This window comes from Medicago sativa, chromosome 1, assembly GCF_051527215.1.
Source record: "Medicago sativa cultivar Bolivia chromosome 1, Bolivia_mono, whole genome shotgun sequence".
NCBI lineage: Eukaryota > Viridiplantae > Streptophyta > Magnoliopsida > Fabales > Fabaceae > Medicago > Medicago sativa.
The window spans coordinates 5316262-5380966 of record NC_140749.1 but is presented as its reverse complement, the minus strand read 5'-3'; the positions used below and the strand labels follow the sequence as shown (position 1 = coordinate 5380966).

The window sequence follows — 64705 nt, the reverse complement described above, 5'->3', positions numbered from 1 at the left end:
TCTTTAGTTATATCCATCCACACGTTATTCCCCTGTGAATAGATGAATTAATAAATGCTTTTCGTAAGTGTATTTTCCAAAAGGATATAAAGAAAGTAGCACACGGATTTAATTTGCTTCCAAAGGCACGCTTTCAAAAGGTCATATTCAGTTTGTTACATCAAAATCAAAAACAAAGAAATCAAATTCAGTTTCGGCTGCTTCGTTCCGCGTCTTTCCTTTCCGCCGTCCAACTTGCACAGTTTCCATCACCGTCCGCAACTACCAAGTCGGTTACAAGCATTTATTGTCTTGGGCTTTAAGCCCAATTATTCAATCACAAGGCCTCAACTATTAAACCCAACTCCAGCAATTACATCTTTCTTGAAAATTGTTTTTCTTACATCAAGTTTTGCTTAAAAACACATGGAAAAATACCATTTTATCTCCAACTGCACTTAATTACTCGGTAAGTGACTGTAACTATAGTTAACTGTCGTTGAGCCAATTATAGTTGGCTCAGCTGCACTTAAGTGTAGTTTCTGGCAGAGCATCAACTGCAATTTTACGCGTTTCGGTTGAAAAATCAAAATAAATCGAGGCTTAGTCGGAATGTTACGGAACTTAGCAACACCTCTGTAAAAAACATATAAAGATCTGCAAAGTTTTGTAGCATTCCGAATAAGCCTCGATTTATTTTGATTTTTAGACCGAGTAGAATCGTAATTAATGCTCTGCCAGGGATTGCACTTAAGTGCAGCTGAGCAACTGCAGTTGGCTCAGAGGTAGTTAAGTACATCTCGCTTACCGAACGGTATTTAACTGCAGTTGAGAGGAAAAATGGTATTTTTCATGTTTTTAAAGCAAAACTTAATGTGTGAAAAGCAATTTTCATTTATTTAACAAAATTGATATTCCACTATACACGAATTCGTTTTCTATCGTTAAACCAATAAGTCTCTTTATATCTCACTTAATTTAATAATAGACTTTATTAATCAAATGATGAAAATGACCTTGTATATGGTGCAAGATTTCCCTTATTCACCATAGACTTGGCTGGAACTAGAACCTAACAGAATTTTAAGTTAAAGATGGTTAAAGATGTTTTTAAGTGTTTAGTTTAATTTATACACCCTAACAACTGTGAAGCTTCGATACTTCAAAATGGATGACATATCGTTTTTTTGAACAAATGGATGACGTATTGTATCCCCTGCGTATCCTGCATCGATACCTGCCTGATACTTCCCAATACGTATCAAGAGAGTATCTGAAGATTAAATTTTATTTTTTTAAAATAATTTTCCGATACTTCCCGATACGTATCAGGAGAGTATCTGATAATTATCTTACACCGCTACCTGCCCCGATAGTTCCCAATTAATGTTAACTAAAATAACTTAACTCTTGAATACTGATGTGTTCTTTTTTGGATATAGTGCTTTTTTTTTTGGATCGATATAGTATAGTACTAACAATGTTCCTTTTGGATATAGTATAACAGTGATGGTGCTCTGACTAATCATCACTTTCTTAATCGTCAATATTATTTATATTTATGTTAATGTGCTACGAGCTTTTGACCGGTTTCTTTTGTTTGTTAATATATTTGCATATTAAAAAAAAGGTTATAATTATATTATACATTTAATTATATAATTTTTTTTATTAACGTATCACAACCGTATTGTATCTTGATTTTTGAAATTTTTCCGTTTCAGCGTATCGGTGCAGTATCGTATCTGTATCGTATCTCGTATCCGAGCTTCACAGACTAACAATGTACATAAGTTTTAAACACATGTCTAACATTAGACCATCTAGAACATAACACTCCATTTTTTGTGCTTAAGTGGGCCATGCATGTACACATAATTTATTTTATAATTTTCAATCATATCACATAATAAGCACTCATTCTCTTCAACCCAACATCTCAAAAAAAGTTACTAAATATGTCATACTAATAATTCAATGTCATTGTATTTCAACAAAGTTTATTGATTTGTGTGTAATTTATTACCTATGATCCACAAAAATGAGAGAGAGAGAGAGAGAGAGAGAGAGAGAGAGAGAGAGAGAGAGAGAGAGAGAGAGAGAGAGAGAGAGAGAGAGAGAGAGAGAGAGCATGCTTACATAACCACCTTCTCTATAAGCACCAAACATTTCTCTCCACAATCACAATATGGGTGCTTATTTATTCAGGAGGTAAATAGGTGAAGCACACCCACCATTGTGGATACTCTCATGTTATTTAATGAATTAAAAACACATGATCTGTGATATGTCATTAATTAGTGTGGTACCACATCATTAAATATATGTTTAAAACTTTTGTACACTAATAGACCGTATAAATTAGACTCTTAAGTTTTTCCTTTTTTGATAAAATAAAAATTAGAATGAAAGTGGAGGAACAATAAGGGGGATTGGATTCGAGTAGGGGTGTTTGGGGTGCGGTTTGGTTCGGTTTTGAGGGTAAAAGTCATCCAAACCGCAAGATAGATAAGTATGCGGTTTGGTTTGGTTCGATTGACTTTTAAAATAAAATCCAAACCAAACCAAACCAAATCAATGCGGTTTGGATTGGATCGGTTGGTGCGGTTTTTTTAGACAATAAATTTTTTTGTTTCCAACATTAAAATCAAATTAAAAATCTAAAACACAACATGTTTTCAGCAATGTTTTAAATTTCATCCAACATCACAATTTTATTTTCATCCAATAATGTTCCCAACTAAGTAAACCAAATTTAAACGCGAACAAAAAGTAATATTATTTTGTAAGAAATACAAAAGGCTAAATTGTTTATCATTCTCTAAGAGTTCAAGTAGTGCATAAATATACAAGAGAAAAAATATGTCATTTTATTAAAGTTTCCATTTAGTTTCTATGAGCTTTGGTCCAAGTGATATATATTTAATTAGTTTTTTTTTCTTATATTACGGTTTGGTTTGGTTGGTAAAACAAAACCGCAAACCGAACCAAACCATGCGGTTGAGTAAAAAATTGATCTGAATACATCGGAACCAAATGCGGTTTTTTGCGGTTTCGGTTTGGATTGGTTCGATTTGCAGTTTTCTATTGGATTGGTTCGGTACGATCATCGGACAACAGCAAAAATAAGGAAGGACTAAGAGAGTTCGTATTAACAAAACACTAAGAGCCCGTTTGGTGCACATGATAAGGAGACAAGATATGATAAAATCATCCTATCCTATTTGAATATCTTGTTTGATGCACCAATAGGAAAGGATAAAATAAACCAATTACTTATCCTATCCTACTTACTCTTTGTTATTTTTATCCTTAGTTTAGGCCGGGTTACCAACCTGGATAGCACAAAACAACGCGCGCTCATGTTTTCTATTTCTCAAGGATGCTCTTCGATTCCCACTATCTGCACTTTTCAATTAACGCTAGTCTTCAATTTCTAAAATGATTCTATTCCACAATTTTGCTTCTTCTTCCTGCGTCTCTTCTTCCTCGGCTTTTCAATTGATTAATTTCGTGTCTCAGTTTTTCATATAATCTTTTTCTAATTTTTGTGCTTACAACCGTTATTATATTATTATTGTCAATGGAAAATCTAATTTCATATGATTTTGAGTTCTTTTGCTTCTTATCTTTCAAATGATTCAATTTCTTTCATTTCGTTAGTTTTGTGCTTCAATAATGACATTTTTCCAGCTTTGATTTTCCTAACTTTTCCCCTTTTTCTCCTTTTCCTAATTTTATTGATTTCTTTCTTCAGCTTATAAAAAAATATATGTATTTTTTTTAGGAAAAAAAAAATTCAATCATGTTGCTTATCATGTGTGCTCCAAACACATGATAGCATAAGTGACTATCCTATCATTATCATATCTTATCCTTATCCAACTTCTTATCATATCATATGTCTATCCTATCATGCGTACCAAACGGACCCTAAAAAACTAGCAAGAATTATCGATCCAAAAGAGAATGCGTAACCGGTTACACATTCCAAAAATAGTTGTAAACCGAATAACAACTTTTAAATCTCGTACCTTTTCCTATAAATTGAGAATGAGATTGCTTATTACTTCTGGAGAATGTTTTTAAACGGCAACTTAATCCTAAATATGCTAATGATTTGTAACATAACTAAGAGTGTAGGAATGTTATGGGATATAGGGGACATGTGTAACCGGTTACAGAATGCAAAAGTTTACTCCCTCAAATTTTAAAAGTGAAATAACCACACAAATACTCACAATTTAAAGGAAAGATGCACATAACTTCGAGCTTTAATCTTAGAGGAATGTGATGTTGTGATATTTAGAAGAGTAAATTACACTTCTTTCTTTTAAGAAATGTTTAAATTACACGACCATCTATTCTTATGAAAAATGTAAACTACTACCCCTCTTATGGAAAATATATTATAGAAAACTACACACTAATCGTTTGAGAGAAATTATTTGAGTTACATTCTCATCCTCTCTTATGTTAAAATTTACACTTCTTCTCCCTTAATATTATTTTTATTTGTAATGGCATAACGGTGAAAATCTATCACGCAAAGTGTGGAGGAAATGAGTATTACATGTCTCTTTTTATACAGTAGTTTAGGTGAGTTGGGTCTGATTTTATAGTAGTATTGGTTATCTATTTGGGGCGATAATCGATTGTGGCATAGTCTCACTTTGTTCGATTTGTGGTTATTTAGTTGGTATGTTGTGGTGCCCTTTTTCTTTTGTGTATCTTTAAGTTGGTTGTTTCCTTTTTCTGTTTTATTTCCTCTCTTGTAATGGTTCGAGTATGTACCATTTATCCTTTATACTCTTTCATTTTAATACACTCTTCAATTAAAAAAGTAAGTTAAATTTTAGAGACTCATCATGATCAACGTAGACATCAAGCGTTGACGTATATACTTAAAAATTAATTATACCAAAAAAAATTCTCATGTGGACAACATAAATTGAACCACACTCTTTAGGAAGTATGATTCCACTATTTATCAACCTAAGTTGGCAACGAACACCTCACTATATACATTTAACACACAAGCAATTTATCAACCTAAGTTGACAATGAACACTTCACTACACACATGAAACATTTAACACACAAAAGTAAAGGACATAAATAAAAATAGGACAAGAAATACCTCCTTCTCTCCCCCCCTATTTTTTAAACAGCTGTTCTCTCCCCTTTACTCTCTTAAGTGGTGTGATTGGAAAAAAGACCCCTACCATAAACACAAGTAGTGCTCTATGGTGGGATCCAGCTCCATTAACGATTCAGTGGTTATGAACTTCCCTGGCTTGAGGAGCCAACCCCACGTATTGAAGAAACCTCTTATGTTTCCTTTATAATTTATTTAACGGATTGATAAAACACATTGACGAGCTTTATGAAGCAAATTGGAACAATCATATTCATTTGACTAATAATGAAATTATTTTAGAGTAAGGCAAAAGGGTCCACATGAAATCCCAGTGGGGTTCAGAAGCGTATATACCTTTCTTTTGCTGCCAATTTGGCTTCAAGTTTTAGTGCGCAATTTGGTCAAGATCCCCTTGCACTTTTACTAACATATCTACGCATTGAAGATATTTTCTATTTCACAAAACAATCTTCATTTTCAATTGATATATAACTAAGAAAATACATTGTTCTTTAAAAAAAAAAAAACTTGTAAGTGAAAATTAGATGGTAGCTTTTAGGATATTTAATGTGCGGAGCACAAGTTCGAACCAGCAACACCTATTTTTATGCGTGAGTTTCATTGTTAGACTCTTTGAAACTGAAAAAAGAATTAGAGACATTTTTATGTACAACATTAGATAGTAGATACAGGCCAAAGAGAATATTCCACAATTGAGAGGTGCAAGTGTTCAAGTTCAAACTACTTCAAAGCTTAAGTCTGGGTAGGACACTTCTTCTTGTACTAGTGGTAGGAGTAACATGTGAATATGACATTCAATTGTACATTAATTGTTACTTCCAAATTCCAATTACTTATAAAGTACTATGGAATCTAGCTAGCAACACTAGGAGGGGCAGCCAAACAAATTAGAAACTACTCCCTCCGTTTTAAAATGAGTGTCACTTTAGCCAAAAAAATTTGTTTCAAAATGAATGTCGCTTTACATTTCCAATACAACTTTAATTTTGTTCTTCCAACTTTACCCTCTCAAACATTTCTCTCACACAATTTTCAATGCAAGTTTAAGTTTGTCTTTTTCTAATAAAGTAAGGACAGTTTAGTAAAAGCGTTGTATCCAATGATTATTTCATTCCATTTCTTAATCTGTGTGCCAAAGCCTAAAGCGACACTCATTTTGAAACCGAGGGAGTACTGAAAGTGAGCAGGATTTGGAATTTCAGTGGCATCAGAAACGTCTAATCAAGACTTAGGAATAGGAAAGTGTGTTTGTGCAGTTGTGTCGCATTATACATGTTTTTGATGAATGAATATTTGCCAATTGCAGAAAGCCAGAAACACATGTCCCTGTGGAAGAATCTAAAAGGATCACTGGAAGATACCCTCACACTTGCACCAAATTAGACTTTGTGCACCAAAAGGGAAATTAATTGGTAGTTCACCACTCGGCCTATATTTAGGACTGGCCAAATACATTGCACTATATTCTTAAGCCATAGTATGAATGTCACTACTTTGAGTATCAAACCAAGCTTCATCGTTAATATGATAAATGAAAGATACTACTAAAATTATACAACTTAGTTAACTCATTATTCTTATTAAACTTTATAATTCAATCAATAAATTTGTAAAATTTATGTTCTAATTAACATTGTGCAATATATAAATATGTCAAATTTGTCACTTTTTTTTTGGGGACCAAAATTTTCACTTGATGTGCGAAACATGACTCATACATGTGTGTCTTAATATAAAGAATAAAAGATATTTGACTCCCCTAAAATATTTTTTTGACTCCTTAAATTGAGTGCTTGGTAAAATGAAAAATAACAACCCAACTCTTTGATTTTTGAATTAAACATTTTTTTATCAAATTTAATTTACCTCTCGACCGAACTTCAGATTACTAAAACTCGTTTTTTTAGAAACCGAAGGATTAACACACAATTCTCTCTCTCTCTCTCTCTCTCTCTCTCTCTCTATCTATATATATATATATATATATATATATATATATATATATATATATAGGCTTAAATGTGTATTTGGTCCCTGCACTTTTACCAGTTTTTGGCATTGGTCCCTGCAGTTTTTTTGTTTGGTTTAAGTCCTCGCACTTTGTAAAATATTTGATATTGGTCCTTCTGTCAATGAGATGTTAAAAAAAAAACACAAAACTAACAGAGTGCCACGTGGCCCAGTTATATCACGCCACGTGGCACACTAAAAAACAAAAATTAAAAATTAAAAAAAATAAATAAAAAATTAGTTTTTAATTAGTTTTATTATTATTTATTAGATTAAAAATTAATTGATAAAAGGACATATAGATTTGAAGAAGAGAAACGCAAGGAACTTTCCTTTTATGATTGGGCCACGTGGCACTCTATTAGTTTTGTGTTTTTTTTTTTAACATCTCATTGACAGAAGGACCAATATCAAATATTTTACAAAGTGCGAGGACTTAAACCAAACAAAAAAAACTGCAGGGACCAATGCCAAAAACTGGTAAAAGTGCAGGGACCAAATACACATTTAAGCCTATATATGGGTTATGATAGAAGACACCTTTTATGAAGGTGTCTTTTATCAAGTTACTCTATGAGCATTTGCGAAAAGACACCAACTTACTTTTATGAAGGTGTCTTTTAGCAAAGTTATAACTAAAAAGTGAAAATCACACCTTAAGGTGTGACTTGTTAAAAGACACCACCAAAGGGTGGCTTGTAACAAAACCCTATATATATATATATATATATATATATATATATATATATATATATATTACACACTTTAATTCATACTTTATAATTAATTGCCCACTTTAACAATATCAAATTATTCCATGAAAAAGGGCATATGTGATTCCTTGGGTCATGGAAGATTGACCTTTGCAAAAAGAGAATCTTGAGGGAGCATAATCATGTAGTAAAAGATTACATCCACCACATTCTAATTCTCATTAAACATATAAGAGTAGCGATAGATGTTGAACTTTTGAACTCCCGGGTTTATTCCCTCTCAAGCCCCATATATACCCTCTGCGCACACATCATTTTACAAGCAAATTCTCACCTCCCAACTGCATTAAACATTCAACTCTCAAATTCTCTCTTTACAACTAAAAACATCACTCTCAAAATTACAAAATGGCAAATTCTAACCTTGTGTTCAATTCTACTTTTCTAGTCTTAATTATTTTCAATTTATGTTTCTCAACCCTTGCTAGGCCCCTAGTAAAAAGAGAGAACAAATTAGAGTACACATCAACATATGAAAACATAGTCATTTGGCGGCGTAACATTTTAGAGAAAGAAGCTGCGACAACATTAGATTCCCAGAATCCACATGTTGGCGACGAAGCTGAAAAATTGATCGACGATTTTCGACCAACGGATCCAGGTCATAGTCCCGGTGCTGGCCATTCAACCCCAACAATCCCCATGGACACCAACGTGCCTCCAAGGCGTTAATTAATTAGGTGTACATAATTGATATTCTCGTGCATAATATGGTTATTAATATTGGTATTTCATTATTCATAATGCAATATACATATAGTTAGACATGCATTTCATTTAACGAACATATAGACTATATATTCTATGCTCAATCTGTGTGTACAGTATTTCCAAGCCTTTGTGCATAGTAATTTGCTATTCATTTCTTCCTTAATGTGTAGATAAAAAGTAGTTTGTAATTCTATCTCTAAGTAGCTGGCTATAGATTATTTAAAAAGCAGAGCCATTCCTGCTTTTCTCACCTTGTTTCTATATCATCTACTGGACTGATGTAAATTTCTGGTTATAAATATTAATAAATATTTTTAAGTCATGATCATATTGTTGTGTTGGAATATATAATAATCAATTGGAATTTATATTTTTCAATACCCCCTTTTTTTTTATAGATAATATACACCTTTACATATTATCAATTTTGATTTTCTTTTTATATAATGTTAAATTGATATGAATATATTTAAATAAGTAATTTGATATAAGCTTAAAAAAATCAACAATGATATTTGTACATCTCATATTCATTAACACTCTTCAACACTTTGTCTTTATCTATCTTTTTAAATCATATCGTTAATCTATCACATTTATCTCATCACTCGTTTTATCTTTCTACTCTTAAGATGGATACATTCATATATGTGTCCACCAAACATTTCCTTAAAACATACAAGAAAAAGGTAAACAAAACTCGATGTTGGGATCAAACTTGATGAGGGGCTACTTGTAACAACACTATTTTTCCGCAAGATCATTTTATATATTTGTGATACATGTGCACTGCCTTAATCTAAAGTTGTGATACATGTGTACAAGGTTTTTTTTGGTTACATACATGTCTACAAGGTTTGGGATAAGAAAGATCATACAACTAATTGCTCAGGACAACAATTGAAAGGATTTTTTTTTTCATAAATGACATTGGATTAATTCTTAACTTAAACAAGCAATAATTCACGTCCACTGCGATTAATAGATCCACAAGAATGAGGATTGACTGCTATAACAAGAAATGTATGTTTACTATGGCTATGCCAATAAACTATGAAATTTAATCAAAATCATGGACATAAATGAAAAACAACCTAGAATCTAACACTAATTTGAAATGTGGTTGCAGCGGTCCGCTGGGCTGGGCAGACCATGTCTTGGGACTTCAGGGGTAACTACGAGAAGCTAGGAATTCCAGTGTGGCAACAATTTCACCAATGCGTGGACGGGATTTTGGTTCCTCCCTGAGACACATAGCAGTCATATAAATCATCTCATGCAAACTGCTGACGGGGAAGTGTCCTTGCAGAAGAGGGTCAACCATATGTTCATACTTTCTCCGGCCATCAAAATATGGGCGAGACTGAAATTGAAAAACGTAAGTGTAAGAAGTATATTTAACATGCAAATGGTAAGACATATATACTTCAAAAGAGAAATTATTTTTAAAAGAAACCATACAAACTAAATTTTTACCCATGACTTTAAGTCTCGCTCTCCTCTTCTTCTTCTATTATCTAGTGCTCTACGTCCAGTTATCAACTCTAGCAAAACCATACCAAAACTGTAGATATCCGATTGTTGAGTTAATTTGCCAGTCTTCGCATATTCTGGTGCGCAGTAGCCTTCTGTACCCATCACTCTGGTTTCAACATGAGTGTTGCCTCCGGTAGGTCCTAATTTTGCAAGACCAAAATCAGACAGTTTCGCGTTGAAGTCATTGTCCAATAAAATGTTGGCAGATTTCATGTCTCGATAGATAACAGACGGTTCTGCATTACAATGGAGATATTCAAGACCCCGAGCTGCTCCAACAGCAATCTTCATTCGAGATCTCCAGCTTAGAGGTTCTTTGTCTCGGGTAAGATCTGAAATGAGAAATAAGTTATGGTCTAAAAAAAAAAAAAAAACTTCATCTCTTTCTTTAGGGATACGAAATTTTTTTGAGGCATAGCTCACTTCATTCAATAAATGATGTATTTGATTTATATTATTGACCAAGTACATCATTTATTCAATGAATCTAAAAAATTAATATTTACTTATTAACACTGACCAGAGGGAGTAGCATTCATATACGCGGAGATAAATGAACTTGTATCTTTTTCATATGAAGTAAAGGAAGTGTGCATATACAATGCACATAGGTGTTTAAACTCTAGATAAATTTGTTATCATAAAACAAAGATGAAAAACCTTGAGGTGCATCATAACTACTATTAAGTGGTGGCATGAGAGAAATAAATAAACAAGCTAGCAAAAGATTACCAAAAAGATGATCTTCAAGACATCCCTTAGGCATGTATTCATAAACCAAAAGCTTTTGATCTATATTGCTGCAATAGCCAATTAACTTAACAAGATAATTAGAATGACGCAACACACATAGCATAAGAACCTCGGTCAGAAATTCCTGACAACCTTGACCACCATTTGGATTTAACCGTTTCACAGCAACAAGCTGCAAATGCAACAAAATATAGCAAACTGTGTAACTTAAATGACCAAAAGTATAATTTAGCCGAAAAGAATTCATTTATTCATAATAATAATATTGTAACAAACAAAGTCCTAAAAGTTACCTCGCCGGTTGCGAGACAACCCTTGTAAACTCTTCCAAAACCACCTTCGCCAATCAGTTCCTTAAAACCTCCTGTCACCATTGAAAGCTCTTGAAAACTAAACCTAGTTGCTACCTTATTGCTTTGATAGCTTCTCACACTCTTCCCCTTTCCCTCTGCAATATGATCCAATAACCAAAATCATCATTCTTTCCAAACAAAACAAAAACATATAGTAATTAACTAAGTTAACAATAGTTTAAAATTTTAATTTTAATACTCCGTATAATATAATTTTAATTTTAATATAATGTAATGAACAGTGACAATAATAATAATAATAATAATAATAATAATAATTGATTTACTTGAATTTGAAAACCATTGTTTATCGGTACCTGATGTGTTTGTTCCTCCATTCTTTTTCCAACAATGAACAAAGCCAGAAAAACAACTCATATCTCCCACAAGTCACAACCAACTTCACAGAGAGAAGATGAGAGTGAACACACACTTTTTTTTTTCTTTGTCTCGAGAATTGTAGTGAAAAAGATATTATCACTACACCGAATATAAAGAAAAAAAATGTGGTAATTTATGGAAGGTAATAATTAAAAAACAATAATTGCATTGTTTAAAGTATAATTGACAATAATATTAAAAAATATTATCACTACAACGAATATAAGGAAAAAAAAATGTGGTAATTTATGGAAGGTAATAATTAAAAAACAATAATTGCATTGTTTAAAGTATAATTGACAATAATTTTAAAAAATATTATCACTACACCGAATATAAAGAAAACAATAATTTTTTTCGACAGAAAAATTCAGTTGAAGTATAATTGACAGCATAATTGCATCGTTTAAATTCCAAGATTACTCCTCTCAACAAAAACATTCCGTCATTACAGTATCCATAAAAAAAAAAAAAAACGAATTTACAGGAATATGCATGGGAAAGTGAATCTTCTCATGCAATCAAAACAGGCAAATAGAGGGTGGTATCATATACTACGTACTAATAATAAAAACAATAATTCTTCAAAAAAATAATAAAAACAATAAAAAGCTAATAAACATTTAGGGCACGAGATGATTCTTATATGCAAAGTTGCAGATGGTGCAATCAAGGAAAATATTGAGCATTAAAATAAATAAGTAAATATGGTAGAGCATTGCTATATCTCGCGAGAGATTTTCTCACGAGAATTTCACAAATGCTACCTTTGGTTATCTTTCAATATTTTCTTTTTATTTTTCAGATAGGTTTTGTTTCTTTCTTTCATTCATGCACTGCTAATATATAGAAAAGGGAAAAAAAGAGACCATTTGTGCCTAAAAAAGACAAAGCCACCGCTTCTGTCACTTTCATTCATACTGTTGCTAGTCATCTTATAAACCATTGTCATTAGTTCAGCTCAAGCATGTGATCATTTATTGTTAGTTTACTCCAATTATATGTAGTTTCAAAAGCATAAACCAAGCCTTGGATAGGAGAAAACGTGAGGTAAAACATCATTCGCGATCGGTCGGGACAAAAAAATTCGCTATGTTTAGCATTATTGAATATGGTATATCCTTTAAAAAAAGTAAATATGGTAGCACATATAAAAAATTACACGTGAATATGGTAAGAAAATAACTTTTTTTGGATTGCAAAAATAAAGACAAAAATAAATATGGTATATTGAGCAAAAATAAATATGGATAAAGGCAAAAATAAATAAACCCATTTAGGTTGATTTGGTGGTGTTGCTTGAGACTTAGCTTGGAGTGTGTTTCTCTCGCTCTTAAGGTCTGTTTGTTTCAAGTTTTATTTAATTTGTTGATTCCTATGAATAAAATGATAGAAACATATATGTCTATATTTGTTACAAGTTTACTAAATTTTATTCCTAGTATAAAATGTTTCTGGGAATAGAAAAATTTTCCCAAAGAAAATGGTGGGAATAAAGTTCCCATGAGATGAGAATAAATTCATAAGTAGTTACCTATTATAATCCATATTTTTATGATTCCTAGGAATAATATTAAGTTAACCAAACATATTTTTTCTAAATACCTTGGAATAAAATTCTCATCTTTATATTCCAAGAAATGTTATTCCTATGAATAAATTTGATAAACTTGAAATAAACACATCCTTAAGTTTGATTCTCCTGTGTCAATTTCGATGAACAAGTTTGTCATCTTAAAAAATAAAAGGTAAAAATAAATATGAGAAGGGTCCCACAAGTGGATCAAAGAATAAATTAGTGGAAAGTGAATCAATTAATTAACTTAAAGGATCTAAGTGGTACGAAAAAAAATTTAAAACCAATTTATTACAATTAAATAACTTAAAGCACCTCTAGTGTAATTTAGCCTAAAAATTATTACAACGTCAAAATTAAAATAGAGAAGATAATTGTTGATATATTTATAAGGGAAATGCTACCCGGTGCCCTGGGTACTGGTTAAGGATACTAAAAAAAGAAAGGGAAATGCTAACCGGTGCCCCGGGGCACTGATTAAGGATATGAAAAAGGAAATTATATAATAGTTAATGTATTGAAATTGTGTAATTAATTTATAATAAAGTCAAAAACAGTTTCGTTCCTTTTATGGTATGCTTAACCAGTGCCCCGGGGCACCGGTTAGCAGGACCCAAAAAGAAATTATCTAGTATTTATTGCATTTAAAATTGTGAAATCAATTAATAAAAAGTAAAAAAAAATTCCTTTTTTATTAACAATTTCCTTTTTTAGTATCCTTAACTTGTGCTCGGGGCACCTGCTAGCATGACCCTTACCTTATATATTTATGCTTAGTAGTCACAAAATTAAAAATTTATTACAGCATCAAAATGCAATCTATTTTATTCATTGATGATTATCTTTAAAATGTATTATTTTGTATTTTAGGAAAACGAATACAATGGTGTAAATTCTGTAAAAAAAATATAAATATATATAAAAAAAGAATAAACTTTAATTTCAGACGAAACTATAAATGATAATAAAAAATATATATATAATTTTCATACTTTATATATTTTTATCAACATATTCTTAATTGGTAAAAAAAATCAATATAATAGTAATCTATTTATAAAAAGTTATATATTAATTTCATTTACTACTTCTGCTAGATATATTATTTATTAATAATTATGTTTTAAAGTGTGTTATTTTTATTTTAAAAAAACAATGTTAAAATTTTATACATTACATATAAACATTTTAGAATAATCAATCCTCATGTATAATATAAGTAAAATTTTAAATAAAAAATAATAACACTTCAATAAGAAACTATAATTTATAATAAAAGTTATACTTTTAATACTTTATATATATATATATATATATTTATATATATATATATCTTTCAAAAAAACACTTTATATATATTTTATCAATATAATACTAATTTTATTAAAAGAAAAATCACTTTAATTGCATTTTTTTTAAATAAAAGAGAAATTTGATTATTCGATCAAATCATCCTGGGCCAAAGTCCAAACAGTGGTTTGATTTGCTGCCAATGCGTTTAGTGTGACTATAGTTACATACCAGAGATAATGTTTCTAACATAAGACCTAAGTTGTTCTTGTATCCCTTTCATAGACCTAAGTGAGATCTTTTGATTCGGATGTTCTCTTGTTGAAATTATGGCTATTCTCCCTTTTTGGATTGGTGAGATTGGTTAGGTGGAATTTGATGATATCTTCATCAGGTGTGTCCTTGTCTTCAAATATTAGCTTATTTGTTGCATGCCATAAACCGTAAGCTATATATGCTATATCGAATATGATAACATCATCCTTGATGTCTATCATATGAACTAGCCAATCTATAAAATCAATGTTACCATTAGAATGGAATATGATAGGATAATCCATGAAAATATGGTTGATCGTTTCAACCCTGTTATAGCATCTTGGACATAGAATAGGATAGTCAATGTCTCGATGATGCCCCTCTTTATGTGCTTAGTCCTAACAGCAAGAGCATCATTGGTAATCTCTGATAGTGTTGATAGTCCACACTTTGTTCCAAATATCATTACATACATATGCTGATACAGGGGCCGGTCTTAAGATTTTTGGTGTCCTAAGCGAAAGAAAAAAATTGTGCCTTGTTAATTATTCAATTATGTTTCTTTTTGTATTTTTTGTTGCACAAGATTCATTTATAATCAAAGTTCTCTAAAAATATATTTTCAATAGAATTAATCAAAGCAAATTGAAAAGAAATGTATCTATATTGTATTTACTACTAAGTAAATATAATAATTTTGGTACTCTCTGCTGCCGCCCCTCCTGCCCGCCCTTAGGGCCACCCTTGTGCGGGTATAGCTTGAGCCTCTACACTATTGGCCAAAAATAAAGATTCTTCTCTTTACATACTGAGTTTTTGAGGAAAGTGTAAAAAAAAAATCACTACAAAAAACGCGCTTGGATTGCGGCGGTTTTTCTGCTATTTTGCGGCGGTTTTTAACCTCCACAAGATGTTCTGCGGGAGTTTTCAAAACCCCCGCTTATACTAATCCCACAAATTATTTGCTGGGGTTTTTGGTGACCGCTGGTATCTTATATAATTTGCGGGGGTTTTTTAGGCGGAGGTTTAAAACCCCCTCAAATTGTAAAAAATGTTTTAAAAAAAAATTATCACAAAACTCAAACTTAAACTAAAAAAATCCATTCAAAGTATAGCGATAGTAACAAAAAAAATATACTATAAACATAAAATATGATGATACAACTCAAGATTCATAATACCAAAAATGAAATCTTATACTAAATGAACAAAAAACATTAAACATTCCTAGAACTAGATGATCCTCTTGTTTCTCTTTCCAAGCTACCTGCACATAATGGAATCTTTCTACATAATCCCCAACAACATTCCTACTTCCTAGCAGACAGTATTGTTGCTACACCAGCTTCCAACACAAGATGCCATTCCTTTCTCTGCAACTTTGGAACCTTCTTTATCTACAATCTTTCGAGAAGACTTCTTCCCACTACTTGAAGTTCATTTCTTCCTCTTGTTCCTTGGTCTGTTATGAAGTAAGTTCTCATTCTCAGCATTATGACTACTGACTGATAAACTCATAATAAATATCAAAAAATATATTTGTCCATTCACAATGTATGAAAAAGGTAAACAAACCCAACTTTCATTATAAACCCAACAAATCAACATAACAGATAAATCAATATAAACCCAACAAATCTACTTTTAACAATATAAATTCAACGAATTGTTTCAAATCTGGAAAATATGTGTAGCAAGCTATCATTGATCCTTGTCTGTAGGAATAAAATTGAAGAGCTTTTAAAATTTACAACCAAGCTTTTATTATTTGAACCAGTTTCCAATTGCCCTAAAAACAACCTATTACAATAAAAAAATCAAAGAAAATCAAGAATGATGAACGGATAAAGGAACTGACCAAAAATTCCATTTCAAACAGAAGCCTCTCTATGCTTTCAAGCAAGCGTTTTTTGTAGTGAGCAAATCAATACAGCAAACTACGACGGAAATCTGAACCCAAAAAACCATAAAATGTGAGAATTGAATAGCCACTTTCCAAACTTTAACCCTCTAAATTACCAAAACTATCAAATAATAATCTTTGTGGCAGGGGGGCCTTGAGCATTTGTTATCCCATATTTTGGACTCAGATTTACATACAAGTATGGTAATTGATACTTCAAATGTAACTCAATTAAGAGAGCACAGAGAAATAATATTTCCCATTACAGGATTGGAGTAAAAAATCAAATGCTTGATTAGTGCGTACCTTTCATACTCAGAACCAATATCCGGCAATTTATCCTTACTAACTTTAGAGAGATGACTACTAAGAAAGTCCACGAACAGGGTTTTGAATGTGTGACACAAGAAAGTCCACGAACAGGGTTTTGAATGCGTGACACGTCTATATGAGATCCTTCAAAAATCCATAAAAATGGCTTCCTTTGATTTGATTTATACATATCCCCTACTGTACTGATTAGATACCTGATCATAATCATAAAATTAACATCCAATAAGCAACAAGCCGAGCTGTCAAAGAGTCATCACATGGAGAAGAACAATGAAAAATGCAAACAAAAAGAAAAAGAGCTCATGCCAATTCTTTTCATACTACAAATTTATGCTTTAGTTAGTTTAAGAAAACTATAACAAGCTAAACATATTGCTGCTATTCCAAAACCACAATGAAGTTTACAACTTAACAAAAACCATAGCCATAACCATGTTCAACTAAAGAGTAAAATCCTGAATGAATTCATAATGAATCCAAAAGAAAATCAAATAAGCCTTCAGGTGAATTCAATTACTCAAGATTGAATTCAAACAGTAAAAACAAAAAAAATATAAACAAAAAAATAGCTACTAAATCCATATCAAAGATCAGAACTTTCAATAACAATGTCTAAATAAGTGATAGCATGGAACTTTGCCAAAGCATCTAAAGAGTAAGCAAGCATATAATGTCCTACAAGACAAAGTATAGTATGGAACTAGAATAAAATAAGAACATTAGCAAAAACAGGCCAAAAACTATAAGAAACTGATTAAGTTCTCAAGAATCCTCACGTTGTACTTCAGGATGTAGAATGATGTATCACTAGCAATTGTTACTAGATCACCACTATCAGCCCAGTAGAGGTTCTGACACATTAACAAATTAAATCAAACACCGAAAAAGGAGAGAGAAAAAGTAGAACTAGATGTCACCTAATCAAAGAACTTACTTTCACATTGACATCAATGCGGTAAATCAACCTGCATTCAGCCCAATCATAAAAGCAGATGAAATCATTCGAACATATTGCCAGTTAAGTGCCGCCAAATATCCGTTCGGCTGAAAATGTGCGTACACTCTTCTATTCCTGAAATACCAATTATTTACACTCCTATAGACTAGAGTTAGTAGTTGGAACTCAGTCTCTTATATAAATCAAAAACCCCAAATTAGAAACCCTAAATCCCAAATTGAAGGAGCACATGAATAACAAATCCCAAATCTAAAACCCTAAAACCCGAAATCAGAATCTAGCAGCAAACAAATCAATATTCAAAGATGGGTATTGTGATTCACTTACCTTTATAGATGAGTTTTGAGTGAGAAGAATGACTTAACATCCAAATTTTGACTGTTCTTAATCCCAATTTTTCATTGAAATCAGCCACATCAAACCCTATAATCATCAATCTCATTAAAAAATTCAAAGACATGACAATTGATAGAACAAATTGATCTATGGAAAAGGAATAAAAATACCTTTATAAGGGAGAGGGTGATGGAGCGATGAGAGGGTTTCCTTCCTGGGGGTTGACAGCGGCGTAGGGTTTTTGAAGGGTGAGAGTGAGAAGGGTTCCTTCATGAGAGTGAGAGGATTGACAGAGGTGAGAGGTTGCAGAGAGAATGAGATGAGGTCGATGAGATAAGATGGGATTTTGGGTTTCCATGTAATGAGTGAGAAGAGATTTCATGAACTGGAAGTGAGAAGGTTTTGGGGAGAGAGAGAGATATTGATATGTTTATTTTGTTTTAATGAAATAAAATAAGGGAAATGTTAACCAGTGCCCCCGGGGCACTGGTTAAGGAGTTAAATATAATAGTATCTTGCATTGAAAGTTGTGCTGTCATTGCATTAAAAGCTTAAAAAGTGTTCTTTTTGACTTAAAATTTCCACTTTTGGCTTCCTTAACCAGTGCCCCGGGGGCACTGGTTAACATGACCCAAAAAAAATAGAGGGAAGTGAAAAACATAAGAGCGCCATCCGTGAAAATCAAGCGGGATAGGTAAAAAAGCGAAAAAAATCCCTTCAATTTTGTGGGGGTTTCAAAACCTCCGTAGATTGATTTGTATTTGTCACCACGTTAAGCCAATGCGTCACTTATTCAACCATTCTGCGGGGGTTTTCTAAAACTCCCTTAAAAAAACCGCCGCAATCTAGCGCGTTTTTTGTAGTGAATCTTTTTAGAAGTCGTTTTCACGGTAACAAACTCAATTTAACAAAGATCAAATTGATTCTGATATATGTTATTATCTGACAAGTTTCTTTGAGTGTTATTTAGAACATGATTTAACAAGTGCACAAATCAAATTTCATGAAAGAAACATTAATATAAACATGAAATGTTACTAAGAACTTAAGATTAATCAAAAGGGCTTCAAATTGAGATCATAAGCATATAAACAAAACATCAGGTTCAAGACAAGATTGGCCAAGAAACCAAATAAAATCTCATGTCAAGTTAAGAATGATATAAAAAAATCTTCAATCTCATTAATCGAAAAGACTTCAAAATTAAGACCAAAAGTACTTTAGATTACAGATCAACTAGATCAAACTTACAAGTTTGAAGCACTTGAGACTAAAATCAAATAAACTTCAGAACAAACGTTTAGAAGCAATCACATATGCAAGTCAAAGATCAAGTTTTTAGTTCAGAATGAAGATCAAGTGTACTTCAAAAGACAAATTTGGTAAATCAAAATTGAAGTTCATAAGCACATAAATTGACGCTTTAAAGATCAAGATAAAGATCTTATCAAAGTTAAGATTGAGAAATTTAGAAAAACACCATAAGAATGATGAAAGGAACCAATCTCAAGTGAGAAATAGAAGACCATAATGAACTTTAGAAGATGGAAAACTCATCAGAAGAAATATTCTCACTATTAAAGAATCTTAGTCATCAATGCAAAGTTCAAATTCACAAAAGGACAAAATAACGCCTATTTTGCAATGGCTAGTATTCTAACTTGGCCATCATGACAAGATGGTACCACCTATTTCCTATATAAGGAATCACCATTCAAAAGGATCAACATCTCACACACATCAAATCAAATAAAAATATCATATTACAAAAGATCAGATTGCAAGAATCTCAAATATACACTCAAGCACACATTGCATCTTTGTATAAATCATTCAAGTATATTTCTATTTCAGATCCACTATCTTAGTGAGATCAAAATAAAAAACAACATGTTATCTTAGATGTTAGAACATCACTAATCCTCTTTAGGGATGAAAAATGCTGAAGAGATTGTGCAAAACTTGTAAGTTCAGGTAGACCAGAAAAAGAAAAGAGTACGTAGAGGTTGAAAAGGCATCTCAAGCACCATATTTGATAATCTCACATACATACTATGAATATTGAACTTTTTTTTTTTGTGAACCACGATAACCTACTTATTTTTATAGTTCAAAAGCATACATACATACATACAAAAAAAAAACATTCTTTTATTATTCAATTCATTTTGATATATATTTTATATCAACATCTATTTCTTAGATGGTAACCATTGATTTCATGAGTCTTGTTATCTCCTTATAAAACTTTTCTCAATCTCCAACTCTTAAAACCCATGTCTCCTCCTCATAACGATGGTGCTCTCTTTATAGGCTTGTCAAAGTTTCTCGTTTTGCCCATAAAGCTATCCCTTTTCCTGTCTTGGATTTCAACAAATTTCAAATATTCGTCCACCTTGATTCATTGTTCCTTTATATTTAAAAGATTGATACTTGACTTTCCAAACCTTCTCACGTTCCTCTTGTTGCATCGTATCAAATTTTTCTTCTTTTGCATTCCTTGAATCATGAATGTTTTTAATATGGTCTTTAAAGAATAGATCTTGCGTATAAATTTCTTCTTTGATCTCTTCATGTTACATTTTATTTCTCCTCCATACAATAAGATTTCCTCCATTGTCTTTCTCAACTTCCCACTCACTATGCTAAATGATTCTTCAAAAGCTTTTGCATAAAAACAATTTCTTTCAAAACCTTGTTCTTAAAATTGTTGTTTTTCTGGTTGACCTGACTAATATGAGCAATTTGGTATACATCCATATCTTCGTATGACTTCATATCATATTTGAGTATAGATCTTAGGTATTTCCAATATAATATTTCCATGCTATAGACTCAGATATGAAATAAATCATAACAAGAGATGGTTGTAAACAAAACTTGTCAAATTAGTTAGGACAACCAGAACCTTATTTATTTGTTGTCAAATAAAAAAAAATGCAAAATCACTATGAGAATCATTTGGTATAGTGAACGAGAAGCTAAGAAAGACCATGGAAGAAAGTCTTATTGTATGGAAGAGAACTAAAATGCAACATGAATCGATTAAAGAAGAGATGTATATAGAAGAAAAATTCTTTATTGACTAAATCAAAATCATTAAGATTTAAGGAATGGAAATGAAGAAGATTTTGTGAGGATGCAACAGGAGGAACGTGAGAAGGCTAAGAAGTCAAGTATCAATCCTTTAACTGAACAGGAACGACGACTCAAGGTGGACGAAGATCTTAAATTTGTTGAACTCCAAGACAAGAAAATGGAGAACTTTGTTGAGCAAAAGAAATTTTTTTGTCACGCCCGCGAATAGAGTATCATCATTATGAGGCCTAGGCTCATGGAGGAAGAGGTGGAGGGTGAGAAAAGGTTTGATGTGAAGCTTAAAAGATTCATGAAAAAGTAATTTCCATCTAAGCAAGATATATAGTCCAATTGCATTTACATTTGGGTATTGCAAAGGGGCATAAAAACTGGAAAAACACAAGGGAAGGAAATATATATATATATATATATATATATATATATTGCTAGGACGTCAATTTTATATGAATTTTAAATTCTATGGATTGGTTTAACTTGAAGAAGTACCCGTGGATACTCGACATGCCTAGCAAATTAATCTATCTATACTTATAGATCAATTTTATATGAATTTTACAATTACTTCAATTATAGACTAAAAACAGATTATAAGCAGATAAAATATTTAACATAAATGAAAAATTATTATCTAAACTTATAGATGAAAATTTCTAATACTATATGCAAAGTCATTTTAATTTTTGATTATTTTTCTACTCCTAGGCATGTGGAGTGTCTACAAGCACTTCTTCAATTTAAACAAACATATCGAATTCCAAATTCATATAAAATTGATGTCCTAAAAATATTTATTTTGTTTATCTACATTTCCTTACCTTGTATTTTTTTTCTTGTTTTTGTGCCCCTTTACAATACCCCCACGGTATGTGCCGTTGGACAAAATCTATTTCTTAGATGGTAACCATTGATTTCATGAGTCTTGTTATCTCCTTATAAAACTTTTCTCAATCTCCAACTCTTAAAACCCGTGTCTCCTCCTCATAACGATGGTGCTCTCTTTATAGGCTTGTCAAAGTTTCTCGTTTTGCCCACAAAGCTATCCCTTTTCCTGTCATGGATTTCAACAAATTTCAAATATTCGTCCACCTTGATTCATTGTTCCTTTATAATTAAAAGATTGATACTTGACTTTCCTAACCATCTCACGTTCCTCTTGTTGCATCGTATCAAATTTTTTTTCTTTTGCATTCCTTGAAGCATGAATGTTTTTAATATGGTCTTTAAAGAATAGATCTTGCGTATAAATTTCTTCTTTGATCTCTTCATGTTACATTTTATTTCTCCTCCATACAATAAGATTTCCTCCATTGTCTTTCTCAACTTCCCACTCACTATGCTAAATGATTCGTCAAAAGCTTTTGCATAAAAACAATTTCTTTCAAAACCTTGTTCTTAAAATTGTTATTTTTCTGGTTGACCTGACTAATATGAACAATTTGGTATACATCCATATCTTCGTATGACTTCATATCATATTTGAGTATAGATCTTAGGTATTTCCAATATAATATTTCCATGCTATAGACTCAGATATGAAATAAATCATAACAAGAGATAGTTGTAAACAAAACTTGTCAAATTAGTTAGGACAACCAGAACCTTATTTATTTGTAGAACAAGGTTGTCAAATGAAAAAAAATGCAAAATCACTATGAGAATCATTTGGTACAGTGAGCGAGAAGCTAAGAAAGACCATGGAAGAAAGTCTTATTGTATGGAAGAGAACTAAAATGCAACATGAATCGATTAAAGAAGAGATGTATATAGAAGAAAAATTCTTAATGGACTAAATTAAAATCATTAAGATTTAAGGAATGGAAATGAAGAAGGTTTTGTAAGGATGCAACAGGAGGAACGTGAGAAGGCTAAGAAGTCAAGTATCAATCCTTTAACTGAACAGGAACGACGACTCAAGGTGGACGAAGATCTTAAATTTGTTGAACTCCAAGACAAGAAAATGGAGAACTTTGTTGAGCAAAAGAAATTTTTTTGTCAAGCCCGCGAATAGAGTATCATCGTTATGAGGCGTAGGCTCATGGAGGAAGAGGTGGAGGGTGAGAAAAGGTTAGATGTGAAGCTTAAAAGATTCATGAAAAAGTAATTTCCATCTACGCAAGATATATAGTCCAATTGCATTTACATTTGGGTATTGCAAAGGGGCATAAAAACTGGAAAAACACAAGGGAAGGAAATATATATATATATATATATATATATATATATATATATATATATATATATATATGAGTCAGGATCTGTTGACACCAGGTGTCAACGGATTCGTTGACACCAAATCCCAATCGTTCATTTAAATTGATCTAAAGGTTCACATTTATTCACTTACAAACCTCACATGATCTCTCATTCCTTGATTGTACAGGACTAATTCTCTCTAATCTTTTATTGTCGAAAATCAGTGTCGTATCATTCCTCATCTTTCTCCTATGATGATCACTTCTTCAATCACAATTCATATTCTTTTACATTGATTGTGTAGTGCAGTAGAAAAAACTAGTTTATCAATGTATCAAGGAAAATTATGATATGTCATTATTATTGGCACGCGATTCTAGTATTTGATGAATGAATTAATTAAGTTAATTTTTGTTATTGGTGATGGAAATTTGGGATGATCACGGAAAGGAATCAAGGCGAAGCATACAAATAAATATAGGTACATGATCTTCTTGTTGATTGCATGTTTTGTTGGGAGGGAAACCTTGTTGATAGGATTACGAGTCCAGAATTGGAGACAAGTAATACCATCACACCATTATTAAGCTACATTCGAAGAGGGTGGGACAACGGTGAAAGCTTGAGGAAATACTCATCAAAGCCTTAGGCCGAAAGATGATGAAGGATATGGCCACCGATTTTGCAGCAATAAAAGATATTAGAGAGAATTAGTTCTGTACAATCAAGGAATGAGAGATCATGTGAGATTTGTAAGTGAATAAATGTGAACCTTTGGATCAATTTAAATGAACGATTGGGATTTGGTGTCAACGAATCCGTTGACACCTGGTGTCAACGGATCCTGACTATATATATATATATATATATATATATATATATATATATATATATTGCTAGGACATCAATTTTATATGAATTTTAAATTCTATGGATTGGTTTAACTTGAAGAAGTTCCCGTGGATACTCGACATGCCTAGCAAATTAATCTACCTAAACTTATAGATCAATTTTATATGAATTTTACAATTACTTCAATTATAGACTAAAAACAGATTATAAGCAGATAGAATATTTAACATAAATGAAAAATTATTATCTAAACTTATAGATGAAAATTTCTAATACTATATGCAAAGTCGTTTTAATTTTTGATTATTTTTCTACTCCTAGGCATGTCGAGTGTCTACAAGCACTTCTTCAATTTAAACAAACATATCGAATTCCAAATTCATATAAAATTGATGTCCTAAAAATATTTATTTTGTTTATCTACATTTCCTTACCTTGTATTTTTTTCTTGTTTTTGTGCCCCTTTACAATACCCCCACGGATGTGCCATTGGACAAAATCTATTTCTTAGATGGTAACCATTGATTTCATGAGTCTTGTTATCTCCTTATAAAACTTTTCTCAATCTCCAACTCTTAAAACCCGTGTCTCCTCCTCATAACGATGCTGCTCTCTTTATAGGCTTGTCAAAGTTTCTCGTTTTGCCCACAAAGCTATCCCTTTTCCTGTCTTGGATTTCAACAAATTTCAAATATTCGTCCACCTTGATTCATTGTTCCTTTATATTTAAAAGATTGATACTTGACTTTCCTAACCTTCTCATGTTCCTCTTGTTGCATCGTATCAAATTTTTTTTTGCATTCCTTGAATCATGAATTAATGTTTTTAATATGGTCTTTAAAGAATAAATCTTGCGTATAAATTTCTTCTTTGATCTCTTCATGTTACATTTTATTTCTCCTCCATACAATAAGATTTCCTCCATTGTCTTTCTCAACTTCCCACTCACTATGCTAAATGATTCTTCAAAAGCTTTTGCATAAAAACAATTTCTTTCAAAACCTTGTTCTTAAAATTGTTATTTTTCTGGTTGACCTGACTAATATGAACAATCTGGTATACATCCATATCTTCGTATGACTTCATATCATATTTGAGTATAGATCTTAGGTATTTCCAATATAATATTTCCATGCTATAGACTCAGATATGAAATAAATCATAACAAGAGATGGTTGTAAACAAAACTTGTCAAATTAGTTAGGACAACCAGAACCTTATTTATTTGTAGAACAAGGTTGTCAAATGAAAAAAAATGCAAAATCACTATGAGAATCATTTGGTATAGTGAACGAGAAGCTAAGAAAGACCATGGAAGAAAGTCTTATTGTATGGAAGGGAACTAAAATGCAACATGAATCGATTAAAGAAGAGATGTATATAGAAGAAAAATTCTTTATAGACTAAATCAAAATCATTAAGATTTAAGCAATGGAAATGAAGAAGATTTTGTGAGGATGCAACAGGAGGATCGTGAGAAGGCTAAGAAGTCAAGTATCAATCCTTTAACTGAACAGGAACGACGACTCAAGGTGGACGAAGATCTTAAATTTGTTGAACTCCAAGACAAGAAAATGGAGAACTTTGTTGAGCAAAAGGAAATTTTTTGTCAAGCCCGCGAATAAAGTATCATCGTTATGAGGCGTAGGCTCATGGAGGAAGAGGTGGAGGGTGAGAAAAGGTTTGGGGTATTGCAAAGGGGCGTAGAAACTGGCAAAACACAAGGGAAGGAAATATATATATTGCTAGGTCATCAATTTTATATGAATTTTAAATTTCATGGATTGATTTAACTTGATATGAAAGGAACAACGATACAAGGTGGACAAATATGTGAATTTTGCTAGAGTCTAGAATTATGGGAAAGGTATATTTTAAGAGATTGAATTACATAAGGTAATGAGTAGTTATGAGCATAATAGAAAAAAATAGACTTAATACTTCATGGACATTATAAATTTAATATAAAATAGGACAATTATTTTTTCTAAAATAACTTATATTGTAGGACATAAGGAGTAATAAATGTGATCAACAAAGGACATTATTATGCTAAAATATTAAATGGAATCATATCAATATATTTATTTTTTTTGGAAATTCGGTAATATATTTATAAAATATCTATAGAATATTACAAACATAACTTTTAATAGATATTGTTGTTTCTTCTAAATTAACGTATTACTGAAATTTTATATGGAATTATTTCAATGTAATATTGTTTTCCTAAAATTAAATTAACATATTATTGAAATTTTATATGGAAGTGATTTCATTGTAATATTGTTTTCCTAAAATTAATATGTATGTTCCTCTGCACCTCTTAGATTTATTAAAAAAATATATAATTTTTATAAGTAGTATTATATTGATTTTGTTTTATCAATTATTAATTAATATATTATTAAAAATATATTATTAAAAATATATAAAGTATTGAAATTATAACTTTTATTATGATTTAAAGTTTCTTCTAAATTGATAGCTTATTGCTATGTTTTATTTTCTAAACAATATATACAATTATAATACCATTTTGTAAAAATACAAAATAATTCATTTTATGATGTAATATAAATTTAAATCATAAGAAAAAAATTAAAACATAAATATATATTGTGAATATCTCAATAATAAGACATAACTAACCAAATTATGTGTATATATTATTTCAAAAGAACTAATTTAATTCTTTATATCTTTTAATTGTGCTTTTAATAAAATAACATGTGTGTGCGTGAAGGCATTAATAAATATAATTATAAAAGATATTATGATAATATGAAAATGAAATTAGTATATAAAATTGTTCTAAACATAACTCATGAATATAAAAGGTCTTACAGCGATTGTGGATCGATGGAAGTAAAGCTATGTGAATGGAGATAGTCGATGGCGGACAATGTTCTGAACAAAGCTCTTGATGAGACATTAGTATATACAGTTATAAAATATATTATAATAAAATAAAAAAAATTAAATTAGCATATAAAATTGTTTTGAACATAACTCATGAATATGAAAGATCTTACAATGATGGAGGATCAATGGAAGGAATGCTTTGTGAATAGAGATATTCAGTCTGAATCTAAGGTGGTAATCTGAGACGGAGGTGACTGTTGATGGTGGGCAATGTTTTGAACATAACTAATGAAGACGTGAGATCTCACACTTATGGTGGATTCTTGGACGAAATTCACCATTAAAGGATCTTTCTGGTTTGGATCTGATCTGGTAATCTGAGATGGAGGTGGTGGCTGATGGTGGACAATGTTCTGAAAATTACTCATAAATATGAGAGATCTTACACTAAAGTTAGATTGATGGAAGAAAAATATTATGAATGGAGGTTTTTGGCCTGAATTCAAGGTGGTAATTTGAGGGTGAATTGAGGTTGATGGTGACGGCGGCTTGAGTTATGATTTAGGGTTATAGAAGGATCCTTATAAGTTACAAGGTGATGCTTATATAGTCTTATGAATGAGGTATTGGACTTTGGCCCAATCTAAAAGCCCAAATCCAAAATATAAGCGTTTTTTTAGGCGACCAAAATAAAAGTGTTAATAATATATTATTATTTTTGACAAATATTAATATATTATTTGAAATATAGTATATAAAGACGTTAATAAATATATTCATAATAGATATTATAATAAAATAAACATAAAATTAGTATATAAATCTTTTTTTTAGAGAATTAGTATATACAATCTTATTAATATAAAATTAGTATTTATAAAATATAAAGTATATAATATATTATTTATAAATTAGTATATATTCTCATTTTACATGGTTTATACATTTGATATATTTCTTATATAAATCTTATTTTTAATTTTTGTTCTATAAAAATATTATAAGTTATAAAATTTGAGTCAATAATTTTTTTTAAAAAAATAGCTATTTGTTTTGACAATGAACATTAAAATTTTAAATAAAATTATTTAAATTTATTATGCGTCGCAGGTTAAGGTATTGGGATCCTTTGTCATCCTTTTTGTTTTTTGCAGCAGAAGGTAACTCATTATTTTCTGAGTCTATAAGATTGGAAAAATTATGTGTTTTCATGTGGGTGATAATGATGCGTTTAAAGTTACTCATCTTTAATTTATGATGATACTTTGATCATTAGTAAAAAAAGTTGCATATGATATTTTGACGGTGAACTGTCGTAAAATTTACTAGTTAGTAATAAACATTGAAACCTCTTGGTTGAATGAGGTTACCTTAACATTGAATTGCAAGGTGAGTACGACTCATTTGAAATATTTGGAGCTGTCAATTGGTGATAAACTAATAATCCTTGTAAGTTATCGTTTTGGAAACATGTGGTTGATCGTATAAAAGACAAATTTTCTTCTTGGAAGTGTCGTAATTTATCTATAAGAGGTCGACTTATTCTCTTGTGATCCGTCTCAACTTCATTGATGGTGTACTTCCTCTCCTTTTTCAAAGCTCTTTCATGTACTATTTTGAAAATTGAGTCTTTTATTTATTTATGGGATGAGAGTGAGGAGGGTCTTAAAATTCATTTGATTCACTGGGACAAGTGTGTTTACCAAAATAAAAAGGCATGTTTCGGTTAGAGTAGCTTTTATATTTAGATCTATTAAGAAAGTGGTGTTTGAGATTAAGGAGAGAAAATGAAGGTATTCGGCATAAAGTTTTGGTTAAGAAATATGAGCTTTCAAATGGGTTGGTTAACAAGGAAGGAAGTAGAGACTCATTATGGTGGTGATATTTGTAGTATTACGAGGGGTGTTGAAGATTGTCGAGGGAGATGTTTTAGTGAGAATATGTTGAAGAAAACATAGAATGGTTGCAACACTTTGTTTCGAGCATTGGTTGGGTGAGGTGGTGCTAAATGATCATTTTAATTAGTAGATCATTTAATCTTTAAGTTGATAATAATGTTTCAGTGAATAATGTGGTGATTTTGAGTGGTTTGGAGGAAAGGGCTGACTACGAGGTTTGTTCGTTTGGGAGAAAGAGTTAGTTGAGTAACTCAATTTATAAGTTTGTTGAGTAACTCTTCTTAGGTACTGTTTGGCCCGACTTTTTTTCAGTTTCTCTACATATTTAAGGAGAAGCTAGGCCAAACACAATATCAATAAAGCACCTTCTAAAAAAAGTACTTTTTTTAGAATGCATAAAATTGAATGGAATGAGCTTTTGACCAAAAGTTGTTGAATGCTACTTAAAAAAACTACTTCTCGACAATTTATTTCACAAGCACCTCTCTTCAACTCACGCTGACAACCTTTTCTTTTATTTTTTCAATATGCTTTTTTCTTCAATTTTATTTTATTTAATTTTTTTGATCCGGTCCATTTATGTCTGTCTGTTTGTTTTTTTTGTTATGCTAATGCATATAATTTTTTTTAGTGTTGCTTAATGCGTATAATTATTTTTATAAAATTTTGATTTTAATTAAAAGTACAAGCGTAGTTGCCTAAAAAAAATTATACTTATATATATTTTACACATTTGTATTGTAACAAACCATGCATATCTTCTCTCAAAAAAAAAAAAACACTATGCATATCTTTTTCTTATTAAAAAACTAAACATATCTTTTTCAATGACACCAGCAATGTAACAAATATAATATTATATAATATAAATTCTTATCTTTTTGACTGACACTAAAAATATGGTATTCTTATAACAAATTTTGTTATAACAAAATTTATTATAGAGTATATTTGGAAAAGAAAAAACCAACTATTCTCATTATATATACACACGCATATACATATTATAGATATATTCTTCAGCTCCACAATTCATAATAAATTCAATGTTTTGCCCTTGTGAGCTTATCTCAGTTTATAAAGATAACGCATAAATATATGCAAGGTCCGGGGTTCGAACCCCGGACACCACCAAAAAATTAATAAATTCAAAGTTTTGTACAATATTTTGCCAAACAACTTTTAACTTAAAAATAAATTTAAAACTAAAAAACAATAAAGAAACTAAACAGCTTTAGCTTCTTCCTTAAAGAGCTTTATTTTAACTTTGTTTTAAAGTAGCTTTTAGACCGAAAAAAAGTCTGGCCAAACGGTACCTTATATATGGATACTTTTGATAACACCATTATGTTTTGGCGTATTTTATTCTTGACTTTTATATCTTTTCATTCTTAACACTTTTTATGGTTTGATTGTTGGGTTAAATATGTTTTTGGTCCCTATAAATATGTCAACTTTTCATTTTAGTCCCTCTAAAATTTTCCTTCAACTTTTAGTCCCTATAAAATTTTCAATCTTCACTCTTGGTCCCTCTTTTAAAGTAAACTCATATGTAGAATTCATATTTTTTAATAAAATTTTCTAAAAAACTTCAAAATATTATAAGAATCACTCCCAAAAAAATTTAGAATTTTTTAACAAAACATGAATTTAATATGAATTTTTATATTTTTTACGGTTAAAAATTCATATTTAATTTTTGTTTTGTTAAAAAATTCTAATTTTTTTCAGGAAATTATTTTAGAATATTTTACACATTGCTGCACAATTTCATTAAAAAAAATACATAAATTAAGTTGAAAATAGGGACCAAAAGTAGTGATTGAAAATTTTATAGGGACCAAAAGTTGAAGGAAAATTTTAGAGGGACTAAAACGAAAAGTTAACATATTTATAGGGACCAAAAACATATTTAACCCTTGATTATTTTATTTAATTTAATTCAATTTTTGCCTCTCAAAAAATATACTTGTGATAAGTTATAACTTGTGACTAGCTTTGTCAACAAACACTGTGACATACTTACTTAAATGTGATATATTACTAATATTTTATCATGTTTCTTTCTCTGCTTTTTTGTTAGAAAAAGCGTGGGTGAAATGGAATACAAGAACTATTGAGGATGTCATCCATCTTAATATTATCTTCGTCAAAACATGTTTAACTACAGAGTTACGATAAAATATGATGCATTAGTGCTGATATGATTACACATTTTTATTGTTTTTTCATCATTATATATTCCTTTGTCAACAATACATTTTTTGTCAAAAAAGCCCCTTCAAAATTTTTTTTTTGTCAAAAAAGTATATATTTTATGGCATACAAATACTAAGAAAAAATGATTAAACATAGTATGTTATTTATTTTTTCTTAAAAAGGAAAAAAAGAAAAAGAGTGAATAATCCCTAGGGATAGCTAGCAAGGGTAAACTTTACTGAAGAAGGGTTCTGGCGGCGGATCCAACAGGTACTGAAACTGAGACACAAACACTTACACTTACACACACTGTCGTACAATGCATATCCCTGTTATCATTTAATCCAACGGTCAATATCAAACTTATATCATTTAATCTAACGGCCATCACATCAACCGCGTTTACCCATGAAATCTTCTTCATCCTCTCTTCTCTTATACCCTCCTTGCCGCGCCCTATTCTCTCTCTCTCTCTCTCTCATTTTCCAGATTCACTCTTTCTCTCTCTACCGTTCTCTCTCTCTCTCTCTTCTCTCATTTACCATAACTGTTTTCATTCATTAAGTTAGAGAGAGTGTAATAACAAATAATCAACCGTTGATTAATTAAGATGCAACAAACCAACGGTTCAGATTCATCAACGCCGTCCGAGACGACGAACAAGCAACAACGACAACAACCACCGGCACCGGTGGCGGTACCACAACAGTGGATTCCGATGCAGTATCCAACAGCGGCGATGGTAATGCCACATCACATGATGCCACCTCAACATTACGCGCCGCCGCCATATGTTCCTTATCACCACCATCACCATCAGTTTCAACAACCGTTGCACGTGCCGCCACATCAGCATCAGAATCATCAGAATCAGCATGGATCCAATGGAGAGAATAAGACTTTGTGGATTGGTGATTTGCATAGCTGGATGGATGAGAGTTATCTTCATCGCTGTTTTGCTTCTACTGGAGAGGTTGTTTTTTTCCAAACATGTTTGGTTATTGTTTTTTGAAACATGTTTGTGTTTATGTGTTACATTGTATGTTAATTGTTTGCATGCTTGAATTTGTTATGTTCTAGATTTATGTTTGTTTAAGATAAATTATTATAAATTTGTGTTTATGAAAAAGCTGAATAAGAGTTTTTTAAAAATTGAGATTTAAAAACTTATGCTAAAAAGCTAGTATTGTTAAAAATTTGTCATTGGAAATTTATAGGTTAAATATGGTTTTAGTCCCGAAAATATTTTGTGGCACCCACTTTTCAATTCCTGAACAAAATACAGAAGTACATGTTTTTAGTTCCTTAAAGAGACTAAAATGGACTGGAAAAGTGAGTATAGAGACTAAAAACATAATTTGAAATATTTATAAGCATTGAAAACTTATTTAATCCTAAAATTTATAATTTTGTTTTTGTAAGTGATTTATCTTAGTTTTTATGCTTGTGAAGTGTGGACAAAAGGGTTTGGAAAATGGTTTGCAATAATAAATGTGGTTTTATAACGTCAAATGTTTTGATATTGATGCACATGGTAACTGCAATTGTGATTTAAAACCATGGTGGTTCTTTATTGGTTGAAAATTTATACATATCTCAAATTTTGAGAATTAATATAAATTGTGATTGCAATTTAAAACCTTGATGACCTTATAGATTGAAAAATTATATAACTCAAATTTTGAGATTTGATGTAAATTATATTCATTATACATAGTATTTTATGTGAAAATAGATTTTCCTAGCTAGTACACTCAACCTAGCTAGTATTCTCGACATGTATTTGAAAAAATTTCCTTCCTTAGAATGAAATTTGGAAGGACCACATTTGAAGTTGAAAATAAATTCATAAATCTTTGTGAATTGAAGAATGGAAAGTGAATGTGCATGACACATTTAACCTATGCTACTAATTTTGTGCTTGGAAATCTATTGGAGAGACACATCAAATCAGAGGCACTCTCTTTCCAACATATTTCCAAACATGCATTAAATTGTGATAAATGAAGTTGAAAATACTTGGAACTTTTCAAGCCAAAATGAATGTGTTTTGTGTTTCTTTAATGTTATAGCCTGGAATAAAATGTTATACTTCAATGAAGTATGCTACACTCAGCTATGTTCTACTCTATCTTGAGTTTGTGATAAATGAAGGTGGCAATAGAAGAATATCAAAGCCTACTAGAAGTCTATATTTTACTTCTTTGGTTTTATTATCCAACTTTTATGTATTGACATGTGGCCTAATGATGGTGGCAAAATGGTACCATTTGATGTATGTTAAACGAAAATTGATGGGAACTTTGGGAATTATGTGGTTGTATGTTCATTTCTGAACTCTTTAAAGATATCCGATTGTTTCAGAGTAGTTCTGCTTCTCTTCTATTCTAATTTGACGAAAATAAACTTGTATTTTGATAACTTAATTTGTTGTGAGTTATGACAGAAGATGTTGCTGGTGCTTCACATATTGTTTTTGATATAGAATCCTATTAAGGTTTTGACTGTCACTCATTTTTTATTTTTGCAGATTACCTCCGTCAAGGTTATTCGCAATAAGCACAGCGGTATTTCAGAGGGTTATGGATTTGTGGAGTTCTTTTCACATGCCACAGCTGAGAAAGTTTTACAGAATTATGCTGGAATTTTGATGCCAAATGCTGATCAAGCTTTCCGTTTGAACTGGGCAACATTTAGCACAGGAGACAAGGGATCGGATAATGTCACTGATCTGTCTATTTTTGTAGGAGATTTAGCTGCTGATGTTACAGATAGTGTGTTGCATGAAACTTTTTCTAGTTCATATCCTTCTGTTAAAGCTGCAAAAGTTGTTTATGATGCCAATACTGGCCGTTCAAAGGGCTATGGATTCGTCAGGTTCGGAGATGAAAGCGAGAGATCTCAGGCTATGACTCAAATGAACGGTGTTTACTGTTCTAGCAGGCCCATGCGTATTGGTGCTGCAACTCCAAGGAAATCATCTGGCCATCAACAAGGTATGCCAAATCACATTATTTGCTTTTGTTAAATGAAATTTTATTCTTTCATTTGGGAAAGGAAAAAAATAGTGCCTTGAACATTCCGTCCAAAGATGCTTCTAGCCATCTATATTACCTCATATTGATTTGTTCTGCTGCAGGTTGTTACAGAAGAACTATGATCTGAACTACATTACTTATTTGTATAAGCAGTAACTATAGTCTTCTGTTTAGATTTGGATTTCATTCCTGAATGATATTCTTATGTCTTTCTAAATGAATAGATTTTTTAAAATGACAATTATCACGTCTTTTTCATAGAAAAAAAATTGATATATCATTTACTGAATGCAAATGAAATTGAATCTGTCTGCTAGTTTCACTAAATAGGAGTGAAGATAGTTGAAAAACAATCTAGTTTATTATTTCTTCTGATTATGTAATGAATGCTCAAATGTCAATTTGTTCCATTAGCGTCTGGCATGATGCTTTTCGATCCAGATTAGGCAAATAGTTACCTCATGAAAATTCTTGGATTCATTTTATTGTTTATTTCCCAACGTGCCTTGCATTTAGATCCCTTCAATTTGTCTTTGACAAAACATGTCTCAGTTTTTTTTTTTTTTTATTGCATGCTACTAAAAGATTTTGAAGCATTTGTTCCATCTGTATTTTGATTTTGTCCAAAGTTATAGAATTCAGATTCAAATTGCGAATCGGAAAGTCTATTTCTGGAATTGTGAATTGAATCTGATTATGAATCATATAATATACATGAATATATTTTTTTTGTCTGTTTCCTTATTTAGGAGGTCAGTCAAATGGCACATCCAGCCAATCTGAAGCAGATTCTACAAACACAACAGTGAGCTTTTTCGTTCTTATATTATTAAGTTTTGCATTTTAGAAACTTATCATTTGTTACCAATTTTAAATAGCTAATCAATGATTCATTATAGATATTTGTTGGAGGACTCGACTCTAATGTTACAGATGAAGATCTTAAGCAGACATTCTCTCAGTATGGTGAGATAGCCTCTGTTAAGATACCTGTTGGTAAGGGCTGTGGTTTTGTCCAATTTGCAAACAGGTACAAGTTCTCGACTGTCTCAAATCTTTCATTGATATGCTTTTTAATCTCTTCTTTAATGCAATCACCACCACGATGACATTTGAGCAACCTTTTCAGAAATAATGCTGAAGAGGCTTTGCAGAAGCTAAACGGGACAATGATTGGTAAGCAAACTGTTCGTCTCTCTTGGGGCCGCAATCCAGCATATAAACAGGCAATCTCTCTTTCTCTCTATTTTTCATATCATCTCCTCATAATTTTTTTTGAAGTCCTAGAGTACCAAATTGTTTGCACTTTGTCCTGTCATGAAATTGAATTTGTGCTGATTTTATCTTAATAATGATAACAGTTTAGGCTCGATGTTGGAAGCTGGGCCGGTCCATATTTTCCATCCCCTATTTATGATGGATATGGATATGCAATGCCTTCTCCTCATCATGACCCAAGTATGTATCCTCTAGCTTATGGCGGTTACCCTATTTATGGAGGCCACTCACAACAAGTAAGCTGATTGAAGGGCATTGCAGGAGTAGCACTCAGAACAAGTTACAACAACTCTTAGATGAGAAAGTTATCTATTCATATGTAACTTGTTTTATGTGTTGAGTTCTTAAGAATCCCTCCTAATTGTGGAGTGGAGTTGAATTTTGATAACATGAGGTAGAACTATAGGGATTCAATTAATCGTTATTTTAGACTTGTAGGAGTAATTCTACCAAAAAGAGACATGTAGGAGTAATGATTATTGAGGATTCGGAACTTCATTATCGGAATAATTATCGAAAGAATCACAATGGGTGTGCTTGCTTGAATACTTTTATCGGAATAACAGCATTTTGTGGGGGGCCAAAAGCATCCCAAACAATGCAAAGCGGGCACATAACTATAATTTGTGGTGGACTTGTGAGGGAAAAAATCCCCCACATATTTTCCGGTCACAAACATTTATGGCCGCCCAGTCGGCCAGAAAAAGCACGCCACAAAATGTGTGCTTATGCTATTAAGCAAATATAGAATTAAAGTTCATGTTCATCCTATTCATTGAGATCTCATTCATTTTGGTGAGTTCTTTGTTATTTTCCTTGACTTCTTTTGATGAGAGCATTCTGAATCCCTTATAATAGTTTCTTGTTCTGTAATGGAGCACACATTTTTTCTATCTCTTCAGTGATTTGTGTTTTAAACTACACCTTATCCCTGTCCTAAAAGGTATAAATTGAGCACACTTTTTTTCATGAATGAATTATTGTATGAAACTCATATCAAATTTTTACATAGATTTTACATATACAAGGAATAGACTTAGGAGTTTAATTCAGGAGGAAGTTGTCCAAGAAGGAAAGATGAGATCAAGGCTAGTGCTCGGTGTGGTTGGTAACTTGGAACCATGTGCCCAGCTCCTCTTACAGTGACAAGTGCGAGCCCTTTGTAACCAATCACATATCCTCCAACCTGCATATTAATTGTATGTAGTAAGATTATCTATACGCGGCAGCTTTAAAGTTCCGAGTATCTATCTTTATACTATAATAGTAATAGTGTATGTTTAATATCGCGGTGGATGTTAGAATCATAGTAAGTGATTCTTACAAATTCATAGTGATACCAAACATTCACATAGTAATAGTCGTTTACCTCTTTTCCGGTGTACCATGGACGCCATGCTGTATGTACAGGTAGTTTTAAGGAATTTATTGAATACTTTGTTGAGGTAATGGGAACACGTCCATCTATATCTCCACTGCATTGTTATTAGATAACAAAACAAAGTGATGTTAGACATAAAGCATTGATAATGTCATTGATGTGTCAGATCAATTTATAAAGTTTATCATACCTGTATATCCATATGCTTATACCACTTGATATTAATCCATTTATAGTTGGCAGAATACTTGCTGGACTATCTGTCCAACTCAGATCACTGAAAAAAAGCATTAGACATTGATTCAGGAAATAGTGCAACATCTACAAATGGATTTTGAAATTGTAGGAAAAGAAAACATAATTAGTATAGTGTACCTGCAAGGAGACCATTTTGTGGGTTTAACATGAAGAGCCTCTTGAACTTTAGGTAGATTTAAATAAGCAGTAGTATAATCTTCAGAACAAGGGTCAAAATCACTACCCTGCAATGTTGATATTTCATTTAAGAAGCATTTTGTAATTAATTTCTTATTTCTGTGAACTTTATGTAGTTTCCATCTCGTTCATATTCATATAACATAAATAAATGCAAAATAGCAACGTATGCAACTTACAGAATAACTAGTTTTTGTTGCAGATGAATTACAAAGTGGGGCATATATGTTGTAAATGTCAATATTTCCTAACTCATCATTTGCTCTACTTTGATATAAATTGCATTCATTTGTATAGTTGAAGTTCCCAAAATCACAAAGTTTATCAATTCCTTCATGTGTTTCATCAGAGTTTAGACCAGCCATCCAGAAATAATCATACATTCCCTTTGTACACAAATTGTCATCTATCCAACCGTTCCCAACCTACACCAGGAATAAATACTTGAGGACATAACAAAGCAAATTTCAATGTGTATTTCGATGAATAAATGTGATATGTGATTTACGTAAAGTTATTACGTAAAATTAAGTTTGCACTGAATCGTGTTTGCAAATATCGATTTCAACGGGGTAGCAAGTCACGTCCAACCAAAAATTACAACTAGCAACTTCACACTCACGGCATGTTACCTATTCCTAACATAATGTAAATGTAACAAATTGAATTTATATGGAACACTAAAGATTCTTACCGCGATCCCTCTCAAATTGATCACATTGTGATTTTTCCTTTTCTTATTATTTGATAGAATAAGATGAGCTAGCTGAGGAACATAATGACCACCATAACTTTCACCAGCTATGAAGAAATCTCGAGTCTTATACTGTGGAAATCTCTCAAGCCAGTTTAGAAGAAAAGTGTAAGAATCTCTGGCTGTGCTATTGTCACCAATGATAGAGTAATTTAAAGAATTTTTTGAATAAGAAAACCCAACTCCTGCTGGAGATTCTAGGAAGATAACATTTGCCACTGCCAATTATAGAAATAACACATCATCAATTTTGAATCATTATAATTATGCAAACATGTATCAATTTTTTTATGGTCTAAAATCATGTTTTGCAATAATTACAATGACTAAAACATAATTAACCCTAATTTATTGATGCATGTGACATGGCATTTCCATAAATTCTTATGCTAGTTATGGATACATACCTTTGTTCCATGCATCTTTATTAAGGGAAAGTGTGGTTCCATCACTGTTGACTCTAAAAGGTCCTAATTCTTGCATGGCTCCATATCCAAATGAAGAGCATCCAGGTCCTGTATATCAGCAATTTTAGCAACCTTCCTTTGAGTTAGTTGTTTGTAATAAGCTTGCTAAAATTATTGTAGCAATCATTCTCATTAACCTTCTCAAACTAAATGCAACCAAATTCAACAAATAATCCAATTATCCCCTAAGGGCAAACTATGGTCCAATTATTTTTTTCAATTTGCAACAATAGGCACTATATATAAATTCAAGATTATGTTGCCAAAAAGAAAAATTAGATAGTGAAGGAAGTTGAGGAGTTTTGAAGGTGAGAATGAACATGCTAAGATTTAACAAGTTGAAAGGAAAAAGATATCAAAGAATCTAACCACTCATCATATGAGAGTAGAGTTATTGAGTCTAATCTTCTGATTTATTTTCCTATATTGTTTTAATATTAATTATATTCCTTTTCATATAAAATATTGGCAATATTAATATTATTAAAGGAAAGGATAATTGAAAATGAAATTAATGATTTATGCAAAAGATAGGTTGTACACGTTTGACATAAGCTTGCCAATATTTTTCAATAATTAACAAAAGCTTTTTAAGCATCATTGTTTATTTGTGGGCCCTATCTCTTTTGGACTTATACAAGTCACAACTACGAAAGGAATGTTGAGTATTTGTATTCAATCATTGTGGGTCCCTGGTTAGCACAAAGCTAGTCAAATATGATAGATTCTTGTTTCTAAATTTCTATTGTTGCTTGAAGAGTAAATGTAATTGAGCCAAAAACACCAATAAGAGTCTTCCATATATATAGATGGAGTTACCAAATACTATAATTTCTACTAGTAAGCTCAAGAATTATTATCAATTTTGGTAGGATAGGAGACATGACTCATGGCTTGGCTTTCGTGTTGGAATTCCACTAACGTATGCTGCCAATGTTGGTGTGCAGCGATTGATTGGGAATCAAATTATTATCTTATCATCATATAGCAATTGATTATTACAATCAAAATTGATTGATTATGAGTATGAAATTCGAAGAAAAAACTCATTGCTAATATAACTTGTTTGACCATGAACATAGAGTGGGGTACTTGTTTGGTCATAAGAATATCCATGGACAGAATACAAAGAGGCTTTTTAGATGAATGGATATTGTCATATTTAGGCCAAAGTATGGTTACTTTTTATTTAGGCCAAAGTGTGGTTACTTTAAACGGAAAATTTGGAGTTCGGAATCCCGACTTCTGCATATATAATGTAATGTCTGCATCAGTTGATCTAAACTCATGGGAATAAGTTTGGTTACTTTGTATCATTAAAAAAAAAAGTTTGATTACTTAGTAAGTGCATAATATTTTTTTTTTGGGTGAATAAGTGCATAATATAAATTTAGTATGGTTCACTTTAAAAAAAAACATATTTAGTACGATAGATGAAATATATATTCATAATTAATTAAATAACTCATAATTAAATACTTGTAACAAAAAACTCATGATTAAATAAATAATTAATTTATAATCGTGACATTTTTTTAGTCCTATATTAATTGCATGCCCTAGTTTTTTTTTCTTACAAAAGAAAGTTAACACACACCATTTTATTTCTATACGACCGTGAAAGTGTTATAATGTAGCTTAAATAACAAAATATCTTAATTCTATTTAATTAGATCATACATGAACATGATATATGTATTTCACATAATAACATGCAATATAATAACATGCAATATATAGTTAGTTACCCTTCAATATTTCCTATAAAAAAAAAAAAAAAAGTTACCCTTCAATAATGTCTTGAATATCTCCTTTGCGTGTAAAATTTGTTTATTTGATTAATTACCTCCATTTAGCCATAGAATAAGAGGCTTTGTGGAAGAATTTAGAGGTGATTCCACAAAGTAGTAGAAAAGTTCTCTCCCTGCTTTTGAATCAACAGTTACATAGCCAGCATATTGATCAAAATCCACCCCTTTTGGTTGTCCAGGCAAAGCCTTCACCTTATCAGCTTCCATCAACCTTAATTGTTGTTCAACAACATGTACCTTTGAAACATGTTCATCAACAACATCATTTGAATAATAAGATTCTCCATATGAAGGCTTTTGTTGAGACCTCTTTGATTGAATAAACTTGTAGAGGTATTCACTTTGTTGATTGGCTTTGCATGAGATTGCAAAGTGGCACACTAAAAAAATCAATGACCACAAAAGTACTTTTTGTGACAACATTGAACTCATCTTTATGTTGTAGTGAGTGAGTGTCTTTCCTATATTAAAACCTCTCATGTTTTGTGCTATATTTATAAAGTACTAATGGATGGATATATATCTCATTTAATTAAAATTTAAATTGGAAAAGATAATTTCATACGTTTTGCTAATTAGGATATATAACTAATTTAATTATAGTTAAGCTATATCCATGTACTACAGTAGGAAAAGGTTCATAAAAGTATTCTTATGTAATTATGAATGTAGACAGGATGTCAATTGTTATGCAGCCTATACAATAAAGGTAGTAGTGAAAAAGTATTAATGCTTAAACAAAAAAGAAAAGTCATTACTCTATAATTTAGGCTTGTATTTTATCTAGACATGAATAGTCGAACTTAATAGTGTGTTTTTTTTTTTTGGTTACAACTTAATAGTGTGTTTGAGTATTACAATTCAAATTTGTTGAACAAAAAAAAGAATCAATTCAAATTTTCAATAAATAATTGAAGTGTGAAATTCCAATGCATAGTAAATGTTGGAATATTTTCAAAGGTGTTGAAAATGTGAGAAATATTTAAATGTTATTTATCCATTCTTAGAAGATGTCACATTTTATATTCTATAAATAGAGAGATATATCAAGAGGTGAAGTAGACATGGCAACGGGGCGGATCGGGGGTGGGTTTAAGCATCCTCGTCCCCGTACCCGCTTCCATGCACCCGCATCCGCCCCCGTTCCCAAACCATATCGGGGGTAAAAATTTGAACACCCAACCCCGCCTCCAATGGGGACGGGTCTCCCGGCCCCGCTCCCACCCCACCCGCGAAATTTATTTTTTTTATAAAATATTTAAAAATTGCATATTTTTTCATTTTTTTCCATAGCAACAAAAAATAATAATTATATTAATAATTAAATATCTAATAAACTTTTTTCAAAAGAGGAAAATAGTTATAATAAATATGTTTCTTAAGAGTACTAATATATTAAAATAGGTTGGTCCTTATGAAAATAAGATTATAAAATTTAATGAAGTAAATTTAAAAAAGCGGGTGCGGGGCGGGGGTGGGTGCGGGGCGGGTGTAAGCATCCCCCGGCCCCGGCCCTGTACTAAAAATCCAAATTCCCCCACGCCCGCACCCGCACCCGATTAAATCGGCTTTTCCCCGTTAAATTCGAGGCGGGGGCGGCTTTTGTTGCCTTGTCTAAGGTGAAGCAACTCAATCTATAGGTGATCATATGAATGATCGAGGTCCGGGCTATCTTTGAGAAATTGTGGATAATTTATTCATCAATCAAGAGTATGAGTTATATGAGTAAATTTGTAAGTAGTACCCACAAATTAAATTTTACTCCACTTGTAAATTTGTTTATGTGTCTTATTTTTATTTGTTGTTTGATGATTACCCATAATTTTTGAAGGGTAGCCTAGAAAAAAAAAACCATGTGAATTCTATAACGAAGGGTAGACTATATATAGTTGTGACTTTGCGAAAGTTGATATGTTTTTTTTAGATGGAAGTATATAGCTAAGTTTAAATTTAAATAGAGAAATAGATAGGTCCAATACAACATAACCACCTTAGTTAGTTGCTTGCACTCTAGGCAACCTAGTTAACTTGGTTAGTTAGTTACTTGCACTGCAAGTAACTTAACTAACCTAACTAACTAGTTAAATTACATCTAGTTCAACACTTATACAACATTCTAAGCCTACTAACTTGAATTATACTTTATCACCCCCTCTTAATTGAAGGTTAAACACATTAAACATCTTCCTCATGTCCTTCAACTTTCAAATCTTCAATGGCTTGGTGAGTGCATTTGTTGCTTGGTCATCTGTCTTGCGGTATGTAAGAGTAATCTCGCCTTTGTTTAATTGATCACGAAGAAAGTGAAACTTGGTTTCTATGTGTTTTCTTCTCCCATGAGCTATGAGATTTTTAACAACGTTGATTGTTGATTTGTTGTCTATCATAAGTTCAATTATGACCAGTCTTCATTTCGAGCAACATAAATTGCATCCATATGCCTTGGCATCCTGCATTGAAAGATGAGATGTATTAAACTTCACTGGTTGACACAACAACAACAATTTGCTTTTTTGCGAAAGTTGGTAAGTTAGTAAAAGCTGGAAATAGAACATACGGTTATATGAACACCCATTCCGGAAAGGCGTGTCATCTAAATATTTATGGAAATTATGACTTCTTGCTATTTTGTTACTTGAGGAGAAGTGACAAGTTAAGTTTTGGGAGAAGTGATGACGGGATAATTGATGATATTTTAGTCATGTTTTTGCACATTTATTTAGTGTTTGAACTCATTTTAGAGATGTTTTAGAGGAGTTTCTCATAGTTTAAGGGAATTTTGTATTGTTTTTATTTGAGTGTAATTCTATTTCTTTCCCAAATTGGCAACTTGATAGTTGTTTTGAGTCTTTTTATTGATAAATCATGCAATTGGAAAAATTGAGGCATCTCATGGAGTTATGGAAGCAAGAGAACAAAGAACAATGTAGCTTGAGAAGGTTTTTTTTTAAGACAATACAATGTGGGAAAATTATTTCCCAAGTCCCAAGATCAAAAGAATGGAAGAAAAACACTTAAATGAAGAAAAATTACATTTTATGTACAATTGGCTGGGCCATCCGCCCAAGGACACACCTCACACCTCAAGAGCATGCCACTTCTAGATGGCATATAATTGCTGCTCCATGTGCTTCAGCATGCGTTCCGGTGCATGGTTCTTCTTGGTATTTTTTTTGTTTTTTTTTTTAAGCTGGATCGATGGAAAAAGTCCATAAACTCAATTATTCATTCAGAAACTTAGTGGTGCAGGTGAAGGCAAGCATCAAGGAGCAGCAAGAAACGTTCCATCCTCGCTTTTTTTATGGAGTATGTTTGTAATTTTTTCTTTGTTTATGTTTTCGGTTACCATAAGTAACTAAACACTCTATAATTAGGGTTCTAATATGAACATCTATTTATTTGTCGGATCAAATTAATGCAATTTCTTTATTTAGTTATGATTTGAGTCTTATTTAATTTCTATTTGTTCCAATCGTTATAATACTTTTAGACCATAGGCCTAACAACTTTAGATATATGTGTATGATGTCTAGATTAAGATATAAGAATGATGACATTGCTTTAGCATAAACAAGAACAAATTGAAATTTGTATAATCATCTTAATTAATTAGGGTTTTTAAGTATGATTTTTAGATTATGATTCTTATTTGGAGAATTTGCTTTATACCGCCATCGTCTAGGCACAATTAACATAAACAATTCTATAGATACAACATGGTCTCGTAATAAAAAAAATATCGTTTATAAAAAACATAGGTGGGTATTGAATTTTGCATTAAGACAACAAAGAAGATAGAGGAGATTCAAAGAATCCAAATCACCCCTAAACATCTTAATCAACCTTTTTATTGTGCAAACAATTCAAACTTGCAGACCCGTTTTTCCCCCTTTTTATAAATAAGTTTAGTAAATTGTCTAATTGAACAACAATTTATGTGAAGACGATAACTTACGTAAGTAGCAGAAGCAAATTTAGTAAATGTCACAGGCCTATCAAAGAAGGACCCAAAAATTTTGAGTAGCAGAAGCAACGCATGTACGTTCCTACACACATAACTATATATACTTTTGAGTAAATTAATTACCCTCCCCTCCCCTCAAAGATGCTTAAATTACACTCCTTTCCCCTCTTATGTTAAAATATACACTACCATCCCTTGAAAAGTTAAATTTATACTCCCCTCCCTTATAAGATGCTTGAATTACAACACTCTCCCTTAATAATTAAATATGCACTACACTTTAATCTATTTTAACATAAATAAATGATTTTATGATATATACTAATTTTGAACCACCATTTAAGAAAAATAAATTCATTTCTTTATAATTTAAATGTAAATGATAATTAAATTTAAATATTTTGCTATTGATTTTATAATTTAGAGTATAAAATTAACTTTTAAATAACCATGCTTTATTATCTTTAGTAATTTTTCACATATTTTAATTTTATTTTGGGATGTTTCATATTTTATAATAGGGTTTAAAACTACATGTCAATGAAATTGTGAATAAAAAATAGCAAAAATTATGTATTCAAATTTTGATTATATTTAAATAGAGCCGCAATATTATTTTTTTTCCGAAGTGTGTTAGCTTTTTTTTTATTAGATTATTAGAAATAAATAAAAATATATTGAGGGAGTAAAATGTAGATTTTAACATAAGAGGGGAGTGGAATGTAATTCAAGCTTCTCTTAAGGGAGGGGAGTGAAAAAATTTCTAATATGTTTTGAATAAGAGAGGAGGAAAATGTATATTTTAACATAAGAGGGGAGGGTAATTCAAGCATTTTTGAAGGAAGGGAAATGTAATTTACTCTATATTTTTTAAGGAAAGAACACACACACAACACACAACTTTATTTAGCATTCCCTAATATATATATATATATATATATATATATATATATATATATATATGACAATTCTTTTTTTAAAAGCATAAATACATATCATAATTATTCTGTACAATTTTTTATATTCAGAAAATATTACTCTATATAAATAACTAAACAAATACAAGAAAAAGATAAAAAAGCAAAGACATGAGTAAGAGATGTGACTTAGTCAATTGATCTATTAATCAAAAACACAAGGAACCAAAGTAAAATCTAAAAAAAGGACTAAAAGTATAATTTAACCAACATTTTTTTCTCCCCTAAACATAGCGGGGGCTCTAGCCCACAAAAAACCCATAAATTAGGCCCTCCGCTATTCTTCCTAAAAAAAAAGATAAATTCTAATTTTTTTGTGAGTATGTTCCCTCGACCTTGAATATTTTCAACTTGTAATAGTTTTCAATAAAAGAAAGGAATAGGTTACCAGAACTCTTCATGCTCAAACTATAACGTGTAGATTTATACAGAATTATCAAAGTGCATTCATACATTATGTTTCATTATTTAGGTTATAAATATAGTAAATTTCAAATGAATGATTGTGATTGGTGACAATCATGTGTAATTTTATCCATTTTTTGTTCATGGGTAAATAAAAATTTGCCAAAAACTAAATCACGTCGAAGGTGCCTTGAGTCCTTAAAAAAAAATATTTCTCATTCATCTTTATATTTATAAATAAACGTGGACACTTCTGGTATAGTTCCTAACATAAAGCACTTTGAATTGCATTTTTCATTTTCTAAGCTATTAGCTATTAGTTAGCAAATGTTAATGGAAGATTAGAAATTCTTTATGAATCAAACTCTATCATAAATGACAATGATGCTTATGCTTCGATAACGTATGCATCTACAAGATGAGGTCCATGTATTGTGTATGATGCTTTTGTAAAGAGAGGTCCAAGTATCAATTAAGCCGTGTCAATTTGGATGGAGAAAAAGTCATTGTCCAAACACAACTTGCCGTTTAAGAACACTTATTGGATGGAGATCTTTAATTCCCCATTGGATGTTATAATTGATGCAACGGTGCAATTACCTCCAATCTTTCTTGGATATCATCATGTACATCTAGCTCTATCTCTTAGTTATGAGTTTCTTAAGTCTTCTTTGCAAAAAAAAATGATAAATTTGCAAAACTAAATAAATTTATTTGATTGATTGTGTGTATCACTAGCAAATGTAATTTACAAGTACAACATCTTTATTTATTAATTTTGTTAGGTATGTAACAATTTAACCTAATATTTTCCCGCTCATTTGCTGTATTAGGTTAGCAGTAATTTAACCTAACAAATTCCATCTAAAAAACTGCATCGCACCAATTTCATTCCTATCCTCTTGCCTTTTTTTTTGTTCACTTATTTAATACTGAAAAAATGCATCGCACCAATTTCATTCATATCATGTTGGCTATATCCTTATTTATTAATTTTGTTAGGTCTGCAGCAATTTAACCTAATATTTTTCCGCTCATTTGCTGTATTAGGTTAGCAGTAATTTAACCTAACAAATTCAATCTAAAAAATGCATCGCACCAATTTCATTCCTATCCTCTTGCCTTTTTTTTTGTACACTTATTTAATACTAAAAAAATGCATTGCACCAATTTCATTCATATCCTGTTGGCTATATCCTTATCCTTATTTATTAATTTTGTTAGGTCTGCAGCAATTTAACCTAATATTTTCCCGCTCATTTGCTGTATTAGGTTAGCAGTAACTTAACCTAACAAATTCCATCTAAAAAAATGCATCGCACCAATTTCATTCTTATCATCTTGCCTTTTTTTGTACACTTATTTAATACTAAAAAAATGTATCGCACCAATTTCATTTCTATCCTGTTGGCTATATGCTTATTCGTATGTCAATCCCTTTACAAAAACCTGTGCGGAGCACGGGTCAAATATCTAGTTTATAGAAAAAACTAGTTCCAATGACTAATACATCATGTCCTACATAATCAAGCATTGTTCGACTATTCTCGTAGATAATGTGTGTTTCTTCTCGTTATTAGGATTACGCAACGCCCCATGTTTGGCCTGATTCATCCCATCTTGCGACATTTTTTCGTTTTCATTATTCATGCATGGTACTTTGTCTCATAATGTGCCTCTTTGAAGATATTAGCTTGAGTTAGTGGCACACTATAATCATCGAACACGAGCAAAAAATTGAATTGTCAAGTTTCACGTGTCTTTGACTACTTCTAACACTCCCACAACCTGCACGTACTTTACTGAATTTGATGAAGATAAATTTACATATCTTGTATTCGACTGTTTTGGATTCTTCTATCCTCCATTTGGCTATAGAGAGTTTGGCCGCTTGTCGTTCTTAGTTAACAACTTAATTATATTAAGGTTTAAACAAGTTATAGTAAGAACCCCTCCTAATTGTGGAGTTGAGATCAATAAAATTTTGCAGCATAAAAAAAATCAATTAATGTCTATGCATGTTTTCAAACCTTTAATAATTAAATTGTTTGAAGATGATGAAAATATGATGGGTTTACGTGAGTTTGATTTTTTTTAGTTTGATATGATATATTTTGGGATCAGGTTTTATGAAATATTTGAAAAAGATATAAATTCAAGCCACTTGGTCCTTGTATATGTGGCATATGACATGGACATATAAGTGATTATTTTTCAATACACATCAGCGTGTTCAAACGCTAATCTTGATAGAAAGACTTATTTGATAGTTCTTTACAATTCTATCAAACACAAATTCAAGGAGTAACAAGTCTATCAAATTGAGCACACATATTTCGATGAACTGTTGTACGAAACTCATCAAATTTCACATATATTTTATTGATACACTGAATAGACTTAAGATTTTAATTCAGGAGGAAGTTGTCCAAGAAGGAAAGATGAGATCATGACTAGTGCTCGATATGGTTGGTCACTTGGAACCATGTGACCAGCTCCTCTTACAGTGACAAGTGTGAGCCCTTTGTAACCAATCACATATCCTCCAACCTGCATATTAATTGTATGCATAATGCAGTAAGTGATTCTGGTAAAATTCACGGTGATACCAAACATTCACATAGTAATAATCGTTTACCTCTTTTCCGGTGTACCATGGACGCCATGCTGTATGTACAGGTAGTTTTAAGGAGTTTACTGAATATTTTGTTGAGGTTATGGGAACACGACCATCTAGATCACCACTGCAATATTATTAAATTAAATAACAAAACAAGTAAATAATGTTATACATAAAGCTTTGATATTGTCTTTGATGTGACAGACCAATTTATAAAGTTTATCATACCTGTATATCCATATGCTTATACCACTTGATATTAACTGATTTATAGTTGGTAGAATACTTGTTGGACTATCTGTCCAACCCACACCACTGAAAAAGAGCATTATACATTGATTCATGGAAAAATATACTATAGCATTTACAATTAATGCATTTTGAAATTGTGGGAAAATAAAACATAATTACAACTTATTTTAGTAGTATAGTATAGTCTATAGTGTACCTGCAATGAGACCATTTTATGGGTTTAACATGAAGAGCCTTTTGAACTTTTGGGAGATTTAAATAGGCAGCGGTATAATCTTCAGCACAAGGGTCAAAATTATTGATCTGTTAATTTTACGAAACACTTTAAATTTAATAAATAGTCTATCCGTTATTTGCTATAGATTCATCTACCATCGGCTAACATATGAGCTATTTTTTATGAAACAAAATCTAAGCAGACTGTTCTACTCGAGCTAGTTCCGATTTCGCATACTATTACATACTAAGAGCAATAACTTGCAGTGCAAGTAACCATTGTATTCACTATTGCATTGTACTTTCTGTTAAGTGTAGTACAGTTAGAATATGCCTATATATACTGGTTGTATCATCTTATCACATAATAATAAGATTCATTTCTCTTTTCTATTGTTTCATAATACATACCATATATACAAAATAGAATGCAACTTACAGAGTAACTAGCACCATTTTTTGTTGCAGATGAATTACAAACTGGGGCATAAATGTTGAAAACGTCAATATTTACAAGCTCATCATCCGCTTTAAATTCATATAAGAAGCATTCCCTTAAATTTGTTACATTCCTAAAGTCACCACAATTTTTTTCAATTCCTGCATGAGTTTCGTCAGAGTTTAGAGCATGCGTCCAGTAGTAGTCATACATTCCCTTTGTACACAGTTTGTCATCTATCAAACCGTTCCCAACCTGCACCAGGAATAAGTATTTAAGGATAAAACAAAGCAATTCAATGTGTATTTGGATGAATTTTGTGAAATGTGATTAATGTAAATTGATCTATGTATAAAAATGTTTACCCTAGAACAAGTTAATCTATATCTATATACTACATATAAAGGAAAAAAAGCATGTTTAAGCTCTTTTGGACCAACCTTTTGCTCTTTTTAAAAATTACCCTCAACTTTCAATACAAATAACACATATAATAAATAGATAAGAGTACATAAATTCAAATATTAAAATAAAAGTGTAACAAACACGATATGAGTATATATATGTCCATTTTTTTTTCATTTATCATTTAAAAAGTGTAACAGACTAGATAGACATATATATACTTACTTTTTCATTATCCCAATTATACCCTAAAACAACTTTTTCTGTAATAAAGATTGTTGTTGGTGTCAGTAAAAAATGAGAATTTATATTATATTTTTTTGTTTTATTGTAACTTAAAATCAACAAACATTTTTATTTTTAGTTTTAATCAAAGGTGGATTCTAGGATGAGGGTTCAAAAAAACATCATTCATAATTTTCAAACGTTACCACAATATAATTGTACCAAAAAACATAAGAGATAAGTAAATAAAAAGTCTGACCAAACATAGTCCTATTTAAACCATACACAAAAGAAAAACACATAAGATTATTACACGAAAGAAAAATAATCAATTTTGATGGTTTCTGTTATGAAACTTAACACACTTGCTAAGTATATGAATCTCGTTCAAATTTTTAACCAAATAAATCAACTTTATTTGACTTTTTTCTTTAATTTGAGACCGAAGTAGTAGTCAACATTTAAATGTAAAATATTAAATTAAATTTATATTGAACACTAAAGATTCTTACCGCGATCCCTCTCAAATTGATCCTTGTGTGATTTATCAATTTCTTATTATTTGAGAGAATAAGGTGAGCTAGCTGAGGAACATAATGACCACCATAACTTTCACCAGCTATGAAGAAATCTCGAGTCTTATACTGTGGAAATCTCTCAAGCCAGTTTAGAAGGAAAGTGTAAGAATCTTTGGCTGTGCGATTGTCACCAACATTAGAGTAATCTAAAGAATGTTTTGAATAAGAAAATCCAACTCCTGCTGGAGACTCTAGGAAGATAACATTTGCCACTGCCAAATTATAGAAATAACAACTCATCAATTTTGAATCATCATAATTATGAAAACATAGAACAATTTTTTTATTAATTAAGGTTTTAATTACTTAAAAAAAATTAGTTTGTAGTTCGTTGAACTATTTGAGAATTTTTAAAAGATTCTCGAAAAAATTGTAATTGGATCATTGAACTATAGGTAATTGTAATTTTTTTTTAATATTTCTTGATAGAAAAAACTATTGAAAAATTATCAAATAGTTTAGAGAGCTACAAAAATAATTAACTATTAATTAATTCAAGGTCAAATGCAATTAAAGGTCCTTTAAGTTTTTCGTTTTTCCTAAAGTGGTCCTTTAAGTTTCAAAAGTCCCAAACAAGTCCTTTTAGTTTTTGAATCGTTTCAAACAAGTCCTATTGTAGATAGCATAGTTGGTAATTGCTTCCTTGAACTCATCTTTGGTACCAAATCTGGCTCCTAACACCCACTTAAAATTAGTCATCTTTTTAGGTATGACAAATGGTGGATAATACTCTTTGTTGCTATCATCTGAATCATCACCACCATCCTCTAAAATGACTTGTTTGAAACGATTCAAAAACTAAAAGACTTGTTTGGGACTTTTGAAACTTAAAGAATTTGTTTGAGGCTTTTGAAACTTAAAGGATCACTTTGGAAAAAACGAAAAACTTAAAATACCTTCAGATGCATTTGACCTTAATTCAATAAGACATTTTTACATCAACTATCATTAAGCTAATGCATGCTTACCAACGTTCCATGCATCTTTATTAAGGGTAAGTGTGGTTCCATCGCTGTTGACTCTAAAAGGTCCTAATTCTTGCATGGCTCCATATCCCAATGAAGAGCATCCAGGTCCTGTATGTCATCAATTTAGTCGCCTTTTAATTAGGAACAGTGTTATGCATCGCGAGAAAGGAGGAATTATCAAATAAACAAATAGTGGCGGATCTTAGAATATTTTTTGGGGGTGCCAGAATTATATGAACTATATATTAAACTGTGTGAAGGAGATATCATAATTGTTAAATGGTCCAGTGGTTAATTTCGCTTGATTGCAGAGTAGGGATGCGGGTTTGAATCTCTACATAGGAGCTTTTTTTTGAACAAAATAGTAAAAATATAACAGAAATATCAAATAAACAAATAGTGGCGGATCTTAGAATATTTTTTGGGGGGTGCCAGAATTATATGAACTATATATTAAACTGTGTGAAGGAGATATCATAACTGTTAAATGGTCCAGTGGTTAATTTCGCTTGATTGCAGAGTAGGGATGCGGGTTTGAATCTCTACATAGGAGCTTTTTTTTGAACAAAATAGTAAAAATATAACAGAAACAAAATAGTAAAAATATAACAGAAATAGAGGATGGAAGGGTCGAACCCGCGACCTAAGCAAGAATAACAAAGATCATTTCCACTGCGCCAACTGAGTAGTTGTGGTAAGATTATGCCTAATCTAGTATATATAGAAAAGTTGGGGGGTACCATGGCACCTACAGGTCGCTAAGAAGATCCGCCCCTGAGTCCATGCATGAGAGAAATTCAAGAAAATATTGAAAAGTAACTATCTATTGCTTGAATGTGTGTGTATATATATATATATATATATATATATATATATATATATATAGGAAGCAGGAGGAATTTTCCCTAAAATGAATTATTAATGAAAATAATATCAATATTGGTTCATTGCACACTATTTAGTTTTACTTTTTTTTAGCAAATTTAAAAAGATAAAAAATGAGAAGAAAGTGAAAAACGGTCGTTAATGGCATCCTCAGGCCTTATCTCCGGTCTTCTTTTCCTATGGTAAGATGGTACGGTGGCCATATCCAACGGCTAAAGGGAGACGTTGGAGGTCACATCAGACTCATTTTTCAAACGTATTTTGTTAATTAGATCATACATAATATATGTATTCATGTAATTCAACATTAATGAGATATGAAGTTTTCGGACTATATAATATGAAAAATTATAGATAAACACTCAGTATATTTTACACCTTGAGAGAGATAGAAATACTGAAAGTGGTGTGATATATGTGATATGTTGGTGATGTGATAGGAAGAGAGAGATGGATAAATAAGATGTTGAATGAATGTATATGTAAAATAGGGGTGTCCAAATATAAGTGTTGATATAATATACATGATATATAAATAAATATGTATATATATATATATATATATATATATATATATATATATATATATATATATATATATACACACACATTCAAGCAATAGATAGTTACTTTTCAATATTTTCTTGAATTTCTCTCATGCATGGACTATTTGTTTATTTGATAATTAAGACATACCCTAGCATATACAAATAAAACTAATATATAGATTACCTCCATTTAGCCATAGAACAAGAGGCTTTGTGGAAGAATTTAAAGGCGATTCAACAAAGTAGTAGAAAAGTTTTCTTCTTGCTTTGGCATCCACAGTTACATAGCCAGCATATTGATCAAAATTCACCCCTTTTGGTTGTCCAGGCAAAGTCTTCACCTTATCAGCTTTCCTCGACCTTAAGTGTTGTTCAACGTTAACATGTACCTTTGAAACATGTTCATCAACAACATCATTTGAATAATAAGCTTCTCCATGTGAAGGCTTTTGTTGAAACCTTTTTGATCGAATAAACTTGTAGAGGTATTCACTTTGTTGGTTGGCTTTGCATGAGATTGCAAAGTGGCACACTAAAACAATCAAAGACCACAATAGTACTTTTTGGGACAACATTAAGATAATTTTTATGTTGTAGAGTGTATTTTCTATGTTTCAAAGCTCTCAAATTTTGTGTCATATATACTTGGAATTTTGCTAAACTTATAAAGTACTAATGAATTTCTCATTTAATTAAAATGTAAATTGGAAAAGTCAACTTCCTATTTTTTCTTAATTAGGATAGGAGATATAACTAATTAATTGCATAGATATTTCTACCTAAGTATGAATGTAGACCATATGTTTTCAGGAAAAAAAAATTGAATGTAGACAGGATGTTAATTGTTATTCGGCCTATACAATAAAGGTAGTAAATAAAAATTCATTACTTTTTTTTTTTTTGAAAGATGTTCGTTACTTTTTTTAACTAGAAGAAAAAAAATTATTACTTTAGTCTCCACGTCTCAAATTAAATGTGGTATTTGGATTATCCACGGTTTGGTTTGATTTTAATAGTAAAATTATTATATTTACTAAAACATTTTTTAGGATGTATCAGTGGAAAAAATAATAACCCGATGATGATGACATTCAAAACTTGATAATGCTCAAAGAGAAAGCCGACTACAAAACTATGGTATACCAGATGACTATCCTGAGTTCTACGAGGATTCTAGTGATGGATATCTTGTTTCAGGGCTAGTCCAAGGGCCGCTACTAAAGCAAGGGTTTTAGGCGTTTAAAGTTTTTAGGCTCATGAATCTTTTTTGCTCCAAAAATAGTTCTGTAAGTCAAATACTTTAAACATTTTGCACCGAGTTCGTTTAGTAGTTAAATGAAGAGTTGTAGATTTGTAGTTGATGTTGCAAGTTTGATCCCAAATGCTGCTACATTATTGGTTATACGTATCTTAATTTCTTATTTTCTTCAGATTTCTATGAATATGAAGTTATTTGTTGAAAATATATTAAGACATGTTGTGTGCAACCTAGGGATGAGAATATATCAGATCAGCCTACGGCTAAGCCTATGACAGGCCAGATCAGGCTAGTTTTTTTTCTCAAGTAGAGAAGGCTTAGACTTTTTAAAAGATTATTTAGTTAAAAAGGTCAGACCACATGCCATAAAAAAAAGCCTCTTAGGCCTATCAGAGCAGCCGACCTACTTAAGTAAATATGAATAACATTATTGGTTATTAATATTATTATATTATATTTTTTTACTTTGAAAATATTTGCTAGAATTAGTTGCGCTATAATAATTGAACACGAGCAAAGAATTAAATTGTCAAGTTTCACGTGTCTTTGACTACTTTTGTCACTCCCATGACCTATACGAACTTTACTGGACTTGAGGAATATAGACTCACCTATCTTGTATTTAACTATTTTGGATTTGCCCATCCTTTATCCGGCTATAGAGAGTCCGATCGCTTTTCGTACTCAATTAACAACTAATTAATTTAAGGTTTAAACAAGTTATTAAGAATCCCTCCTAATTGTGGAGTGGAGTTGAGATCAATAACATTTTGCAATAAAAAAAAAAAAACTATTAATGTTTATGCAGGTTTTCAAACCTTTCAATTTGAATTGTTTGAAGATGATGAAAATATGATGTGTTTATGCAAGTTTGATTTTTTGTTTAGTTTGATGATAATTTTTGGGATCGGGTTTTACGTAATATGACATACGACATGGACTTATAAGTCATCGTTTTTCCAATACACATCAGCATGTTCAAACGCTAAACATGATAGAGAGACTTATTTGATAGTTCATCACAATTTTTTTCGGCCCAATTCAATCATGATAAAAATGAAATTTAATTGTTCCTTAACTCATTATAATAGAGAGACTAATTTATCATGGTAGAAAAATGTCAGCACTACTATGGGTTTTATTTTTTAAAAGAAAAAAAAAGGGTTAATTATGTTTCTAGTCCCTATAAAATAGTGACCTTGTAAGTTTAGTCCTTACTTAATTTTAATAGCATTTTTAGTCCCTATAAAAAAAAATTTACTTATAATTTTAGTCCCTGCTAAAACAAAGTTTGATTAATTATCCTTGAACTCTTAAATTTTTGAACGATTTTTTTGAGACAAGATTAGAACACTATGAAAGGTTTGTTTACCAAAATTTAGAATTTTCAGACATGAAATGAATTAAATATGAATTTTTTAAAACGACAAAAGTTAAAGATAAAAAATAATAAAATCTGGATGTAGAAATCAAATTTTGAGATAATTTTTTGCGGAGGAACTTTTAGTAATGTTCTAAACATGTCTGCAAAAAATTGTTCAAAAATTTAAGAGTTTAAGCATAAATTAAACAAATTTGAATTGAGTAGGGATTAATACTCAGGGCAAAAAAACAAAATTAGGGACTAAAAATGCTATTAAAATTAAGTAAGGACTAAACTTACAAGGTCGCTATTTTATAGGGACTAGAAACATAATTAATCCAAAAAAAATGTCCATGTTACTAATTTTTCCATGGTAAACAAATGTCAACACTACTATGGGTTTTATTATAATAGAGGGACTAATTTGTCCATGGTAAAAGAAAATTTCAGCAGTACTTTAGGTTTTATTTCTTGTCAGTACGAAATCGAGCCACAAGAAAATTGTGAATGACCAAATTGAATCTTTGCTTGTGATTGTTGCTAGTTTAGAGGGCAACTTTTGTGTTTTACTTTTTCGTTTTTTTTCTTCTTTGGTCATGTAGTGTTTTGTTATGAGTTGTTTATGCTTATTATGCAGAGTTTGCAATTGTGATTGCTTATCTAGGGTACTTCTTGTTTTTTTTGGATCAAGCCTTTGGGATCGATAAAATTTGGCAGCATAAAAAAAAAAAGATAGAAATTGTTGAAGATGATGAAATTCTATGTGTTTATGGGTTTGATTTTTCTTTCTTTCTAGTTTGATGATATTTTTTATTGGGATCATGTTTTATGAAATTTTTAATAAAGATATAAATTCAAGCAATTTGGTTCTTGTATACGCGGCATACAAGTCATTGTTTTCCAATACACATCAATATATCTTTTTGTCCAAAAAAAAAACAATGTGTTCTAATGACTAAACTCGACATAAGAACTTATGTGATGGACGCCAACCTTAATTGAGGACTAAGTTGCTTGATAGACAAAAATTAAAAAAGTAACAAGTCTATTCACTCCTTAGAAATGTTTCCTTTCCTCTAACAAACCGTCCCATAATTTAGAAATTGAGCACAAATATTTTGATGAATTAATGAATATATTGTATGAAACTCATCAAATTTTCACATAAATTTTATTGATACACTGAACAGACTTAAGATTTTAATTCAGGAGGAAGTTGTCCAAGAAGGAAAGATGAAATCATGGTTAGTGCTCGATGTGGTTGGTCACTTGGAACCATGTGCCCAGATCCTCTTACAGTGACAAGTGTGAGCCCTTTGTAACCAATCACATACCCTCCAACCTGCATAATATTGTATGCATAATCATGTAGTAAGGTTATCTATAAGTGGCTTTAAGTTCCAAGCATATATTGTAATAGTGATATTAATGTTTCTTTACCTCTTTTCCAGTGTACCATGGACGCCATGCTGTATCTACAGGCAGTTTTAAGGAATTTATTGAATACTTTGTTGAGGTTATGGGAACACGTCCATCTATATCTCCACTGCATTATTATTAAATAATAACAAAAACAAGCAATGTTACACATAAAGAAAGTGATGTTGATAATGTCTTTGATGTGATATTACATTATAAAGTTTATTACCTGTACATCCAAATGCTTATACCACTTGATATTAATCGATTTATAGTTGGTAGAATACTTGTTGGACTATCTGTCCAATCCAGATCACTGAAAAAGAAGAGCATTAGACATTGATTCAGGAAATACTATAACATTTACTGTTAATGCATTTTGAAATATCGTGGGAAAATAAAACATAGTATAGTAGTATAGTGTACCTGCAAGGAGACCATTTTGTGCGTTTAACATGAAGAGCTTTTTGAACTTCTGGGAGATTTAAATAGGCAGTGGTATAATCTTCAGCACAAGGGTCGATATTACTGGCCTGCATATTTCATTTAAGAAGAATTTTGGAATTAATTTCTTATATTCAGTAAACTTTATCGTTTAATTTTAGGTTAAAAGTGCATTTTTCCACCCCTAACTTTCAAAAACTTGCAATAAATTTAAAGGATCAATGTGACCGGTCAAAATTGGCCAAAAGATTTAAAGTTGCAATGAGGCTAAATCTTAGGGGGCCAAAATTGTAGTTTCTGTACTTAAGGGGCCAAAATTGCAAGTTTTTGAAAGTTAGGGGTGGAAAAGTGCACTTTAGCCTTAATTTTATCTAACACTTTAAATTTATGGGATAGTCTATCTGTTATTTGTTATAGGTTCATCAACCATCGTCCAATTTATCAGACAGAATCTAAGCAGACTACTCTATTTGAGCTAGTTCCGATTTCTCATACCATAAATACAAAATAGAATGCAACTTACAGAGTAACTAGCACCATATTTTGTTGCAGATGAATTACAAACTGGGGCATATATGTTGTAAACGTCAATATTTCCAAGCTCATCATCTGCTCTATTTTCATATCCGACACATTCATTTGTTACATTGAACTTCCTAAAGTCACAATGTTTTTCAATTCCTGCATGTGTTTGATCAGAGTTTAGAGCATGCATCCATAAATAATCATACATTCCCTTTGTACAGAAATTGTCATCTATCCAACCGTTTCCAACCTGCACCAGGAATAAGTATGTAAAGGATAAAACAAAGCAAATTTCAATGTGTATTTGGATGAATAAATGTGAAATGTGATTAATGTAAGTGAGTTATGTAAATTGATCTATGTATTGTTTACCCTAAAAGCAAGTTAATTTAGTATAAAGTCTTCAGCCCAAAACAAAAGCTGCCTATTGTTTTATTCAATTAGTTTAGTTATCAGAATTTCACTATTATCACGGAGACCTTTTAAGCTTCATCCGATCATACTTATTTTCCTCTTTTAAGTTACTTAAAAATTAAAGTTAAACATAAATGTTTTAAAAATACGGTCATGCTAACAAGTGTTTCGGGACATTTCTTCTAAAGCACTTGTTAAAGAATCAAATATAATAGCATTTCATTTGAAGTTGTGTAGTCAATTCCTCAAAAACTTAAAAAGTGTCATTTCTAACATAATATTTTTTTTAGCTTCCTTAACAAGTGTCATATAAGCTCTTGTTAGCATTTTCCTTAAAAATAAAGTCAAAGTTTGATAATTATTTTCGTTTATCCGTTTTTTCTCCATAAAATAATGGGTCATGTTAACCAGTGCCCCAGGGGCACTAGTTAAGCAGCCAAAATTAGAAAGAAAAAATAAAGTCAGCATTAAAATCAACACTTTTTCAAATTTCAAAAAACAAAATACACAATTTTCGAGAAAACATTTCCCTTTATAATCCTTAACTAGTGCCCGGGCACTGGTTAACATTTCCCTATTTTAAAAGACAATTCAATTTAAAAATTCCCCTACTTGATTTTGAAAAGTTCCTTATATCTAGCTAGTTTCTTATATCAAAATTCTTTAATTAAAAACTTTTAAAAAGGATTGTTTGACCTAAGGTCTTTTTTAAAGAGAAGTCAATTGTACCAAAAAAAATATAAAAGAGAAGTAAATAATATGTCAGACCAAACAGAGTCCTATTTAATCCCCATACAAGAAAAACATGTATTTATACTAAAATTATTATGTGTAATATAGAGAGAAAAGAATCAATTTTGATGGTTTCTATTATGAAACTTAACATGTGAATTTGGTTCAAATTTTTAAGGAGATAAATCAACTTTGTCTGACTTTTTTTTTAGACTAGAGTAGGACTCAAAATTTAAATGTAACATATTAAATTAAATTTATGTTGAACATTAAAGATTCTTACCGCGATCCCTTTCAAATTGATCACCTTGTGATTTTTCCTTTTCTTATTTTTTGATAGAATAAGATGAGCTAGCTGAGGGACATAATGTCCAGCATAACTTTCACCAGTTATGAAGAAATCTCGAGTCTTATACTGTGGAAATCTCTTAAGCCATTTCAGAAGAAAAATATAAGAATCTCTGGCTGTGCTTTTGTCACCAGTTTGATTTAACGGTTTTTTTGAATAAGAAAATCCAACTCCCACCGGAGACTCTAGGAAGATAACATTTGCCACTGCCATATTATAGAAACATCAACTCATCAATTTTGAATCATCATCATTATGAAACATAGAATAATTTTTTATTAATTAAGGTTTTAATTACTTAAAAAAAAGTTACTTTGTAGATAGTTGAACTAATTTTTAAAAGATTCTCGAAAAAATTGTAATTGGATCATTGAACTATAGGTAATTTGTAATTAATTTTAATGTTTCTTATTAGAAAAAACTATTGAAAAATTATCAAATAGTTTAGAGAGCTACAAAATAATTAAACCCATTAATTCAATAAGATATTTTTCCATCAACTATCATTAATTCTAATGCATGCTTACCAACGTTCCATGCATCTTTATTAAGGGTAAGTGTGGTTCCATCACTATTGACTCTAAAAGGTCCTAATTCTTGCATGGCTCCATATCCCAATGAAGAGCATCCAGGTCCTGTATATCATCAATTTAGCCACCTTTTAATTAGTTAGTTCTTTGTACATATATCCGTTATTTGTAGCAATCATTCTCAATAACTAGACCCTAACCCGTGCGATGCACGGGTTTGATTCGATTTCCATATATAAGAATCAGGTTTACTATATTATTAGTTGTCGACATGTTTAAATATATTATGTATAACATTTCAATAAAGACTACAATGAATAAAATGTACCGAAGTTGCAACTCGTCATACAAAATCTAAACAATGAGCAAAATTTAAACAATGAGCTAATTAAATAGTTTAAAATACACATCAAAGGAAAAAAATTACTGTATAAAGTTAGTATGAGAAACATATCAAGTGATTCAACCATATAAGCCTATAAGGTCACCTACATTTTTATTTTTCAAGACATATGTCGTAGGAAAAATGAGGAAGAAATGGACCGCAGACTTTTGGGTTTAGATTGCGAAGGAGAAAGGAGAAAAAAGGGTTCGAAACTGTTTGGAAAAAAAGAAAAGGAATTAATTGGTTTTTTGAAAAGGGAGTTTAATATTGGATATCATGTAGTGGAAGCCAAATGCTATCACAAAATCAGCAAGTGGTTTGGTGGTTAAAATGCTTTGAAGTATCCAACATGACATGGGTTCAAATCTTTGGAGGGATTTTTTTCATAAATATTTTATATTTTTCAGAACCCTAAAAAAAGGGCGGGATTAGGGTTAATCAGGGTTGCTTGCAACACTGTTTAACATTTATATATATTAAGATTAAGATTAACTGTCTCAAACTTAATAGAACAAATAAGCTTTGAGGATAATATATGTCTCCACATAATTCAACATTGACCTATGAAATTTTCGGACTATATATTATGGAAAATTATGGATAAAACTCAATATCTATTTTACAACTTGAGAGAGATTGAAATAGTGAGAGTAATGTGATATATGTGATACGTGGGTGATGTGATAGAAAGAGAAAGATAGAGAGATAATAAGATGTTGAATGAGTGTATGTAAAGTATGAGTGTTCAAATATAAGCGTTGATATAAGCGTAGATATATGTGATATATCTACATTCATGCAATATATAGTTACTTTTCAATATTGTGAATTTCTCCCATGCATGTACTATTTGTTTATTTGAAAATTAATACATACCCTAGCATATAAAAATAAAATGAATATATATAGTGATTACCTCCATTTAACCATAGAACAAGAGGCTTTGTGGAAGAATTTAAAGGCGATTCAACAAAGTAGTAGAAAAGTTTTCTTCTTGCTTTGGCATCCACAGTTACATAGCCAGCATATTGATCAAAATTCACCCCTTTTGGTTGTCCAGGCAAAGTCTTCACCTTATCAGCTTTCATCGACCTAAATTGTTGTTCATGAACAACATCATTTGAATAATAAGATTCTCCATGTGAAGGCTTTTGTTGAAACCTCTTTGATCGAATAAACTTGTAGAGGTATTCACTTTGTTGGTTGGCTTTGCATGAGATTGCAAAGTGGCACACTAAAACAATCAAAGACCACAATAATACTTTTTGGGACAACATTAAGATAATTATTATGTTGTAGAGTGTATTTTCTATGTTTCAAAGCTCTCAAATTTTGTGTCATATATACTTGGAATTTTGCTAAACTTATAAAGTACTATAATGAATTTCTCATTTAATTATAATGTAAATAGGAGAAGTCAACTTCCTGCATTATCCTAATTAGGGTAGGATATAAACTAATTAATTGCATAGATTATTTCTATTAAGTATGAATGTAGACGGGATGCTTTCAAAAAAAAAAAAAAGAAAGAAAGAAAATGAATGTAGACCGGATGTTAATTGTTATGCGGCCTATACAATGAAGGTTAGGAAATAAAAGGTTAACTGTTATGTGGTATTTGGATTATGAGAATTGCTACTTTCAGCGAATTTATTTTTCCCGAAAACATCACGATGCTTGTTTGGTTACTAATCTCTCCTCCACCTTTTACTTTGTAACCCCCCACGTATTCCATCAATTGCCAATCCAACGGTTCAAGGCTATTCGGGAAGTGCTCGGGATAAATTCTTTCCCTTGAAATAGCATAACTCTTGGATTATATATCCACGGTAGGGGTGTTCAAAATCGAATCAATCCAATAAAAAAACCGCAAAACGAACCAACCCAAATCGAAACCGTAAAAAACCGCATTTGGTTCGGATGTATTCGAATCATTTTTTTACTCAACTGCATGGTTTGGTTCGGTTTGCAGTTTTTATCTTACCAACCGAACCAATCCAAACCAAACCGCATAATAAAAAAAATCTTTAATTAAACATATGTTACCTAGACCAATACTCAAATAAACTCAATAGAAAATTTTATAGAATGAAATATATTTTCTCTTGTTAAGTTTCTTATTTGTTTTTTATTTCAAAAATGTGTTTATGTGCTACTTGAACTTTTAGATAATGATAAAATCTTAGTTTTTTGCATTTTCTACAAAATAAGATTACCTTTTGTCCACGTTTATAATAGATCTATGTAGTTGCGAACATTGTTGGATAAAAATAAAATTGTAATGTTGGATGAAATTTAAAAGATTATTGAAAACATTAATGAAAATATGTTGTGTTTTACCTTTTTAACTTAATTTTAATGTCGGAAACAACAAATTGTATTGTCTCCACAAAACCGCATCAACCGAGCCAACCCAAACCGCATTGGTTTGGTTTGGTTTGGTTCAGATTGTATTTTCAAAGTCAACCTAACCAAAGCAAACTGCATGTATATATATCTTGCGGTTCAGATGACTTTTAGCCTTAAAACCAAACCAAACCGCACCGCGAACACCCCTAATCCACGGTTCTTAAGAGAAATGATATGCTTGATTTGATTTTAATAGTAAAATCAGTATATTTACTAAAAAAATTGTTAATTAATTAGTAGTTAGGGAAATAGTTAAATAAGGTAAAATTCAATTAATAAGGATATATTAAATGTTGCATTGATATTTTAAATTGACAATTATTTTGAGAAAAAATATGACAATATTACTAGAAGTGGAGTAAAATTTACCCTTGTCTATTGCATGTAAAATACATGCAAACTTTTTTTTTTTTTTTTATACGAGAAAGCTTGTGCATTTCATTAATGAAAATATATTCAATATGATGAGGTATCTTTACCATGATATGAAAATTAACTAGAGATGTGACGGTCTTAGCAAAAGCGTGTCAACCTCGTATAATTGTCTCCTACTACACTTAACATTAGAGTGTTCATAATTAGATGAGAATAAAATTCTACATTGACATCTAATGTCACCAACTTCGTATAGTCAATGAAGGAAGACGAAAAACTGTAAACAACTATTTTGAGTCTAACTCAAAATCTATTGGTCTCAAATTTAACTCATGAACTCATTTGAGCGTTGATAGTCTATGTGGATAAAATGCAAGAAATACTTAGATAAGGTGTTTGCTTCAGAACATAATGAAACCAGGGCTCCCAACGAGGACATATCAATCTGTCGTAATTATTTTCATACAAGATTGGAAGATTTGCAGGGAATTGGCCATGATTTTGAATGTCGCCATTGTTGGTCACAACTCACTGTAATTTTATTGTACATACTCAATACTCATGCACCCACTTTAGTTAAGAGATCAGGAAAAAAAAAAAGTTTATATGATGAAGAGAGAAAGTATTTAGACTTGATGGATGTGAAAATCACACACTGATGAATCTTTATTCACGTCGCATGTTTATATACACAAAGTGGTCACTATTTATTCACTTACAGGTACGGAAATAACTGTCATATCATAACCGCCAAATGACAGAAAATTTGATCAAACTTAACAACCTAGTTACTTGCACAACACGCAAGGTGATTTAGTGACTAATTATGAATTAACTAGTTATTTTAAAATTTTCATCATAACAAAAAAAAATGAAATGAGATAAAAATAATAATAACATAATATTAATTTAGAAGTTAAGACTATTGTTCGATTCAACATAGGCTAGAGGAGCAATTTAATTAAACTCATAAAGGTAAAATGATAAATGAAGAATAAACTATATAATATAAATAGTAAATGTACTAACTACCATTTTATAACTTTTTTTTTAAACGGAAAAACATTATTAAGCAAGGTCAGCACAAGAAGTACTATGCCCGCATAGGAGGAAAAAGAGTACAAAGAGGGCAAAAAAAACTGTGGCACCTCAATAGCAAACGCCTCACTAAAAAACCCCCTAGAAAACGATAAAACTTAAACTATTTTATAACTATCTCATATGAAATATTTAAACTATGTTGCTTAAAGTTACAAAGTAATTAAAACTTTTACTAGCATTTTTTTAAACACAAACTTTTACCACGGAATTAATAAACCAAACTCAAAGGTTATTTCGCATAGCATCTAAAAAAGATTAGTTTATTGAGTGAAAATATACTTTAAGCAAGAGAAATATAAAATATTTCACAACAATTATTTGGGGAGTGTTCATTTTAT

At 31.0% G+C, this 64705-nt stretch overlaps 5 protein-coding genes and 2 long non-coding RNA genes across 7 annotated transcripts; 1 reads left to right on the top strand and 6 right to left on the bottom strand.

The window, feature by feature from the left end:
• Positions 1-9636: 9636 nt before the first annotated feature.
• On the bottom strand, positions 9637-11759 carry LOC146951988 (putative serine/threonine-protein kinase PBL21). The gene is made up of 5 exons (XM_085757334.1): positions 11594-11759; positions 11217-11371; positions 10903-11095; positions 10111-10502; positions 9637-9997 (listed from the first exon to the last, which is right to left on the bottom strand). Exons 1-5 carry the CDS (start codon positions 11652-11654, stop codon positions 9800-9802), a joined length of 999 nt encoding a protein of 332 aa, XP_085613460.1. The 5' UTR covers positions 11655-11759; the 3' UTR covers positions 9637-9799.
• Positions 11760-15893: 4134 nt separating this feature from the next.
• Positions 15894-18765, bottom strand: LOC146951987 (uncharacterized). Its single transcript, XR_015032991.1, has 7 exons — positions 18482-18765; positions 18303-18398; positions 17952-18113; positions 17794-17868; positions 16991-17211; positions 16640-16731; positions 15894-16243 (listed from the first exon to the last, which is right to left on the bottom strand). It is a non-coding gene; the product is annotated as an uncharacterized LOC146951987 (long non-coding RNA).
• A 13100-nt stretch (positions 18766-31865) lies between these two features.
• On the top strand, positions 31866-36279 carry LOC146951986 (polyadenylate-binding protein RBP47C-like). Its single transcript, XM_085757315.1, has 6 exons — positions 31866-32390; positions 33948-34413; positions 35205-35260; positions 35355-35485; positions 35585-35681; positions 35817-36279. The coding sequence occupies exons 1-6, from the start codon at positions 32028-32030 to the stop codon at positions 35976-35978; spliced, it is 1275 nt and encodes a 424-aa protein (XP_085613441.1). The 5' UTR covers positions 31866-32027; the 3' UTR covers positions 35979-36279.
• Positions 36280-36554: 275 nt separating this feature from the next.
• LOC146951985 (serine carboxypeptidase 1-like) lies at positions 36555-41046 on the bottom strand. Its single transcript, XM_085757308.1, has 8 exons — positions 40617-41046; positions 38711-38818; positions 38244-38521; positions 37729-37974; positions 37490-37596; positions 37305-37391; positions 37103-37208; positions 36555-36919 (listed from the first exon to the last, which is right to left on the bottom strand). Exons 1-8 carry the CDS (start codon positions 41011-41013, stop codon positions 36770-36772), a joined length of 1479 nt encoding a protein of 492 aa, XP_085613434.1. The 5' UTR covers positions 41014-41046; the 3' UTR covers positions 36555-36769.
• Positions 41047-48137: 7091 nt separating this feature from the next.
• Positions 48138-49102, bottom strand: LOC146951984 (uncharacterized). The gene is made up of 2 exons (XR_015032989.1): positions 48566-49102; positions 48138-48477 (listed from the first exon to the last, which is right to left on the bottom strand). It is a non-coding gene; the product is annotated as an uncharacterized LOC146951984 (long non-coding RNA).
• A 108-nt stretch (positions 49103-49210) lies between these two features.
• Positions 49211-53638, bottom strand: LOC146951983 (serine carboxypeptidase 1-like). Its single transcript, XM_085740604.1, has 5 exons — positions 53248-53638; positions 51631-51738; positions 50597-50874; positions 49455-49709; positions 49211-49252 (listed from the first exon to the last, which is right to left on the bottom strand). Exons 1-5 carry the CDS (start codon positions 53636-53638, stop codon positions 49211-49213), a joined length of 1074 nt encoding a protein of 357 aa, XP_085596730.1.
• Positions 53639-56869: 3231 nt separating this feature from the next.
• Positions 56870-61759, bottom strand: LOC146951982 (serine carboxypeptidase 1-like). The gene is made up of 8 exons (XM_085707950.1): positions 61399-61759; positions 60095-60202; positions 59502-59773; positions 58071-58322; positions 57530-57636; positions 57333-57419; positions 57125-57230; positions 56870-57026 (listed from the first exon to the last, which is right to left on the bottom strand). The coding sequence occupies exons 1-8, from the start codon at positions 61757-61759 to the stop codon at positions 56877-56879; spliced, it is 1443 nt and encodes a 480-aa protein (XP_085564076.1). The 3' UTR covers positions 56870-56876.
• Positions 61760-64705: the final 2946 nt, after the last annotated feature.

Excerpts from the sequence above, each read along its gene's own strand:
- LOC146951983 (XM_085740604.1), bottom strand. The coding sequence starts at position 53,638 with ATGTTGTCCCAAAAAGTACTATTGTGGTCTTTGATTGTTTTAGTGTGC. Across the intron at positions 50,875-51,630 it reads TAAAGATGCATGGAACGTTG|TGGCAAATGTTATCTTCCTA; the intron begins GTAAGCATGCAT and ends ATAATTTGGCAG. Across the intron at positions 49,710-50,596 it reads TCAATTTGAGAGGGATCGCG|GTTGGGAACGGTTTGATAGA; the intron begins GTAAGAATCTTT and ends TTCCTGGTGCAG.
- LOC146951986 (XM_085757315.1), top strand. The coding sequence starts at position 32,028 with ATGCAACAAACCAACGGTTCAGATTCATCAACGCCGTCCGAGACGACG. Across the intron at positions 32,391-33,947 it reads GTTTTGCTTCTACTGGAGAG|ATTACCTCCGTCAAGGTTAT; the intron begins GTTGTTTTTTTC and ends TTATTTTTGCAG. Across the intron at positions 35,486-35,584 it reads TTTGTCCAATTTGCAAACAG|AAATAATGCTGAAGAGGCTT; the intron begins GTACAAGTTCTC and ends CAACCTTTTCAG.
- LOC146951988 (XM_085757334.1), bottom strand. The coding sequence starts at position 11,654 with ATGAGTTGTTTTTCTGGCTTTGTTCATTGTTGGAAAAAGAATGGAGGA. Across the intron at positions 11,372-11,593 it reads TGGAGGAACAAACACATCAG|AGGGAAAGGGGAAGAGTGTG; the intron begins GTACCGATAAAC and ends ATCATATTGCAG. Across the intron at positions 9,998-10,110 it reads AGCGAGACTTAAAGTCATGG|TCTCGCCCATATTTTGATGG; the intron begins GTAAAAATTTAG and ends TTTCAATTTCAG.
- LOC146951982 (XM_085707950.1), bottom strand. The coding sequence starts at position 61,759 with ATGTTGTCCCAAAAAGTATTATTGTGGTCTTTGATTGTTTTAGTGTGC. Across the intron at positions 60,203-61,398 it reads TGTTCTATGGTTAAATGGAG|GACCTGGATGCTCTTCATTG; the intron begins GTAATCACTATA and ends GATGATATACAG. Across the intron at positions 59,774-60,094 it reads TAAAGATGCATGGAACGTTG|TGGCAAATGTTATCTTCCTA; the intron begins GTAAGCATGCAT and ends ATAATATGGCAG.
- LOC146951985 (XM_085757308.1), bottom strand. The coding sequence starts at position 41,013 with ATGAGTTCAATGTTGTCACAAAAAGTACTTTTGTGGTCATTGATTTTT. Across the intron at positions 38,819-40,616 it reads TATTCTATGGCTAAATGGAG|GACCTGGATGCTCTTCATTT; the intron begins GTAATTAATCAA and ends GCTGATATACAG. Across the intron at positions 38,522-38,710 it reads TAAAGATGCATGGAACAAAG|TGGCAAATGTTATCTTCCTA; the intron begins GTATGTATCCAT and ends TATAATTGGCAG.